Raw genomic sequence first — 72,089 nt, 5'->3', positions numbered from 1 at the left:
AAGATAGGCTCATGAGTTAGCTCTGGAGGAAATCAACATGAATATAGTTTCGTTTATGATACAAATCAGGGGTGTTCCACCTTATCTTCATTCAAAAGGAAATGTGAGACGCCTGGCTATAAAGATAGGTGAGTACGAGGACTTTGAGAACCCTGGTAAAGCGTAGGGTTTCTTAAGAGTTAAGGTGGCTGTTAAGACCTCGAACCCTCTGACCACAGGTTGCTGGCTCCCGATGGCTGATGACAATGAGACATGGATTGAATTTAGATTTGAAAGGTTACAGGACCTCTGTTACAAATGCCGCACGAGCACCATGATACACTTCTTTTGGAACTGTCGTGGTTTAGGGTCGGACACTGTAGTTCAATCCCTTCATGGGCTGATAAGGAGACATAGACCCTCTATGATATTTCTTTCAGAAACTAAGATGAAAAATCATAAAATATCAGGTGTGAGGTAGAGAATAGGTATTGTATTGGTTTCAATGTTTCACCCATTGGAAAGACATGAGGTCTTAGTCTCTGGTGGGAAGAGTCGGTTCATGTGAATGTGATGAAATCTTCAAAACATTTCATTGACGCTAAATGTAGCCTAATGGATTCGTTAAATATGTTCAGGTTTACCGGTGTGTACAGAATGTCTTACCGAGCTGAAAAGGCTGACTTTTGAAGAGGAATGATTCAGAATTTTGTTTCGGACAACATCCCGTGGCTATGTGGTGGCGACTTCAATGAATTCTTGTAGGATCATGAGAAATCAGGGGGAGCGGAAGTGAGATATAACCGGGTTAGATATCTGGAAAAGTTCATGAGTAAGTTGGAGATTTCGGACTTGGGTTTTAACGGCCCTAAGTGCACTTGGCGAGGGAAGAGAAATGGGCAGTTAGTGGATGCTCGGTTAGATAGAGAAATAGTGAAACGAGTATGGGATAAAACCCGAGAAGGAAACTCTGTGGAGCATTGGAATTTGAAAATCAATGAGGTTCGGTCTAACGTGTCCACATAGAGTAGAGATAAATTCAGTCGGAGAACGTGGCAAATTTAAGAGATGATGAGCCATCTGGGCCGACTCCAACTTGACTGGAGGAGTAATTTCAGTGAAATTGAAAAGCTCTAAAAAAAGGTTGACATTTTCTGGAGCCAGGAGGAAAGCATTTGGCATAAAAAATCAAGGGTCCAATGGCTGAAGGAAAGGGATACTAATACAAAGTTTTTCCACCAGTCTACCCTTCACAGACTGAGAAATCAGGTGGTTTCGCTAAAAAATGGTAACGGGGACTGGGTGGATAATCCAGGTCAGATTCGGCAATTATTTGATGAGTACTTTCTAGATCTTTTCATCTCGTCAGGGCTTAGGGAATGGGGATATATTCTTGATTGCGTTATCCCAAAGGTTTCTGAGGCGATGAACGTAATGTTAACAGTTCCAGTCTCTGTGGATGAAATAAAAATGGCTACTCTAAATATGGGAGGTCTTAAAGCTCCAGGCCTGGACAGATTTCAAGGGATTTTCTATCATTCACAGTGAACTATAATTGCTTCGGATATTAATCATATGATTAAGGATTTGATTAGTGGGTCTTCACAGCCTCTACGAATTAATGCTACTCACCTGGCTTTAATTCCAAAGGTTCAAAACCCAGAGAATATGTCTCAGTTTCGTCCAATAAGTCTTTGCAATTATTGTTACAAAATTCTCTCCAAGGTCTTGGCCAACCGGTTAAAGAGGTTACTGCCGGATTTGATTTCTCCAACCCAAAATGAGTTTGTGGAAGGAAGACAAATTCAAGATAATATTGGTGTTGCGCATGAGCTTTTCCATTTTCTAAAAACAAGAAAGACGAAAAGCAAGTTTGAGTTGGGAATCAAATTGGACATGGATAAGGTGTACGATAAGGTGGAGTGGGATTTCTTAATGGTAGTTATGGAGAAGATGGGGTTTGATAGCTGATGGAGGAGTCTGATCATGGGTTGCATCTCAACTGTAAACTTTGCCATCCTTCTGAATGGACAACCAGGATCCAAATTTGTTCCGTCTAGAGGGCTTAGACAGAGAGATCCCCTTTCTCCTTATTTATTCATGTTGGTTAGTGGTGTTATCGCTCCTCATTCAACAAGAGAGTGATAGGGGGCGGATTGAGGGCGTTCAAATGGATCGTGCCGGTCCCACGATATCTCACATATTTGTTTGCTGATGATACTCTAATTTTCCTCAAGGCGGAGATAAGAAATTGCATAAATTTAATTTAAGTTATTGACGGGTACTGCTTGGCCTCAGGTCAACAGGTCAATAAATCCAAATCGAGTGTTTTCTTCAGGGGGAATGTGTCGGAGTCTTTATCTATCAATCTGGTTGCCATTCTTGGAATGGAGAGAGTTGGGGACCTTAGGGTATTTTTGGGTGTTCCGGCGATATGGGGTAGATCAAAAAGAAGAGGCCTTTCTTATGTTAAAGGAAGGCTTTTATGAAGGATTCAAGGTTGGAAGCACTCTACTCTTTCACAAGCGGGACGTGAAGTTCTAATCAAGGTGGTGGCACAAGAAATTTCGGCATATTCCATGAATCTATCCAAGTTCCCCATGTCACTTTGTAATGAATTGGATGCAATGATCTCTAAGTTTTGGTGGGGACAAAAAGAATGGGAGAACCGAATTCATTGGGTCTCAAAAAAGCAATTAGGGCGTTCGAAAGAGAAAGGCAGGTTAGGTTTAAGGTGTTTTGTGGAGTTCAACGACGCTCTCTTGGCAAAACAGCGTTGGAGGTTGTTAATGGAGCCAAATTCATTATGGGCGTCGGTTCTTAAAGCTCGATATTTCCCTAATTGTTCTTTTTTCGATGCTAAGCAAGGTGGGAAGGCTTCTTGGGCATGGTCAAGCCTCCTTGTAGGAAGAGAAATTCTCCGTGAATGTGCTCACTGGCAAATAATGAATGGAAATGAGGACCGAGTTTGGGTGGATCGATGACTTCCATCTATTCCCTCAAGTAGACCTTCTCCCTTGGGCACGGCCCATGGCTCTCAGAATCTTAGGGTCAATTCTCTAATAGGTACTGATAATAGGGCTTGGGATATTGATTTTAATGTGATTTTAGAAACTCATACGGGTAACCCGAATCTGAATGATAAATTGGTATGGCCTTTCGAGAAAAATGGGACTTATTCGTTAAAGTCTGGATATCATTGGGGGTTGACTAAGACTCGGCTTCAAGGTAGTGGTAACCCTCATCAGTCTGCCCTCATCCCAAAACACTTATGGAAATGTGTGTGGAAGCTTGAGGTACCGCCGAAAATAAGATGTTTCATGTGGAAGACTTTACAGGAAGTAGTGGCAACAAAGGTTAATTTTTTTAAGCGGCGATCTTCCTTTTCACCTATCTGCCCTCTTTGCAACTCGATGGAAGAGTCAATTGAACACATTTTTCTACAATGTCTGTGGGTGGAAGAGGTGTGGCTCGAGGGGCCGCTGACTAGAGGCTTACATAAGGAGGAGGTTACATATTAGGCGAACTGGTTGGGTGTTATTTCTGATTCGGTAATTGGACTGAAGAGTGCTAGGGGCAGATTGCTTTCTTATATTGCTATCTCTTGTTGGCATATATGGAAGTCAAGATGTCGCTTCATCTTTAATCAACAATATATTTCCCCATGGAAGATCATTACTGCTATCAAACATTCGATAGGTGCTTTTAATGAAGACAATTAGGTTCCGATCATCAGGCAGCCGGCCCTTGTCCCAGGTACGAAAAATGTCACCCTTTGGTCTCCTCCCTGCTCAAGATTCATGAAAATTAATGTAGATGCCAGCTAGATAAGGAGCAGGGGGTCGGGCTTTGTGGGTGTGGTGGCTCGGGATGAAGCGAGTGGGTTTGTGGTTACTGCCAGATATATGGTAAATGCTTCAACCGTGGCTGTGGCAGAAGCATTGGCTATATTGTATGGATGTAAGCTTGGGAAGACTATGGGTTGGAATAATATCATCGTGGAGTCAGATTCTTTGGAATCTGTTTCATGTGTTCGTGATTTAGATACGATGGGCAGTTGGGCGAACCTTTTGGCGTCACGACAAAGTAGGGAACTATGTGATAATCTTTAGGTCAACAAACCCCTATTCTCCCTTGTGCATGTTCTAAGTAATGATGGTCTTCCATGTCCCCCTTAATTTCTAATTGGTAGTACGGGGAGTGATGCTTTTAGCATTGGATGCGGTGTCGTTTGTACCTCCTTGTACTACTTCTTCATTGTTGCTGTATTTGGTTTGTTTGCCTCTAGGTAAGCTTCCTTGTATCTTTGGCATCTTTGCTTGGGTAATATATTACCTTGTTCACCAAAAAAAAAAATCACATTGATAATTACAATATAGTAAAAAAAAAAATCAATTGAACATCGTCAATAATGCATAAACTATGCTACCATTCGTAATGCTCAATTTTATACTCAAACATTATTCAAGAAGATTAAAGCTGCATAATATTTCATATAATTACCCAATTGAAGCAAATACTGAAAATTCAAATTAGCACCTAAAATATACAATACATCACTTATTATTCTCTAAAAAAGAAACAGAACACTACTATAAGTTTAGTTTCATTTAGGAAAGTAAATACAATGCAGCAAAAACATTGTTTAACTTATGACACACCCCGACCCTGATATCACCAAATATTAGGGTAGGCACGTACTGGCCAACACCCGAGGGTGATGAAGCCATTTTAAACATGCAAACAATTAAGATATGTAATTAGAAAGAAATACACCTATGCAGAACTGTGTTAAAACCATACAACTAATCAAGAAAAAAAAATATTATAAAAAGTATGAACAAAGGAGTGGGTCCACAGGGAAGACTTGAAGATACCTAAGTGGAAATGCCCAGACGCTAGGATCAAATGCCTCATTGTAACTCCTGGGGGGGCGCAAAAAAAGGGTGAGTGGACCAAAGTTTATATTTCTAATACTAATAATAAGAAAACCAGTTTCTTTCTGAACATACTAAACTCTTGTTTTGAAAACTCATATAATACTACATATAGGTTTTTCCAAAACTCTAACATGCCAAAATATATTTGTAGCAATAAAATCATCTCTAAAAGTGGTATCGAAACACCCGAAGGCAAAACCCAAAAATCTTACAAGTCATAACAATGATATACTTAACTAGGGGTATCATAATCGCCCGAAGGCATAACCTGTCCATCACCCGAAGATGAAATTGTATGACACTGGGTTACACCAGTGAAGAAACATGGTAGGCCCCATCACCCGAAGGTGAAGCTGTATGACTCCGGGTTACGCCAAAGAAGAAATATATACATATATACATAACACAACAACACTAGCCGTGGCTAGTGAAGCTGTCCCACACTGGTTTCGCCAGTGAAGCTGGGAGTATGTCATAAATATCATCAATTATGTCCTATGGCCATAGATGTCTACATACTCGTGTTGTGTGTATGTGTTGTATGATAACCCACTAGATAAGCATAGAAAACGTATCTCAAAATCTCATACCAAGTTTAGAATTCCAAAATCTCATCATCCAAAATCATAAGAATTTCCAAAAACGTGTTTTCCATAAACATGCCATTTTATAAACCTTTAGTAGATAGATTCCAAAACTATTTCATAAAGACAAATAAATGATGAATTCTCCAAAATCATAAATATAGAAATCCGTAAAGCATATCATAAAATGTAATTAATTCATGGAATGTAGAATGAATGCAAGCCTAATATTTTATCAAACATGCAACTTGAGAAGGGATCCACTCACCGTTAATGCGAGCATAGTCCATAATAGGTGCATTTTCCAAGTTTGTATCCCTTTTATTGCACCTGATACCGTTAGAGACCGTTATCTCTACCAATACCTGCCCTGGTCACCGAAGTTCGCCGGGCATCACAGATTTCCCATAACTTTATAGAAACTTCGTATTAGCTCCATTCCCATGTAAAATTAATTTCAAAACACAACCTAGAGGTCAGCAAAAGGTTTAGAATTTACCTATGATCGAAGTCAAGGAGTTGAAAGGTTGAATCCACTTCAGATTCAACATGAACTCATAGGATTTTTCCTTGCCAGTGCCTGGAAATGGAAAAACATATGCATGCACAGGTGATTGTCAAGATTTCCAATCCAAAATGATTCAAATAAAATTAGAGACTTCACCTAATAGATAATTTCGAACAATCCTGGATGAAACGGAACTCGGGGTCATCGAGTTTACTTTGGTATAGTTCACCAGCTTCCAGTCGTCGATTCGGAATGAATTGGTCTTTGAATAGTTGCAATGGCACCGGTGACCCTTCGTTGGTTCCCGAGCAGAAAATACAGAGCATGCATTACCTCCAGTCCTTCAAATTTAACCTCAAACTTCACAGATAAAGTCAAGAGAGTTGCCCAAAGTTGAGATTTGGCGATTGGTGTAGATTCAGTCTCGAGTTCTTTAGAAAAATGACCAAGAAGGTCACCGTATTTCTGGGCATGCACACAGAGAAGGCATTTAGGGTTAAATCCCAAGAATTTCATGCCAAAATTCAACATGTAGGATACAGAAGTTGTAGAGGTTTAATAAAGGTTGAATTCAACCTGAAACACCCCAATTTTGTCGAACCTCAGGTCAACTCGTCGAAGAGTTTTTCACCGAAAGGGAAGGGTTAGCTTTCTTCATTTTTGAGTACTTGATCTTCACATGCAATGCCACCATTCAAATCCATAGGTCAAACTACACCTAAATTAGGGAATATTGATATGGATTTCACTCGGAAATTGATATTGGTGAGAGTGGTTCTCTCAATAATTAGAGAGAGTGAAAGTATCATATAGTTAGAGAGAGAGTTCTAGAGTGTTCATGGGGTAAAAGGAAAATAAAAAAGAAAATGGGAAGAAAAGAAAGTGGGCCTACAGACAACCCAAACTAGGGGTGGGCCCCACGGGCGCGCCAAACAAAGTGAGAAAGGACGAAACGAGAAAATATATCACAGGACGTAAAATTGCCAAAATGCCCATACGTTTTGAATTTCGTAAAAACCACATTCTAGCTCAAAATTCAATTCCACTGGTGCCCATGCATTCTTGACGAGTACAATAAGGATACGCCAAGGAAAAAGGGCCTTACAAGGCACGACAAGGCAGTCAACATTTTTGCCTCGAATGGCATTTTTGTAATTTCATGTTTTAAAATTATAAAAACCGTAATATTTGGGGATGGGTCATTACAACTTAACTGCATTCAAACTATACAAAGTTCTATTAAAAATTCAAAAGAATATATATAAAAAAATTAAAGAACTAATATTTTTTTTTCACAAACTACTAACCCCACTCTTTAAACCTTTGATAAAAACAAATCAATGAAAAATGAAAAATGAAAACAAATTCAAAGAGGAAACCACATTGTCATTTCAGTTTTAAAAGCAAGGTTACACAAATTCTCTAAAAGAATCAAAACCTAACTTTATGTCAGCTATTAAAAGCAATAAACTTTGAAAAAACACTAATTTTAAATCCTTCTTAACAACTCAATGATATACAAATGCTTAATCACAAAATAACTAAACATGTAACAATTCAATTGCTATTTAATTTAACTACATTCAGATTACAGAAAGTTTCATTCAAACAATTAGAAACACATATATTACAAACTAAGGAACAAACCTTTTTTAGAAACTACTAATCACACTCTTCTAACTTTTGATGAAACTAATCAACGTAAAATGAAAAATGAAAACAAATCCAAGAGCAAAACACATTGTCATTAAGTTTTAAAAGCAAGGCCACACAAATTCTGTAAAATAATCAAAACCTAACTTCATATTAACCAACAAAAGACCTATACTTTAAAAAAAAAAATTAAAAAAAAAAAAAAAAAAACCCAATTTTAAATCTTTCTTTAACAACTTAGTAATACAAAACAAATATTTAATCCTAAAATAAGTAAAGCTTGAAAAATCCAACCACCCCCCATCACCGTTGCAAATGGAAGAGGCGCATTTTTTTTCTTTAAAATACCACTTATCCCACTCTTCTAAACTGCAATCAAACCGACAAACTCAAAATGAAAAACCAAAACAAATTCAAGGAGCAAAACACATTGTCATTGTAGTTTTAAAAGCAATGTGGAACAAAAGGTGTAAAACAATCAAAAGCAAACTTAACAAACCAAAAGCTAAGTTAACAAACCCAAATAGAACAGCCCAATCACTTGAAACCTCGAAAAATCCAAACATCCCGCCAATCATTGTTGCAAATGGAAGAGACGCATTTTTATTTTTATTTTTATTTTTAGAACCACTAATCTCACTCTTCTAAATTGTGATATAATCAATAAACTCAAAATGAAAAACGAAAAGCCACTAATCCTACTCTTCGAAACTGCGATCAAACCGACAAACTCAAATTGAAAAACGAAAACAAATTCAAAGAGAAAAACACATTGTCATTATAGTTTTAAAAGCAAGGTGAAACAAATGGTGCAAAATAATCAAAAGCTAACATAACAGACCAAAAGCTAAGTTAACAAACCGAAATAGAACAACTAAATCACTTGATAAACCCTGACCACTCAAAAGATCTAATACCTGAAAAAGAAGCTTACCGCTGCGATTGCAAATCCTCAGCACATAGGCCTTCAAACACTGCAAACAAAAGCACAAAGAAGAAAAGTCACAATCTGCCGAAAGAGAAAAAAAAACAAAATTAAACATCATTGTGCACAATCGAAGACTGCAAACAAAATAGCTAAAAAAATAAAGTTCAAATTTGAACACAAAACCTATTATACAAAGCACAGTTTAACAATGGCGTAAAACTAGATTTCAAAGCAACAAAAACCGAAGGTTGAAACGAAAAACAACAACAAAGAAGCACAACGAAAGAGGAGAAAAAACTCACAAACCCAGATTTGGAAGCAAGAAAACCCGAAGTTTGAAAGGGAAGTTAGCAACTACAAAGAAGGCATAACCAAAGAAGAGAAAAAACTTAACAAAAGCAAGAAGTATAACAAAGGAAAGGTGAAAAGACAACGATTGTTAAAATCGTCGACACGTAGGCAGCATGCGGAAAAGTGCAAACCAAGAAAATCAAAGAGTACATTTCCAAGGTGAGCAACACGTAGCACCACAAAAAAGGAAGGGGCAAAATCAGCAACTCATTGCACAATCCAAAAAAAAAAAAGCAACAATTGCGTAGCAAGTAAGGCACAAACCCGACAGCCCACTGTTAATGAACAATAGTTATCTTTGCTACATTTTTTAATGTTTAAATGAAATTTGACTATTTTTTATTAAAATAAATAAATAAATAATTCACAACCCACATAAATGAATACAAATCACATTTATAAAATACAGAGCCTAGAGTTTTATGGAGATATAATTCTTGTAGAATAAGGAGAAAACATTCCTAATCTATTTACAAAGGAATATTTCACCGTCGATGCCCACCACCTATACCAAGGCGTGCATGCGCGTGGTGACGCATAATGGCACATAAGCCTAGTTTTAAGCACTTTCAATTCCTTTTGAGCAAACAAAGGGAATTTTGAGTAGTTTAGTGATTAGTATAGTGGTTTTCCATATAGGAGAGATTTATCTCGAGGAGTTCAAAGGCCAGGCAAGGCAAGGCGGCTACAACCCGACGACGTATATGCTTTGTTTTCAAGCATATTATATATATATATATATATATATATATATGTGTGTGTGTGTGTGTGTGTGTGTAGTTTCCATAACTACTTCGAGAAGGTACTTTTACATCATGCCATGCTTTTACTTATATATATATATAAGTGTTATTTAATGATATTGAGATTTATGAAATTATAATGACATGATCATACAAATTTCATCTGCTCATCATGCATGCTTGCACCAGTCTATAATACTCATCCAGGTCATAACCAACTTCATGTATATGTTCACATCGCACCGCTATGGTCACATTGAATTCATTGTAATTGTCAGCATGTACTAGCTGCTTTTGCATCTAAGGCTCATATATGACACGCTTAGTGCCAACTTCATGTGTATGTAATACTCAAGCATAGATTATTGTAACAAAAATGTTCATGTAACTACTTTTTGCATGGACTCATGTGTCTGCATTTTTTATCAGCATACTGTTTGACATTTATTGTGATACTTGTGCTTTATAGCATATCTCCTTTTATACGATTCACCTTGACTTTTCAAAATTTTACGTAATATGATTTTGGAAAGTATACTGGCTTTATAGCGAGGGATTACTATGCTACAAACTCACACTTTTTGTTTTGGGCCCCTCCAAGACTTAGTAGCTGGATTTTGTAACGAGCGAGGGTTCATTGGTGGATTCTGACATCCACTTATGATAATGTAGGAAATTTATTTCATGTTAGTTGGTATAATATCCATCTATTATACCATCCTACCGAGGATGAGAATATTATCTTTTCCTCTACACTTTTATCTATGCTCTGACTTTGCATGCGTTGTAATAAGGTTTCTTACTGCATTACACAATCTCACTCTTAGACTCTTAGTTTAATTTAGTTATAGACTGTGTTTTAATTTACACAAACTTCTTACACATCATTTGTATGTTATGGCTTCGTCACTTTTCAGGTGTCAGTCATCATGTCTTTATTTCGGTATCCATTTGGGTATTTGGGTTGGGGTGTGTTAAACCTGACAAACGAGAAGTTTAAGGGGGTCAAGTTCACCAAAGTTTCGACCTGACCTGGCTATAACTTCCATTCCGTCCATATGAGACGGAGAAAAACGTGTTGTTCAACTACTCTCCTCAAGCCCAATTAAAACCCCATGGTAATTTTACCATTGTATCCATGTACATGGAGAATCAATGCTACTATTTATTTAACCTTATGTTGTTGTCTTGACCTCGCCCCACGTTGTGTCAGACTCACCCTCATCAAAATAGTGTGCCTTGAGCTCTCCTCGTTGGCAAACTCGCCTAGGGTGGCTAGGGCAAGGCATTTTTGCCACCACCCCGCCCAGTCCAAGGGGAATATAGGTTAATTACACATACATCCCCTGAGGTTTGTGATATGTTGAAAATCTAAAAGGGGTTTTGTGAATATACAAGATACTCCTAGATATATTAGGGTAAGGATTTTACCTATCCTACTATTGTAAATAAAGGCATAAGGGGCTGATACAACACACACCTCATAATTACATATCTCTTTGTTGTTGCCGACCCCTCTCCCTCTCCGTCGTTTACACATTTTAGTCAAATAGGCCTACAACACATTATCAGCACACTTTTGCCATAAGCCAAAATACTGAAGGATCGTAGGATGAGGCTTTCTTCTACAAAATTAAATGCTTTCAATTGTTTTCTATTAATCAGGTTCATCTAAAATAAATTAAGATATTTGAAAAACCTAGAAGCATGAAAACATTCCCCATGATGCCTAAACCCTTATATTTATATTTTCCTTTCAATTATATATATTGTACATATGTTTATATATTTTGTACATGTGTTTATATATTTTGTCAATATATATACTTGTTTATACAATACGTAATTGTGCTATGTGGCACCATCTCCGGACCACCGCGCTGGCCTGCAGCCCAGCCGCATGGGGAACGATGTCGTTTTCGACGCCCTGGACCAAGCATAGTAGCTCTTTAGGCTTGCTGCCATTAACCCACAACCAGGCTTCACATGGGTTGAATTGCAAACAAGCCTAAAACCTTGACCCATGTCAACATGGCAAAAGCTTGTTGGGCTTTGCCTTTGCCACAGCTCGCGACTCTATAAACCAGCCCATGCTGCTGGGCTTGTCCTTACGGCCCAAAAACTGAAACCCAGCTTCGGCTAAAGTTTTCCTCGCACCACCTGCAAGCCAGCCTTGGGCTAGGCTTGTCCCGTGCACTAGTTTAGGCCCATAACGCCAGTAGCTTTGCTGTTGGGCTTCCCAATTACTCGACATGTGGCCTGCAGCCATGTTTGGGCTACTCCGCAGCCACCCGAAGCCCATATGCCTTTTTAGGGCTTTGCCCTACTTATGGCACCCAAGCCCAATGCTATTAGGCTATGATTTTTCGAATCCAATGCTAATTTTTGGCATTTTAAATCATTTTAACCCGAATGTTATTATTATTTTTTACTTCTACAATCGACCCTGTATGGTCCAATCTATTGAATTAATTAAAGTGACCAATAGTCTATTAATCTAACAATTAATCTAAAAGTATTAGCCTGAAGTCCACTTTTTGGCATTAACGATTCAATAACTTATTTCGTTTCTTTGAACCATTAACTATCTTTTGTAGTCTTGACGCACTCATACTAGGGTTCCTGAAGCAATCCACAAATTCACTACACTTTATTGTATATTGTATTCTGTGTTCTTGCTAGTACCCCTATATGAACTAAATGTTCATAACTACATCGAACCTATAGTTTCGAATTTAGTGCCTTTGAAACCCGAAGTTTTCATTCAAAACTTACCACATGAAACCTGTAGCTTTCACGCTTAAATTAAACCAATACATGTCTATAGAACCCGAATGTTCTACAATGTATGTCTATGGATTTCCATATGATTAACCACATTTTGTTGTACCCTCTATTTAGGGACATGTCGAACTTGAACAAGCTATATTTCATTGCTTTGGAAGTCTCTGGAAGAAACGACCTAAAGTGGGTTCAAGACGTGAAGCTCAATCTTACTATAAAGAGTCTTATAGCTATTATCGAATAACCAATCGACGATGAACCTGTAGACGAAGCTCAGAAAGCTACTGCTTTGATCGTCATCCAAAGACACATCCATGATGCATTGCAGACCGAATACCTTGTAGAGGAGGATCCACGTACCCTCTGGCTCGCTCTGGCGGATCGTTTTGATCACCAGAAAGACATTTACTTGCCTGAAGCAAGACACGACAGGCAGCATTTATGCTTCCAAGACTTTAAGTCTGTGAATGAATACAACTCTAAACTTTGTTGAATCTGATCACTACTTAAGTTCTGTAAAAAATGACTTAACAAAACAAGATCTCCTGGAAAAGACCTATTCGACCTTCAATGCCACCAATATTGTCCTACAGCAACAATATAGCGCACAAAAGTTCACCAAATTTTTGGATTTGATATATGTTCTACTTCTCGCTGAAAAGCGTAACCAGCTTTTGATGAAGAATCATTAAGCTCGACCTGCTGGCTTGAACGTCACACTTTATACGACCAATTCTAACAGCCACAACCGATGAAAACCCCATCATGGCCGTGGTAATAGGTGGTAAGGCCTACCATGAGCCCAAGGTCCACTGAACAAAGGCCCACCCAAGGGAGGAAATTTTTCTCAGAAACGCCAACCTTTTGCTCATAAGGCCCTAAATTTCAAGAACAAGGGAAAAGCTATCGTTCAATCGGATTCCACTGAAATAGACATGTGTTATCGCTATAGATTAAAGGATCATTGGTCACACATATGTCGGGCTAACCCTGAGGCTATTGTCAAGTATCATTTCGGTCATGACACTAATTTTGTGCATGTGGAACATCTCGAAGATGCTACTACAACTCTGGAGGTTTCAGATTTTAAGGAGGCATTTTCTCCTATGCAAGAATAAAGTTTTATTTTTCTAAGACATGTTAGGGTGTTTTTACACCCCTAGTGGCCAAACCCACTAGGAGTGGCCCAACCCCCCCTTTAAATTTTAGGTTTATGGTTTAATTTTTGGACAATTTTTCTAAGTATTTGGAATTATTTGTTTGGTTTTGGTTTGTTTTGAATTATGGATAATTATTTTATGGATATTATTTCTCGAATTGATTAATTAAATGAAGGGAATTATATTTATGCATGTGACCGGTTCAATTCATTTATTTGTAGGTATGACTAATGGAGAAGTTAGTCGTCTGGCTAATAGTGCAACCATGCACACCATATTGCGTGAGAAACACTATTTTACTAACTTCATACCTAAGAATGTATCTCTGACAACCCTCTCAGGCCCATCCAACCTGATAGAAGGATATGGAAAGGCCCGTATTATGTTGTCTAATGGTGCTGAATTAACCATTAAAGAGGCACTTTATTCTCCACATTCTGGAATAACGTTGCTGAGTTTTAGAGATATTCGAGATAATCAATATCATGTTGAAACCACTGAAGAGAATGGTTTTGAATTTCTTTGTATCACTTCTTACAAATATGGCCAGAAGCGTATTCACGAAAAGTTGGAACGTCTCCTGAGTGGGTTGTACACAACAACCATTCGAGCCTTCGAGACACACCATGGGGTCGGCCCCATGGCTGGGTTCCAGGACACTCTCATACTTTGGCATGATCGAATGGGACACCCCGGATGAGATATGATGCGCCGAATCCTTAAATTGTCACATGGGCATCACTTCAAATCTTATTTCGGCCATCTGTTTTGTAAAGCATGCTCCATGGGGAAGTTGAACATTCAACCCTCAATTACAAAGATTATTCACGACGCCCCTAAGTTTCTTCAGAGGATTCAAGGGGATATTTGTGGACCTATCCAACCAACATGCAGACCATTTAGATACTTCATGGTGTTGGTTGATAGGAGCATATTTAAGCAACTGAGTTAGCTTGTTCTCATGCATTTATGTTGTTATTCCTTAGTTGTTTTAGTGTTTAAAGTCATTTTCGTGCAATTTCAGGTTTTAAGGACAAAGTATGCAATAAGGTGCATTTTGGTGCATTTTAGAGAAGTTTTGGGCTTGAAATGGATAGCACATGCATGGAGCAAAATGGTTGGATGAAATTAAAGATCTAAAGAAGCTAAGAATGTGCCAAAGAGAGGAAGAAAATAAATAGAGGACCAAGGAAGACAAGGAAACCATCAAGAAAGAGGAAAGACTAGTCAAACTTGCCTTATCTTGTCTTTACCTTTTCTAATCTAAATTACCAAAGATTCAGTCACACAAAGGGTTTCTAAATACTTTGGGACATTTCATTACATATTCTACAAGTCTTAAACCTGCTTTAAAAGTCCAAGCCATATCATCCTTCACCATTTCTCTTCCTTGCCGTGCAAGGGAGCCATCCCTTTCCTATTTTCTACCATAAATCACTCCAATTTCCACCCATGCCGTGCATCATCACCCTTGTCCCCTTCATTATTTCAGATTTCATGCATCATTACATTGAATCATTGCACTCAATTGCTACACCATTCCTTGTTCCCTCCATCATTTCAGATTCATGCATCATTACATTGAATCATTGCACTCAATTGCTACACTATTACATTGAATCATTGCACTCAATTGCTACACCATTCCTTGTTCCCTCCATCATTTCAGATTTCATGCATTATTGCACTTAATTGCTACACCACTCCATGTTCCCCTCCATTGCCATGCACTTCCTCTATAAAAGGAAGTGTGTGTAACATAAATTGGGTGGAGTTTTTGCTTGATAATTCATCCCCATTTTCAATACAACCTTCATCCAAACACATCCATTAATCAACACATCCATTCCTCCATACAAACAAACCTTCAAACATTCACCAACACCTTGTGCCGTAGCAAAGGGAATGAAAGTGCTTGGACGTGCTTGCTGTCCAACTTGGATCGTTTGAGCGTTTATGTGTTTTCTTTCTTTTGTTTCTAATGTTTAAATTCATTTCCTTTCTTTTTGTTGTAAATATGAGTGGCTAAACCCCTCTTGGCTAGGGGTGATTTCAAAGCCATGATTATGTGTGCAATATAATTTGATAAATTCCAGTTTTGAACTCTTGAATCGTGAATGCAATTAGCTTAACTATTTGATTGATAACTTATTTGTATTTGTTAATTAAGGGTCGATACTTAATTGGCATGCATAAATCCGTTGCTAGAATATAAAGAAGTTTCACATAATCGTTACAAACTTATATTCACATGTAGTGAAGGTCGCTTATAAACGATCGCGTTAAGTTCAATTCCTAGCATAAGCGACAAGATGTCATAGTTGCAAGTGCTTTGTCAATGCTTATGATTTTCATTAAACGTAATGATCTTTGATTGTATCTCTATTATGATGTCATGTAGGGAACTTTTGAAGAATGTTTTGGGTTGTCGAATGATGTCATCCAATCCAATAAAACAAGGAAAATCTGAGAGTTAAATAGTGATGTCACGGTTAATTTGGAGCATTGTCGTTCATAATTCAATGAAGTAGTAACTGGAAATCAAGTTATTTGCATACATATCATGTGTGGAGAAAAAGCCTCTAGCTATCCCATCTATCATCTTATTTCTCAAATTTGTTTTACAATCTGTCTAGTTTTTCATACTTGTTTGTTTGTTTCAACTTCATCCAAATCAAAACCCCCTTTTTAGTTTCTTGTTTCAAAGTGTTTCAAATCTGTTTTAGTTTGTGTTTTTAAGTGTTTTGATTCAAGTAAAAGTCAATTTTCGTCCAAAGTCATTCCTAGTGTCTAGTTTAAGTTTATTTGGTTGTTTTAAGCTGTTTTGAGTATTTTAAGTTTGCTTTGAGTCTTGTGAATCTTGTTAAGTGTTTTTAAATTTAGTTTTATGTTTTTGAGTCAGTTTAGAGGTTATTAGCAAGCCCTCCTAATCCCCGGTCCAGAACAATCCCTACTTATACTTGTAGTACAATTGTCAAAAGAGGGTTAAATTTGTGTGTTAAGTTAATTTTCGCATCATTGGTTAATGCATCAACGTGGTGGTCACAAGTCTGCTTATTGTCCACACGCAATGCTGCATTTGCGAAACTCCTAGCATAAATTATTAAACTTAGGGTTCACCATCCTGATTATCCGATCAAGTTGATTCGACTGGATAATGCTGGAAAGTTTACGTCACAGACTTTTGATAATTATTACATGTCTATTGGGATTGATGTTGAACATCATGTACCCCATGTTCACACCCAAAACGGCCTGGCAGAAGCTTTCATAAGGCACCTTCAAACGATAGCTCGGACTTGGTTATGTGAACCAATTTGCCGGTATTTGCCTGGGGCCATGCAATCTTGCACAGCTATGTTGATTCGCCTAAGGCCCACTGCTACCCAACCTTATTCACCATTACAATTGGTTACTAGATATGAACCTAGCGTCTCACATTTACGTGTGTTTGGGTACACAGTCTATGTGCCAATAGCGCCATCATTACATACCAAAATGGGTCCTCAGACAAAAATGGGAATCTATGTCGGTTATGATTCGCCATCAATTATTCGTTACTTAGAGCCCTTGATAGGAGATATCTTTACCACACGTTTTTCGGATTATCACTTCGATGAGACAATCTTCATGTCGTTAAGGGGAGATAAGATCACTAACGTTCCTGTAGAACGCCGCGAATTGTTGTGGATTACTCCCACTATGTCTCATTTAGATCCCCGTACCCCTCAGTCTAAAAATGAAGTGTGTCGTATTTTAGATCTTTAGAGCATTGCTTAAAGCATGCCGGATGCTTTTACTGATCTGGCAAAGGTGACGAGATCACATATACCCGCTGCAAACACACCTGCAAGGATGGACATACTTAATGTACATCGTAAAATCGCCTTAGAAGACCAAACCATCCCCGAGGGTAGGGAGGCCGCACCTCTTACACGACAAAGTACACTGGTGGCTAACCAATCATCTACTTCTAACCTGAAGCGTGGCAGGCCTCTTGGTTCAAAGGATTCACAACCCGGAAGAGGAAAACGACACAAACTAGTGACCCTAGTCTGAATCTGACCATTGCTTACTCATATGTTCCAACGCATAAGGTTATTTTAAATTACGGTGATATCTTAAACAAGACAACCCAGCTTCTTAAGAATCGTGAGATTTCGATCCATTACGTAGTATTGGATGAGGTTTAGATTCAGAATGAGATGATTGTCAATAATGCATTCGCGTATACAGTTGCTTCCGACATCATGCTTAGCGATGACATTGAACCATGTACCATTGATGAATGTCGACGTAAAATGGATTAGTCAAACTGGAAACAAGCAATCCATATTGAACTCGATTCTCTTGCGAAACGCAAGGTGTTTGGGCTCGTAGCTCCAACTTCACCACATGTGAAGCCTATGGGCTACAAGTAGGTTTTCATGAAGAAGCGTAATGAGAAGAATGAAATAGTGAGATACAAAGCATGCGTCGTAGCGTAAGGCTTCTCTCAATGCCCTGGGATTGATTACGAGGAGACATATTCTCCCGTAATAGACGCCATAACATTCCACTACCTTATTAGTTTAATAGTTTCCTAAAAACTGAATATGCAGCTTATGGACATGGTAACCGTGTATCTTTATGGGTATCTACATATAAAAATTTACATGAAAGTTCCAGAAGGACTTCCATTGACTGGTTCAAATAATTCTAGAACACGGAACACCCTCTCAATTAGATTGAGGAGATCACTCTATGGATTGAAACAATCCGGGCGGATGTGGTGTAACCATCTGAGTGAATATTTGAAAAGTCAGGGTTATGTGAACAACGAACTATGCCCATGCGTGTTCATTAAGAAGTCACATTCTAGATTTGCAATTGTTGCAATTTATGTCGACGACATAAACCTCATCGGAACTGCTACAGAGAATTCACTTGAAATTGGTATTTGAGATGAAAGATCTTGGGAAAACTCAATATTGTCTCGGACTGGAGATCAAGCATTGTTTAGATGAAATCCTAGTACATCAACGAACTACACCCAAAAAGTGTTGTGACGTTTTAATGAGGATAAAGCGAAGCCTTAAAGTACTCCTATAGTCGTTCGGACTCTAGATGCTAACGAGATCCCTTCTGTCCTAAAGAGGATGAGGAAGAGATTTTAGAGCCTGAAGTTCCATACCTAAGTGCAATTGGTGCTTTATTGTACTTGGCTCAATGCACTAGACCCGATATCTCATTCGTTGTTAATCTTTTGGCTAGATACAGCAACACGCCTACACGTAGACACTGAAATGGTGTTAAAGACACACACACACAGACACTGGAATGGTGTTAAAGACATTTTATGCTACCTCAAGGGTACAACAGATTTAGGCTTGTTCTACACCCATGAAGCCTCGAGAGAAGCCGCCGCCTCCCTCGGTCCTTGAGTTGATTCTCGCTGCGTTGGTTACCCAGATGCTGGTTATCTGTCTGACCCACATAGGGCACAATCTCAAACGAGTTATGTCTTTACCATTTGAGATACCGCTATATCTTGGAGATCTACCAAGTAAATGCCAGTTGTAACTTCTTCAAACCATGCTGAGATTCTCGCCCTGCATGAAGCATAGCATGAGTACTTTTGGTTGAGAGCAATCATGGAACATATTCAAAGCACTAATGGTCTTACTTCCGTCGTTGACATTCCTACAACGATCTTTGAAGACAATGCAACATGTATCGAGCAGTTAAAGAATGGATACATTAAGGGAGACAACACCAAGCACATAGTGTCGAAGTTCTTTTATTCTCACCAATAATAACAGCATCAGAACATTGAAGTCAAGCAAATACATTCCCAAGACAACTTGGTCGATCTCTTCACCAAGTCATTGCCCAAGTTTACTTTTCAAAAGCTCATCCAAGGAATCGGTATGCGAAAATTATCTGAGTTGAATTGCTTGTAGTTCTTTTATTTGGAAGTTATGTCTAACTCATGGAGAGTATCCTAAAGCATACTCACTTGATCTTAATGTACTCTTTTTCCTACGATTAGGAGCATTTTTCCCACTAGGTTTTTGCTATCTAACAAGGTTTTAATGAGGCACCCATCATGGGATGATCATACTCCGTTGAGTTCACTACCTTCATTTTGATGTTTGTTTTAGACATTTTGCATACTTCTCACTTTTCTCATTAGTCTATGGGTTTTTGCCTACCATAGGTTTTACCATAGCGAGGTATTGTGAGTTTTACTACCCATGCATACTTACTTTCTTATATCTAAGACTCACATTAACCCATTGTGCCGACGACTTCATCAATTGTTTTACCTTATCTGCTGAAGATCTGATGAGATGTTTTGTTTGAGTATTTACACACTCAGGGGGAGTGTTGCAGTCCTATTGGATTAGGAATGTGATTGTGTAAATCCTAGTGTATTTAGGAGTATCTTGTATATTCCCTTTAATAGTTTAATTCCTATTAGAGATGTAATCCTATTAGGGTAAGGATTATACCTATCCTACTACTATAAATAAAGGCATAAGAAGGTGATACAACACACACCTCAGAATTACATATCTCTCTTCTCTCTCTATTGTCGCGGGCCCCTCTCCCTCTCTGTCCTTTACATTGTTCTAAAAATCCCCGCCTAGGCACTAGGTGGCTGGCCACTGCCCCGATTAATGCCTAAGCGTTTGAAAATTAAGAAATGGCGCCTACACCTGCTGAGGCGCCCGCCTAGCCCACCCAGACCCGTCTAGACACTTGCCTAGGTTGCAACTCACTTAGATAGAAAATAGATAATTTTCTTTTTGCATTTTATTGTTTCCAATAAATTGTAAGAGACTTATTGAACACTTAAATAAACACACATTATATGTTTGCTCCCCATATTTTCATTATGTTCTAAAACTTCATAATATATATGTCATTATATTTTATAGTTTATGATGAAATTATATATATTTTAAGTATAGATAGACATTTATTTACACGAAATACAATAGATTTACTTAAATCCGCTCAGTCTGCCTAAGCGCCCGCCTAGACGCTAGGTCCCAGCCCACTGCCTAGACGCTAGGTCCCAGCCCACCGTCCAACTATCGCCTAGCATCTTTTAGAACCTTAGTCCTTTATACAGTTCAGTCAAATAGACCTACAACATTCAAGTTGTGTGAAATTTTGAATTACTTTGTTTAACCATACGATCTCTTTGAAAACAGGATACCATTGTGACACAGTCGGTAAAACTATATCTATATGGTCTTTGTTCTTCCTCTTTTTTGTCAAATGATAAGAAATTTTATTAAATACGAACGCAACACACTGTATGAATGAAAATGCAACTCAACGTGCTATAGAAAAAGGTTTAAGTTCTCGGTCCGAGACTTGATGTAATAAGGAAGAAATGCAACTCAACGTCGAACTTGCATTGATGAAATTTGTGTATACATGTTGAACTTCTGATACGCACCCGTAAACACTGAACAACGAGCAAACGTTTGATCCAAATAGCAAGTCGTTTGATATGCATTCCGTTGTTGTCAAGGGCCCACCGAAACAATATACAGATTAAACAAAGAATAAGCTCATCAAAGTCACACTATTACTCCAAAGAATGAAAAAATAGTTGGAATAAAATCATGAAATAAGTGGTCTTCTATATTAGGTTTTGGTTTCCCTGATGTGACGTTGTACTCGGAGGGAAGCTGAATGGATCTCCGAACGGGTTTGAAGAGCTCGCGGGCTGCATTGGTTGAGAATATTGAGAATAATACGGGTGAGGTACCACCATCATGTTGTGCTGTTGTTGGTATTGTTGTTGTTGCTGCTGCATGATTTCTTGGTGCTGGTGTTGTTGCTGCGCCATGAGCGCCATTTGCACATTTGTCGGGGGTGCTACGCTGTTGGACATTGCAAATGGGTCGTGTACGGGCTGTTGTGTTTGTTGTTCAAATGGATTTTGCAAGCTCGTCGCGCCATAACCATACCCTGCATTCTGGAGTTGTAACTGTCTCCTGGCACCTTCATCTTCATACAAGCTATCAAGTAATAGCTTGTCAAAGCCACCAGCCTGAACCAAAACCCAAACCATGTTCATCAATACACAGAATAATAATATGAATACTAATCTATAAATGTTAGTTAATCGCAGGGGCATGTAGCTCCAGTGGTAATTGTGCATTTACCACCACACCGAAAACAAGAGTTAGAACCTCCCTTCCCCCTCTGGCCTCCTTTTTACCACACAAAAAGTGATTGAGGCCCGAAAACTCATTCGAGCTGGAATTCAGCGACGCAAACAACTGCAATTTCAAATTATGATGCATATACTTAACTACACAACCCTAGACCAAGCTAGATTTCAGATTCTTCAGTTCCGTGATTCAGAAGAAAGTGCGAAAGTGATTATGCATGCATTCCGAATCAGGCAGTCGCCAAAGTTAACACTGAAAGAAATCAAATCCCAAACTGTATAGAAGGAGTAACCAGAGCTCGTAGTATACATACCATTGCACTGGAAACGAAAGGGCAGGAAAATAAAATCTTTTTTGGAAAGCAAAGAAGACTAACCAACTTTCTGTCTACAGGCACTTGGCTGGTATGGTTGCTTGGTGTGGTTACCAGTGCTAGCTCCCAACCGGAAGTCCCAGCAAAATCATTGAAACACGCTCCAGGTTTTTGTTCACTGCCTGCAAATGTATAAATGGTTTGACTTATAAAACAGAATTCATAATGTATCAGCGAACAATCTTCAAATTCAACAATGCAGACATGTGTAAAGATATCATACAACAAAACTTACCCTGTGGAACAATGGCAAGAGCTAAGGCATTGCTTTCTTCGATTTCTGCAGCTTTTGGATTAATTTCCCTTAAACCCTAGACAATGAAAAGGAAAAGTACAACATAAATGGCAGATATCCACAAATTGACATCAGAGAAAACAGGTACCTGCCCATGTATACAATATCATACCAGCAGATCAGTGTCATCAGTTGATATCAAAGGAGGAGGTTCGACTTCCTCTTCCTTGGGTTGGGGTTCTTCCTCTGTTTTCGGCAGTGGCTCCTCAACTTTTTCATCTTGTTTTTCAGGCTCTGGAGGAGGAGTTTCTTCAGGTCTCTGAGGCTGCTCGTCTGTCACCTGGTATTCCTATTGTCGGACAAAATTATCAGAAATTTGAATAAAACACCGATAGTTCAAATGTTTAAATAAGCATGAACCTTGTATATACAGCGTGTAAACAGCAATTAGCATGCAACAAAAATGTGAAAACACTTATCTAGTACTCAAATGTTCATACTCTCATACTCATATGGATGCTATCTCACCAGTCTCCTGTTAACGGAACCTGACTGAGGCGCCTCCTTTATATACTCCTCCATTGTTGCAAGAAATGACGGTGGGGGCTGTTTAGTGTAGAGAAGAAAAGGTGTGAGAGACTATGCAATGGAATCAACTTAATTATTCTAGTAGAAAGCGAAGTGGAACCTGTCTCAATGTTGGAAACTGAAAAGTTCTAGCAAGATCCAAACCCTTGCAGTATTCATAAAAATCAGCAAGCCCTTCAGCCTGCAGCTCGGTAAAGTAAAAACAGCTTCTGAGGGGATCCTTATTAATTTAACTGCTCCAGAGAGAGAAAAACAAAGTACCATTGTATACCTGTTGGCCAGCTCTTTTGTAAATATTGAGGGCTTTAACTGCATCGTATCTTGACATATCAAAGAACTGCATGAACATGTAACTCCAGTTTTTATAATTGAAAATTGTAAAAATGGAAAGTATCATATAAACCCGATTCATTTCAGAGAAACGTAAGGGTCCAGCAGAGCCTTACCATGTCAACGAGATTTATAATTCCGTCATTGATGGCACAGTATATTTTAAAGCTCTCTTTCAATATCTACGTGGAAAGGAAACATTGTTGAAACTCAGAAGCAACTTGTAGAAATGCATATATTATATTTTCTCAAGGAACTTAGGTTATCTATTATGCATACCAGAGCCAAGGCATATTGTATGAGGTAATTGTTATAAGCTGTCCCCTCCGGCTGCAAAATAGGAGCAAATCAGAAGTTCCCGACCGAAAGATAAATGGCTCTTTCAGACTGTTTCGTCAAGGCCCCTTATTAATGCCATGGACCAACTAAAGCATTTGTCTATAAAGAACGAAGCCAGATCAGTACCTGGCAACCCATAAGGCGGAAAAGAAGTTGCTGCAGTGCAGGTAGCTGCTCCAACAGCTCATCAGCACCCAGCGTTCGTGTTCTACTATGGACCTGGTGGAGTTAATGGTATCTTTGTTATACTAAAGTTGATCATGAAGAACAATGTGAGACAACAAAATTTTAAATCATGAAAATGGCAAACACAAACCACACCTTGGTTGATCCTGGCGACGTTTTTGTCAAACGCTCTGCCTCAATGTCATATTTCAAAACTCGAAAACACTCCAGCCGTTCTTCTAAAAAGAGTGCATATGTCCTCACCCAAGCGGAGCAATCCCAAGCTGCAAGATACAAGTTGGTGTAAGAAGGGACTGTTACAACATCGGCCACATGTTACATAATATACAGTCATGGAAGGCGGAATCATTTTACCAAGGGGACTTGAGTCATCTTTAAAATTGGAAATTTGGAGAATGTGTCCTCTCTGCGAATAGTTCAAAAGCTCCTCTCTGAAGGTAGGATCACCCTCTCTCAATGTTCTATGAATAACTATCAACGTCTTTATGGCAACCTGTAGATTGTAAGTTCACTTGTTAAGTGATTTGTTAGATTTTAACAAATATTTTGCTACTGCTACTGATCATACTTTTCCTACATGCATGTCGTACCAATTATGAACGACAACAAAAACAACAATAACAAGAACAAGAAGAAGAAGAGAAGGAATAAATAAGGACATTACAATCCAACTCCGTGTCTTGGACAATCTCTTGGCCAGCGCATGAATGCAGTATGCTACATCTGCACGTGGACGTGTCACTGATGTCGCGGAGAAGATCTCTGGGCAGCAGAACAATAAAAACAAAAGTACACCAAAAAATTAATCAACTGAATTGAGTTAGCTCATTAATGTAGTAATGCAAGAACAGAATCATAAATAGCAAGTGCAAGGCCAATGAGCACAATTGCAAATCTGATGACCATTATTTTTACAGGGTGGTGCTATCGACTCACTTCTTTTTACCATTCACATGCAATCCGAAGGCCGGAAATAGCACCACCCTTTTTATAATGCAGATTCAGATCCTCATCATACAATCAAATAATAAATCCGTACGGACAAATCCACAAATGTAGGAAATCAAATGCAAGAGACAAATCAACTCACTTCGAACATGACGTTCCTTGGGAGGGTACTCTACGTGACTGGTGGCCTTCACAGTGGCAATATCCAAATCCTTGAAACAACAACAAAAAGTTCAGACATCCCCACATTTCACCAAATATCGAAAAACCAAAATGCAAGGCATCACAAAGCTCATCAAAACAAAACCCATGAATCCAAATCGGTTCTTTTTCGCACCTTGAATTCGCTGTTGACCTTGATGAGGCCAACCTTGGTAGAGTCCTTCAGAGCTCCATAGGCCTTCCTAAAGCTCTGAAAAGTACCCATAAAAATAAAACTCTCTTTTATTTATTTATTGGGTTTTTTCAAAAACACCAACACTTTTAATGTGTTGGGGTTAGAGAGATCCAATCATTGATACGAAGTCAGAGGAGGAGGAGATGGTGGTGATGAAGGTGGTGATTGTGAAAGACGACGTTCTTCTTCTTCTTCCGAAACCGAGTGGTTCCAACGACAAAAACAACCAACGACTCTCTCCTCCCCTCCAAAATGTGCGCAACTGGAAGGACTATTATTATATCGGTATTTTTGTAGTTTTATTCTCTATTTGTTATTTCTCTTTTTTTTCATGTTTGTTGTTGGAACAGATATATTGTTACGGTAGCGTGTTATATTATTTTTCTTCACATTTTGTGTTGTATCATTAATCCAAACTTTGTGGCAGTATACTTATGTTATATAAGTTGTCTTCCCATTGATCAAGGGGCTATAATGTTTGAAATTTTAATAATATAATTTACATACATTTTATTTTTCAAGTCATATAAATGTAATTTTCTTAAGAGAAGCCATGGAAGCATAGGGATGTTAGAAAGTGGGGAGAGGGTGGTGTTTTTGGTTATTTTGATTAATTTAGTACACAATATGGAGTTTTCCTCCGTTTGGAATCAGGTTCTGATTGATTACCAAATGCCAAGTACAGGCTGGTTAAGAGTGTGGAATGGGAGGACAGGCTGGATGCATAAGGTGAACCACCACCTACACCACACCACCTTAAAATCTTAGCAGAACATGAAACGAGTTCACCGCTACATGATGTTTCGGTTTAATTTTACAATGTTATATGTTTATAAGGTTGAAAAAAATATGATTTTATCATTTAATGATGCATCATGATCCTAGAGTTTGTTTGGTGCACTCTTGGTGTCATTAACATATTCATAGACGAAAGTGGGCGTACAACAAAGAATCTCTAAAGGGTTTTAAAACAAATAAACTTCGCCATTGTGAAGCACCGCCGGCACCGCCATAGGATTGGGTATAGTCTCCTCGATCAAGATGAGGTGTTCAACGTGATCATATAGGGGTCCAAACAAAACAAGTATAAAAAGAGTATTTTTGGAAGTTTAGTAAATTACTAGCTAGAGTGGTCGTGCGGTGCTGTGGGTTTTGAAACTGTATAAAACATGTGGAAAGTTTTTAATATATATATATATATATATATGATAAGGTATATTACTTATATACATGTGGAAATCTATTTACAACCCAAGTTATAATAAGAAACAATAAGAAGTGTTGAACTTGTTTAATCTAATGAGTTTGTTTCTTCACTTTGTTCCTCCTCTTTTCTTCTTCTGATATGTAGGTGTTTTCCATTTCTCTGTTACAAATTGGAAAAATAGCAGTTGAAAATTGTGAACGCACCAGGTCATGCATAGACGAAATGAATGAGATAACAAAACATATGTGTGGTTTGAGCTATGGCTTTAAACCTTAAATACTGTGTGAATCCAAGTTTTACCTAATTTTTCATAAAATGATGGGAGAGCAGCAGCTGCAGCAGTCTCAGTTATAATTTGACGGCACCTCTATGACAGTTCATATGTGGAACAAAGACTTCATAATAATAAGCATTTGACCCAAGAGTGATGCAATTGAAGTTGAAGGGATTAAATCTGCAACAATAAAACAATAATAGAGCAACCCAAAAAGTAATGAAACTCCATATTAGCCATTTTCCGTTAGTTTTATGGGACTTGTCGCCGACGATGACCAACACGGAGCGGTGCCGGTTTTTGATACCATTGCTTATTATGGTTTGGATCCTTTCTCCAGGCAATCCATAAGTCAGCTATGGTTGTGGACATGGTGGATAGTAATTTAAAGCCACATGTTGCGCTTGCTTTCCAACCGCCTAAACAATATACTTCTTTTCCCAGCCCAAGCACTCTGATATGGTCTCAAGCAATCTCAGCACCAATCCTCTCGCACTTGTACAGTTTTTACCCACCTTTTCCCTGTGAACAAAGAAAGCACAGTTCATTTAGTTGTATTTTCTTGTCAGACTGTGAATTTAGATCATTGCTCGATTGCCTTTGTTTTGTAACGTAAGCTGACAAAAGAAGTTTACTAACCTAATAAATTCAATTGGATAATACTCTCTTGTGAGACTATGTATGTGCATATAGATTCTGACAATATAATAAGTTTGATAATTGAGAGAACGTTACTCAATATTTGAGTACTAACATAAGGTGATGAAAAAGAGGCACCCCATATTTACAACAATGGCAATTGTTAGGCCATTATTGGACATAGTCTTGAAGTGGAAAGCAATGGAGTCTACTGAAGTCCTTCCACTTGGACATTTTTTCAGTCGTGACATTGAAACTGGTGGAAAGCCTAGTGGTCTGTGAATGGTCATTTGAGTACGTCTGCAACGTCTCACTATCTGGTAACGTGGAAAAACTCTCTTGCTATACTCAAAATGTTGTTTATCATTGTCTTTGGAACTCCATGATTTTTCACTTGTTAATAAAAGGGTTGGTGCATAAATTAGTTTACATACTTATATTAAGTCTGCAAACTACCATCGAGTTCCAGAGACCATGATCAAAGTCGGTGCACAAAGTAAGTTCCAATTCTGTGAATTATCATGTAAACTAAGTGTTCAAAGTTACAATTCATGCGGAAGATAACCATTAAATAAGTCAGAATTCATCATATCATCAGTTAACAGGCATTGAATCTATCTTGTGTTCTTATTAATCTCCCTATTCAGTTCAAAACCATGCTAAAGCTGCTCATTTTATTTTCTTTCCTGTTTTAAAATTAGTTTTCTCATAAGTTGAATAATGCCTTTTCCCCCCTAATTTTGTATTCCAAAAGAGATTTTTGATGAGGTGAAAACAGGCTTGCCAATCTGGAAGCAAAAATTGATGGAATCAAACGTTTCCATGAGCAAAATGTGATGAGTGTGATTGAACATGCCACTACGTACAACCTTGGGAGATTTTGTCCCAATTCAAATCATTATATGAGTGCTTTCTTCATATAATCATATTACAAATGAAACTATCCCACCGTATGCATATACTGCAATCCAAAGAAGGCCAAAAGATTGCATAATTAGAAACAAATAAAAAAGAAAGAAGATCAGAGGCTTGCTATTTAGAATCCATGATTGTGAGTCGTTGAATCTGCAAAGAAATCGACCAGGGAGAACATAATCTAGATTAGGTAACCCCTAAACATTCACATTTCGCATACAACGTGCCGTCCTGACATGCAAGATTTACACAAAATTGCAAAATTGACAAATGTTTAAGTAGAAATTGACAGTAAAACGCAAAACTTATAGCACGAAAGTGGGTTGCATGCAAACACCTTGGCGTCAGTCTACTATTAGTTTTCCAATCAAGGATGCCCATTGTTCCCTGGTCTAACTCCTCTGAGCAGCAGAATAGTTACACAAACCCAACAATCAAAGGTCTAATTTTAAGTTAAATAGAACAAACCTATAAATAATTTCAGTACTCCTTGCATTTTCAATTCGATTATTTAGTACTCCATGTATTTCAAATTAAAATCCCTAAAATCAAATTTAAGAATCCCAAGTAAACAAAAACTGACCTAATTAATTGGATATCCTGGTGAGCACTACTCAAATGTTTCATTACAATCCCCATGTTTTTCTTAATAAACAGTCATTTACACAACACCACTTGGATAGTAGAAGTAAACAAAAAATAGCCCTCAGATTAGATATCACTCTTCTAATTTTATCAAAACATTATAAAAACGCATCATGAAAGCATAAATAAATATATTATAATCTAAATTATTCTAGACCACCATATAAAAATATTATAACATTATAATGTACTAAATGATATTCCAAACCACAATGCATTCAAAGTAATAATCAATTGAACACACTAAATAAGTGGAAGCATTTATACCCCAATTCAATTTCAAGCTTAATTTTCTTGGTGGAGAATTTTGACCTGCAAAACCAAATTACATTGATCAACAAAAATGAATGAATTATAAAAAGCAAATACAATGCAGAAAAACAAGCATTTAGTTTAGCTCTGTTTATATTAGACAAAGATCCAACCTTTTTCAAAAATCACTGGGTCCACCCTTCTAACTTTTAATTAATCTACTGTAGACGAAATTAATCTGAAATTAAAACAAACATCAGTACTTAATCAACCGAAAATGTTGAACAAATACCAAATGACACAAAAATATACATCCTCAATTCCGGGATTAGGGGTGAAGCATACCTACAAAGTGTAAAAATAATAAGCAGCTATGACATTGACACTGCAAAATCCACAAACCTGAAAATTAAGCAATGTATGTGACAACCCTAAAATTTCTTTTTTATTTATTTTAATCGAGGGAATTAACAAAAATACCTAGAAACAAGGATTTTAACTTCTGTTGACCATCGTTTAGATGAACGTATCACTTATTCTTTTAGCGTATTTAAGTAATATTCGTCACTACAAACGCATAGGTGAAAGCCGTTTACGAGTCCGGATTATAACGGTATAGTTATGGACGTTTGAAGTTGGTTATTTAAAGGTAGTTAAATTAATTGAACTCCCATCTTGTGGGAATGGTAACCAATCAGTTTTTAAGGAAAATAAAAAAAGAGGGGGCCTTGGCTACCCAATCTGAGAATGAGACGAGCAATGAACAAGGAGAAAAGGGAGGAGAGTCTGACCAATCAGGATGGAGAATAGGAGGGGAAGGAGAGAAGGGGGAGAGCAATAAACCAGGGCCGGATTCCCTTAACCCGTAACCTGGTTTCTAGCGGCCTCTTCTGTCGCCATTTCCATCCATTTTCCAACGAGTTGGAGTCTCCCATCACCACCATTCGACTCAACGACCTTCCCTCTTCAAATTCCACCCAAACTTGACGGCGGTTAGTGGAGATTTCATGACGAACTCATGACGTCTTCTCCGGCAAGCCCGAGGGCGCCCACGGCATAATCCGCCATTTCTGAAGCAAACTCCACCAACCACCACCACCAATAGACCTCCCTCAACCCCAGGAACAAAGCCCAAGTGGTGGTTGAGGCATCATAGTGCATTTGGAGGTCGAATTGAAGCACACCCATTTCTAGGGTTCCGGCGAATCAAGATGAATTTCAGGCATTTTCTAGCCAAATTGGACTTGGCCATAGGTATAAAACTTGTTCTAATCATTGAGATCTTCATTTTTGTGAAATTTGAGAATTTTTAGAAATACTTGATTTTTCCGGCGAGTCCGGGCAGCCGACCGTCGTGTGCAGCGACACGTGGGCCGAGGTGTCTCCTGACCTTCCTAGACTAAATTTGGATACCTTGGTTCCATTTTTGAAGGCTGATTGACGAATTTCCGTCATTTGAACTTAGTTCCCTTAAGGTCCGCCACTTGATTAGTATAGCAACCGACGATCCAACCGTTGGATCGTCACCAAACTTTAATACATTATAGTACATAATATTTGAGGATATTAGAAACTTACATATTGGAAATCGGATGTACAGATCTTCCCAAATTGGATTTGTAAGTTCGTAAAATAAAATGTTGACCGCCACTTGAATTGGCAATTGGCGGAGATCCAACCGTTGGATCGTAATAAAACTTTAGTATGATGTTTTAGCAGCACAATGTGGATCTTTGGAAGTTACAGATCAGAAATCTGATTTGCGGATCTTTTAGACCGAGTTATGTAGTGTTGTGGACCCTACCGTCAATCTTTGACCGACAGTTGACTTTTGGTCAATGGATCCCAAATTATTCTAGAACGTCCTTGGGGATTTGTTTCATGTAAGTTATGTGCTCCATTGATAAGAGTTCTGAGACATGACTGAATAATTGTTCTAGGTGAGGATCGTTCGTGACGTCTCGATATTCATACTAGGGAGTCGTAACGCGGACCTCAGGTAAATGGGTCTTTTCCTTTCTATCATGTGTGTGTGTGTGTGTATATATATATATATATATATATATATGATTGATAATTCCACAAACGGTTATAAATTGATTTTTGCATATAATTACTGTGAATGCTTTGAAGTACTAATGCGAACTACGAATGGCTTAATCCCTGTTTAGGGTATGTAGGCAAATTAACGAGACGTTAGATGCAGCCATACCATAAATGAGACTAAATAATTGAGACAATAGCCTTGTTTGGGAAATTGGGCCATGTGAGGGACATTGGTGGAAAATGTGAGATTTAACCTTATGATTTAGTGATTGGAAGTTGGTCATAAATCATTGTGTGAAGGATCGAGAAATTGAAGTAAAGAATCGTAAGTATTGATAGTTAGTTAAACTAGTGTTTAGTTGAGCTTGCCACCGAAAATTTATAGTTCGGGAGTAAGGCGTTATAGATTGTGCATTTTATGCCACATTATTGATATATATATATATATATATATATATATATATATATATATATATTTGGAAGCACTACGATATGGTTAAGTTTTGAATTTGCATCAAGGCATGTCCATAAGTATATTATTACGCATAATTATTGTGAATGCTTTAAAGTACGAAGGTGAACGCAGGACGCACAGATAAGTTCAGGTGAGTATATGTTATGAAATGTGGGATGCATGGTTATGATTACATTTTATTTGGAACGCTTGAGTGATGGCATGACTATATTATGTTTTAAGCAACTCCAATATTGTCGTACAGGTTGCAATAGTGGCAACTCCGACATTGTCGTACAGTTTGTCCATAAGTCGTACATGCCATATTAGATGCATTTAGAGCTCATAACCTTGCACCTCGATGTTAGTACTCTCGCCCGAGGACAGGGCCTAGCCTTCACGTGATCGTTCACCTCCTGCACCACACGCTCACCTTGGATTCAAGGTAGGTGTCAATCTGTCGTACAGACCACATTAGGTGGTTCCGACTCATAAGTGACTTGCGATACTTCGCACAGCCTTCACATGATCATAGCACTTGAGCGTAATTATTTACACTCAGCCTGTCGTATAGACTACTAGAGGTGGTTCTGACTCGTGTGCAGGGATATGTGATGAGCTATGTGTTCAGCTGTACAGGCTACAAGAGGTGGATCCGGCTAACATATTACTGGGATATTGATTGATGAGATATGGATAAGTCGTATAGGTCACTACAGGTGACTTCGACTTATAAGCTAGCATTGATTGATGAGATATGGATAAGTCGTACAGGTCACTATAGGTGACTCCGACTTATGAGCTAGCATTGATTGATGAGATATGGATAAGTCGTACAAGTCATTATAGGTGACTCCAACTTATGAGCTAGCATTGATTAATGAGATATGGTTGTAGTCGTACAGGTCACCATAGGTGACTCCGACTGGCGTGCTAGTATAGGTTATTAAGCACATGATTATTTATATTGGTAATGAGATGTTGTGTCGTGGTATACTTCTGGATTTACTGTTAGTATACTTTTGATTTCATACTTATACGTAGTATGATTTTCTGGAAACTAAACAGGTGCTACGGTGAGGGATTATATCGTTTAGAAGGCCTTTATTAAAGCTTTATTTTATGGCCCACTCACTCTTGTTTTTATTCCCCAGGTCTAGTAGCAGAGTTTTCGTATCGACTAGGATTCGTGGCAAGTCTTGGTATTGGAGATTACCTTCGATGGTTTGATTTTCAATCCACTCTACTGTACTTTACTTATGCTCTGACGTCACGTGTGAAATGGGTTCATTTCCGCTCACAGCGCACTCTTGTATTTAGGCACTTTTAGGTTTAAATTTATTCACTTTTTCAACATCATTACACTTTATGGCTCCGTCACCTTCCAGGTGTCGGCCAACACGGCTCGATTCGGAGTCCTAGTTGACATTCCGGGTGGGGTGTGTCAATGTAGGTTTAGTTAGTCTTGTATTATGGAAGAAGTCATAGTCGTCAAAAAATCAAATAATATAAGCAATTATTTGTGTTTAATGGAATTGATTATCTATAAGCAATTATTTATTTACAAATCAAAGAAAATAATTCACTAAAATGTTTAATCAAAATAATATAAATATTCTCAAATTAATATGGGAATCGGGAAATGCAATGTCACCAGGACTCTCCAAATTTCCTTTAAAAAAACAATAACACAATAAAAAAATTAAAATTAAAAGTAAATATTTTCTCTCTCTTCCTCTCCCTCTCCCTCTTTGTCTTCCCTCCGCATGATGAAAACCTAGAAGCACAGTGCTTCCTAAAATTCCAGTTGTTTTACTCCTCTCTGCCCCAAATTTACAGGTTTGATTTTTCTTTTCTGTAATCTGATTAGAAATTATTAAAGATGATTACATGAACCACCAAATTTCAACAAAGAATTAACAAAGCACAGCCAAAAAATAAAATATTTGGCTTTTGGGTAGTTGAGAAGAAGTGAGATTTAAATATCGAAGAGATCTCACGAAGCAGAGATCGAAATCATCAATCGTGTTACAAAGCACAGTTTTTTCGTTTTGGATTTCTGCGGTTTCTGAGGAAGTCAAGAGACTTCTATTGGACCCTCAGGGTCAAAACCGTCATTTTACTGTGTAATAGACAAAATGCAAGACTTGAAGAGCAACCAAAGGGCAAAAATGGAAGAACGTTATAGAATGAACAGTAACTTGTTTTCTCTTTTAGTATATACACTAACCTTCATGCACGTGCTCACATGTGTGCAGAAGACATTTTTTGAATCACGGTGTGCTACCCACGACTTACACGTTTTAAATGTATTTATATACAAAAATTGACAAAAGGAAAGTCAAATATTTGAAGTAAATGAATAATCTTAGATCACACTACAAGAAACCCCTCATAAACTAATTAAAACAACTGAATTCACATAATAAAATCGGTCTCTATAGAATTTACAATAAGAATAGAGAAAATAATATTTAATGAACAATTGATTGAATCACATTATTGTAAGGCTATAAGCCCGTCCTCTCCCCCCTTGGTGTAGATAATATCGTTTGTTAAAAAAAAAAATTTGACAACTAATTTAATCACATTATTATCCGTGTGCGAAAGACCATTTTTATAACCGGCATTACAAGCCTCTTAAGATGCTTTGAACGTGTTTAAAAATAGAGAAAATAATATTGAATGAACAACTAATTGAATCATATTATTGCTAGTCCATTATGAGGCTAAGCCCGTTCTCTCACTCTTAGTATAGTTAATATCGTTTGTTAGAAGAAGAAAAATCATTTGACAACTAATTTAATCATATTATTGCTAGTCCATTATGAGGCTAAGCCCACCCCCCTCCCCCTTAGTGTAGATAATATTGTTTGTTAAAAAAAATTCATTTGACAACTAATTTAATCACATTATTATCCGTGCATTATTGCTAGCCCATTGTAAGAGCACTTCCACCGTGTGCTCCAACTCGAGGACAGGCGCAAGAATAAGGCCAAAGAGCCCGAGTGATCAAGCCCAACGTGTAAGATCTCACATCGCCCAGGGGTGGAGATCATGTAAGCTTTATTTGTATATTCACATCTCTACCTAGCACAAGGCTTTTTGGGAGCTCACTGGCTTCGGATTCCTTAGGAGCTCCGAAGTTAAGCGAGTTTGCGTGAGAGAAATCCCATGATGGGTGACCCACTAGGAAGTTCTGGTGTGAGTTCCCAGAAACAAAACCGTGAGGGCATGGTCGGGGCCCAAAGCGGACAATATCGTGCTACGGCGGAGTCGAGCTTGGGATGTGGTGGGGGCCCGGGCCAGGATGTGACAATTTGGTATCAGAGCCAATCCCTGGCTAGAAGTGTACCAACGACAACGTCGGGCCCTTAAAGAGGGTGGATTGTAAGATCACATATCGCCCAGGAGTGAGGATCATGTAAGCCTTATATGTATATTCCCTCTACCTAGCACGAGGCCTTTTGGGAGCTCACTAACTTCGGATTCCATAAGAACTCCAAAGTTAAGCGAGTTCGCGCAAGAGCAATCCCATGATGGGTAACCACTGGGTAGTTCTCGTGTGAGTTCCCAAAAATAAAATCATCAGGGTGTGGTCGAGGCCCAAAACGGACAATATCGTGCTACGGCGGAGTCGAGCTCGAGATGTGGTGGGGGCCTGGGCCGAGATCGTTGATTCATATAATGACCTATTAACATAACATAGAGAATTTAGGTTCCGAAAATCAACATACGTCATACAATTACAAAAATTGAGCTCAAGGCATGTAATTTAGTCTAAAAATGACATCGACGGTCCCCTGGCCACGCGCCGCCACGGGTGGGGGTCGGTCGCCCTAACTCGCAAGAAAATCCAATTATTTCCAAAAATTATCAAAATTTACAGGAATGAAGATCTCAATGAGTTGAGTAAACTTTTTACATGTGGCCAAGTCCAATTTTGCCAGGAAAATCTCCAATTTTGCTCAAACCCGCCCGAACCCTAGAAAATGGTGTGCTTCAATTCGATCTCCATACTCACTCCGACACCTCAACCATTGCTTGGGCTTTATTCTTGGGTTCTAGAGGAGTGTTCTAGTGGTGGTAATTGAAGGAAAACATTTTGGAATTGGTGGATCTCGGGCAAATCTTTCGTGGCACCCACGGGGTGTTCTTCGTGAAATCTCCACCAATTCGTGTCAATTTTGGCTAGAAATGGATGTTGGGACCTGGTGATGAAGTTTGGTAGTGATGAATGGATGAAAATCGCCTAGAAAATGGGTGAGAATCGCCGAAATTACATTGGGTCAAATGGGTTGGGTGTACAGGTCATCAAGAACCGGGTAAGGGATCCATAATCCCGTGTCTCTCATTTCTCTCCCTTTCCCTCCATTCTCTCCTGTCCCATTAGTCATCTCTTTACCCATACCTCTGATTAGTCACTCTCTTCCCCTTCTGATTTGGCAACAGCTCTCGCTGTTTTCCCTCATCATTTCTCTGTTCATTCATTTCCATTTTCTCTTCATTTTTCTAACCACCCTTAATAATAAATATAACAATACTAATAATATGAAATGAATGAAATAATAATTAACAATCCTCACCAACATACTTTTAGAATACAGTAAGGTAATAGTTCATACGCGCCATGAACTAGTGATCAACGAAAATCAATACCCTTGCCATTACGGTATTCTCGTGAATTCACATTTTAAGATTTATAAAATCGCAAATTTGGGACGGGTTGTCACATGTAATGCTGGTTATAAAAAGGTCATTTGCACGCGGATAATAATGTGATTAAATTTGTTATCAAATGATTGTTTTTTTTTAACAAACGATATTATCTACACTAAGGGGAATGGGGTGAGCTTAGCTTCACTATGGTCTAGCAATAATGTGATTCAATTAGTTGTTTATTAAATATTATTTTTTCTATTTTTAAACATGTTAAAAACATCTTAAGAGGCATGTAATGTTGTTTATAAAAAAAAATATTTCGCACGTGGATAATAATGTGATTAAATTACATTAAATTAGTTATCAAATGATTTTTTTTAACAAACAATATTATCTACACTAAGGGGAAGGAGATGGGCTTAGCCTCACAATAGGCTAGCAATAATATGATTCAATCAATTGTTTATTAAATATTATTTTCTCTATTTTTAAATACGTTCAAAACATCTTAAGAGACATATAATATCGGTTATAAAAAAAAAGGTCTTTCGCACGCGGATAATAATGTGATTAAATTAGCTGTCAAATGATTGTTTTTTTTTTAACAAATAATATTATCTATACTAAGGGGGAGGGGGAGGTGGGCTTAGCCTTAGAGCAACTCCATCATTGCAAAGGTCCCCCGGGCTATTCACTATTTAATCCACCCAATGAATAATAATTGCCCTTAATGAACAGTAATTGTCTTTTGCATCTTCACCCCTACACTGAATAGCCTTGGCAATAGGCAATAAAATATTAGTATTTTTTTAATTTATAATTTATATTATATTATTAACTTTGTATAAATTAATATTATATTATTAATTTATCTCTGGATCCTCCTCCTTCTTCCTTCTTCTCTGCAGGCAGATTTGGTTCTGCTTCTTCTTCAATTCTTCTTCTTCAATTATGCATCTTTTTCTTCATTCCCTTCTTCCTTCTTTGTTTGTTTATCAGAAAACTTATTCTTCAATTATGCATCTTCTGCATCTTCTCCGACAACCATCTCCGAGGAAGTCACGACGCCGGCTTCGGGAAAGCATGACGCCGACTCCAGGAAAGCCTACGATGCTGACTTAGCCTTTAAAGAAGATGAATCTAGAGGCTCCGGTGGGTTTGGGTCCGGAGATGATCCTTTCCGCAGCTTCCAAGGACGACGGAGGTCGAGTAACTATAAGGTTGAGGCCAGGAAATGCAAAGGAGATGATGGTCGACGTTAGCCTTGCATCACGTGACCTTCGGGCTCATAGGTGACTGGCGATTATTCACACAATCTTCACGTGATCATAGCACTTGAGCGTATTTATTTACACCTAGTCATGTTGTACAGACCACTTTAGGTGGTTCCAACTCGTGTACATGTATACTTATTGAGATATGGATAAGTCGTACAGGTCACTAGAGGTAACTCCGACTTATGAGCTAGCATATGTGATGAGATATGGATAAGTCGTACAGGTCACTAGAGGTAACTCCGACTTATGAGCTAGCATATGTGATGAGATATGGATAAGTCGTACAGGTCACTAGAAGTGACTCCGACTTATGAGTTAGCATTGATTGATGAGATATGGTTGTAGTCGTACATGTCACCATAGGTGACTCCGACTGGCATGCTAGTATGGGTTATTAAGCACTTGATTATTTATATTGCTAATGAGATGTTGTGATGTGGTATACTTCTGGATTTAATGTTAGTATACTCTTGATTTCATGTTTATCCGTAGTATGATTTTCTGAAAACTAAACAGGTATTACGAAGAGGGATTATATTGTTCAAAATGTCTTTATTAAAGCTGTATTTTCTGGCCACTCACTCTAGTTTTTATCCCTCCAGGTCTAGTAGCAGAGCTTTCGTATCGACGAGGATTCGTGGCAAGTTTTGGTATTGGAGATTACCTTCGATGGTATGAATTTCAATCTACTTTACTGTACTTTACTTATGCACTGATGTCACATGTGAAATGGGTTCATTTCCGCTCACAACGCACTCTTGTATTTAGGCACTTTTAGGTTTAAATTTATCACTCTTTCCACATCATCAACTTTATGGCTTCGTCACCTTCCAAGTGTCGGCCAGCACAGCTCGATTCGGAGTCCTAGTGGACATTACTAGTCGGGGTGTGTCATTACATGCCTCTTAAGATGTTTTGAATGTGTTTAAAAATAAGGAAATTGAATCACATTACTGCTAGCCTATTGCTATACCATAAAATTAATTATTAAAAAAATACTATTAAAATGACCAAAATGCCCCTGCCTTATTTGATGCATTATTTTAGGATAGTTTTGAAGTTTTTGTCTTGGGGGCATTTTTGTCCAGACTTGATGATACCAAAATCACTATTCACCTTTTCCATTGGCTTTATATATAGATAATAACTAGCAATAGTGCCCGCACGATAATGCGGATTTTAAAACTGTATATAATATGCAGAAAATTCTAAATACACAAGATATGCAATACTATTTACATACTTATAGAAATCTATTTATAATGATATGGATTGGCAGTTCTATTGTCATTGTTCTAATATTCACATCTTTTACAAATTGAACTCCTAACTGTCCTTAATCGTAGGAAATTTTTTGTATATAGTATTATTTACATACAAAAGATAATATTTGATGTGTATTTACATACTATTTACACACAAAAGATTGGGTAGATAGTCCATATTGATATCCTCATGAAATATGTAGATAATCAGCTTATTTTACCCAATCATAACCAAAATGTGTGGTTGTAGCTGACTTTAAGTTGTTAATGGAACAAAGTACCTAAAGTTGAAGATAAACCTGGTGAATGTAGAAATCTTCAAGCCCTAATGCTTTTTGCAACAAAACAATCCTTTTATTACAGAAAATTACAAGAAAACTTTTAAAAGTGGAAATAAACTTAAGTCAAATGATTAGGGAACCAGAAGTTTACTGGACCATACACAGAAATAAATTTAAATTAAAAATGAAAAATATAAAAAAAATCTCAAATACACAGAGCATGACAATTTTAAACATACAAAAGCGAAACAAAATCATCAGAGCAAATAATAACATGAAATTGAAAACTCATTAACAATTGATTAAGCATATATAGGTACACCCAACAGATAATCTTATTTAATCATACCATTTTAATTGATCAAACTGATTATTTAATACTGTCATGCACGGCAATATTTTACCATAATGAACTCTGACAATACCCTCTCATCCCAGTCGCATTTTTTGTTAAAATTTTGTTTGCTTTACTTTCATCCATAAGTTTATTATCTTTTCACTGTTTTTCAAATGTTGACGAAACTATGAAGACACAAACAACAACATTCAAGTCCTTTTTCAACCCTGTAGCCAATTACACAAATAAGAATGCTGCATTTTTATTAAAGCATGTAATTCTCCTCTTTCTATATTCTTTCCCTTTCTCTAACCAAATAAAAATTTCCAAAACTATATACAAATTTTTTTTTATAAAAAACGATACATAATTAAAGTAGACAAAGAAACAAAATGAAAACTCTTTTGTGAGATTGTATTACTTTGTTAGCAACCAGCAGCAACATGTTTCATCTTCTCACCAATTAATAAGTCAGTAAACAAATGACTAAACTTTCTTCATCACAAAAGGCTAAAAGCAAAAAACGAAAATCACTCACCTTAATGATAATGCACTTTGAACAGTCACATCATCTCATTATTTAGAAACTAAAAATTTGTAAAGTGTTAACATTTAAACATATATCAAAAATGGCATCATCACTTGGATTAATTCTTTAAGAAAATCGATGATAATTGTAACATAAACATCCAAACACCAAATTAAATACAGAAACATGGCAACCCATAACATAAACTGAATTACAGATGAATTGAAAACAATATTATAGCAAAAGAACTCCAAACAAAAAAAAAATCCCAAACCAATTGAAAAAAAACTAACCAAAACCAAAACAAACAAACTCAGGGTCATTGACATCGTTATTTCAACAAGGCTTCCCAATACTGATGAAGAGACACTTCTCCCTTGCCTTGGAGCAGTCTTTTACTTTCAAGTTTCAACCAATGAGTATATTTAACCAATAACTGAGTTTGGAAATTGTTGATCCTAAAAACTACCAAGCCTACGTGGCGCGCAGGCCGAGTAATCAATAAGCTAACTACGTCCTTCATTTATGTGCGGGTGTGCCAACTCGTCGACCGAGCTCGGTCGGTGAGTAAAATATGTGAATGTGGTGTTGAGTGCACTACTGACTTTTTGTTCTTACGACTACAGCCGAGGAAGGAACACGTCTCTGCCTTCGGGTTCTAGAGCCTGAAAACAAGGTTGCTAGATTTGCGAAGTTCAATATCAGATTCGGCTCTCAATGTGCCGAATGTAGTAACCGGGTAACATCTCACTTAGCCGAGAAGCCTGATGATATAACCTCTACCAACAAAGACTCGAAAATCCTTGTCAACCGAGACTTGGATAGATAATCAGTCTGCCGAGAAGCAGTGTTGTTTATCCAAACTCAAGGTGCTCTTTGATCGGCTGATTCTACAGCTCCAGTGCTGTTTATCCAAACTGAATATGTGTCAGCGGGAAAAAGAAAATCAAAATCTCAAGGTTGTTGAGAGGTTTTGCGTAGAGCGAGAGTTTGCGCAGGGCAATTTGTGTGTTGAATTGGAGGGGGCTTTTCCTGTTGCCACTGCCTCTGTATTTATAAGGACGTGCTGACTTGACTCGATCAGTATTGCATTTGATCTTTAACGCGGTTTGGTGTAGATCAGAACCAACTAAATGCATGGTGTTATCATGCAATTGTCCAACCAATTTAAAATCTCCATCATTATCTCTTTTTAATGGACCACATCTGACCAAAAAATGATGGCTTTATCCCATCATCATGTGATCCATGGTCAAAAGATCACCACATCACCATCCTTGTGCTAATTGATTTTTCCCAATGTGTCCATAGGTTGAAGCCTACTCTTTTGTTCAAATGTCATCCTAATCACATCACTGTCTCAAAATTTCACCTTTATCCCATGCATGGATTAATTTCACGAAAATTAATCCAGTTGTAACTAATGCCGCGTGAATCTACCAACACCAATATGCCAAATATCCCCAATTAATTCTGAATTGTAGTTTAGAGTTATTGTTTGCATCACGTTTATTTTGTACAAGATAATTTATTATTAAAAAATAACTATTATGATAAAAAAATCATAATATTATCCTTTGATAATAATAAAATTATCTTCATTTTTTTATCCGACGGTGTGCAGCTATGTTTACTCAACGACCTTGATTGCACGGGCCGATAGTGTAAATTTGGGTCCAAACAGAAATATACAACATAGATAATAATTTTCCTGAATTAAACTCAAATCATATATATATGAAATTTTTTTAAATCATGTATAATCCAAATTCCAGTCCCAAAAACAAACCATAATTTTAAAAACTACAAACATGCAAAACCCAAGTCAAATCTACAAGTCATTTCAGATTTTATCAATAACTCACCAACCCAATACACACAAAAGAGTAAATTACCTGAGATCGCAGCTGCTCAAGTAGTTTCTAACGACATGCAGATTCTGCCTTTAAGTTTCAAGGTTTTTACTATGGAATCGAAGCAAAACCCAGATCAAATTCTAAGTGGGTTTAGCAAGACCCATATCAAATATGTTAGAGGAGTCTCCTTTAGCCTATTCTGTAGTGTTCGGTTAGCAACTTGGGAGGCTCAAGCTGTATTAAGCGCGGTTACAATAGCACAGCTACGGGGACATAGCCCCATCATCTGAAAGTTCAACACACCATCTGGCCAACGGAAAGTTAATTACAACCTAAAGGTTGTGGGTTATAACATTCAAACATGGGCTCTACGGCGTTTGAGGGAGTAATTGAAAGGGCGATTCAGAAATCATCAAAAGGTATGGCTCTGAACTCTAACACTAAGTACGATTACTTCCATCCTTGACCAGCGTACTAAGTCAAGTACGTTATGTGGCACCATGTGTCTAATGCAGGTCCGAAGTCCTTAAGAAGAATTTTATTCCAATGGTCCTCCAATACAGGATAATGCCTTAGCCAAGTAAGAGTAGTTCATTTGGACGCGCTAAGGCCCAATGCATAAGTTCTGACAAAAGGATTCCAAAGGTGTTTCCAACCCACACATAGGCGACAAAAGTAGTTTAATTGGAAACGCTCAGCTAAGAGTAGTTCTATTTTTTTTTTACTTACGCATCGAAGGGCCTTTAGCGGACACTCCCTTCCTTTTTCTCAAGGGTGTTTGTCAATTAGGCCAATGATATTATTGTTTTGCAGGTGCAATTTTCCTCATTTTATCTTGGGGCGAAATATGCATCCACATATTGCATGTGAATTGACTCTTTAATAGAGGTAGAGCCCACCGATATAGGTAGGTCTCACTTTTATTAGAGAGGTGGTTCACATGTGATCTCCCGAGCTTTTTTCTTCTTGTAAATATTTATTACCACTGCTTGGAAAACACAAAATAATAGAGTTTGGAAAATTGGGTGAAGTGTAAAGTTAACAACATGTCAATTTGCCACCTGAGCCATCAAATTGAAATATGATGTCTATACTTGGCATCCCTTAAATTGTAATATCCCACATCACCCAGGGGAGTGATCCTTAAATGTATATTTTCATCCCTACCTAGCACGAGGCCTTTTGGGAGCTCACTGGCTTTGGATTCCGTAGGAACTCTGAAGTTAAGCGAGAAGGAGGCCAAAGCACTCCCAAGATCGGTGACCCACTGGGAAGTTGCTCGTGAGTTCCCATAAACAAAACCGTGAGGGCGTGGTCGGGGCCCAAAGCGAACAATATTGTGCTACGGTGGTGAAGCGGGCCCGAGAAGTGATCCGCCCCGGGCCGGAATGTGACAATTGGTATCAGAGCCTAACCCTAGTCGTGGTGTGCCGACGAGGACGTCAGGCCCCTAAGGGGGTGGATTGTAACATCCCACATTGCCTAGGGGAATGATCCTTAAATGTATATTCTCATCCCTACCTAATACGAGGCCTTTTGAGAGCTCACTGGCTTCGGATTCCGTAGGAACTCCGAAGTTAAGCGAGAAGGAGGTCAGAGCACTCCCAAGATGGGTGACCCATTGGGAAGTTGCTCGTGAGTTCCCAGAAACAAAACCATGAGGACATGGTCTGGGCCGGGAAGTGATCCGCCCCGGGCCGGGATGTGACATAAATCATCTCTAATGAAGAGATGTAAATTTGAGATGTAAATATACAATCTAGTCCAATGAGAGAAATGTAAATTTGCGATCTCATTTATAATGTAAATAATCTTTAGTTGAAGATGAATAATTTACATTCCATTATAAATGAGTTTTCCTCCAAAAAAATGTAAAATGTCTGCTTCTAGGCATTTTTCATTTTCAGCATCTCCAATTGGAGATGGGTATATAAGGTAATTTAACTATATTGCTTTTTTTTAGAGCTATTATATTGGCAATCAAAAAAGGTAATTTACCAAAAAAAAGTGGAAACAAAATTGAAGGGTAGGGCTCTAGTAAGGGTGGACGCAGATCGTTTTGATTCAGTTTGACACAAAAATATATATATAACAAGACTAACTAGTATTTAACGGTTCAATTTGGTTTGACTTTTTCCAATTCCACCATTAAAAATTAATCAAACCAAATCATTGTTAATCGGTTTGATTCGGTTGGTTTAAGCTTATTCAACACAAATAAAAAAAATGTTCAATATTTCAAGAGTTTTAATCTTCCAAACATTCACACATCTCATGCATTCCAATTCGATTGAAAGATTAAGTTTTTCGTAACATAAAAAGTTCATCAAGTCAGATAGAACTAAGTTTTAATAAATAAAATTTCATGCTAGCAAACGATTTATTAATAACCTCACATAAACATAAAATGCTTATAAATCTCTTAATTGTTAATAATCATTACAACTTATAATGTGTATGGTAGGGCCGCTAAATAACCTAAAATAAGTTTACATGTATAAAATAAATTAATTAATAATTAAAAGATACGTGATCAGTCCAGATTGATTTTGGTCGGTTTTAAAAATCTCAAACCCAAACCAAACCAAAAGTAAATACGTTTGGTTGGATGTTTAGATTGTTTGATTTTTTTTTTCTTGGTCAAAATCAAATCAAATTGATCAATATGATTCGGGTCGATTGATTTGGTCGGTCTGGTCATTTTGATGCCCACCCCTAAGCTCTACCATGTAGTATAGCATTGTCTCAATCCAAAGTACAAACGAAAGTGTCATTCTAGTATACTCAAACTATATTGTACTTATGTACAACAAACTCAAGTGGTTGGTCGGTCTAGTCATTTTTACGCCTAGTAAGTGCTCGGTATTTTTTCATTCAATCTCTTTTTCCCAAATATCTATTGGATAAAACAAAGAGATTGAAAAATATTTTACTACGCTTGATCGACTAGTTATAAGTTGTGTAGAGGAATTCATCGATTAGTTGTGAGTTAATTTCAAAGAAATTAAAAAGAAAAGAAAATTATTTAATCCATCTCATTTATCAAAGTGTCATTATATATATATATATATATATATATATATATATATATATATATAAAAGAATATTGTTAGTACTAAAACGTTTCATTTATAAATAAAGAAGAATACTAGTATTACTAAAAAGGGTCTTTTGTATGTTATTATGCAAGGCAACAGCATATGATTGATTTAATCGAAAATATGTATTTACTAATAAGTCTTTCAGAGAGAGAGAGAGAGAGAGAGACCATCGGGTGGCGCTTCGGGGGAGAACAAAACCTGCCGGCGAGTACTAACCAAAGGGCACCATTGAAAAACCCCAAAGAACCGAAATTTTTTATCAAAATTTGAAATTCTTGGGGCAATTACTCCAAAACCCATCAATGTCTCTACAATTCCAAAGCTCTTGCTTGTATATATGAATGTATATATACAGTATATATATATATATATATAGGTGTGTGTGTATTGTAGCAGCTTCAAAGGCCAACAGTTGATAGGGATCTCCATTCGTTTTCAGGTGAGGTTCCATTCCTACCTTTATCTCTCTGCTTCTTTATCTGTCAGTTTGAGCTCAAATGTTTGGTGCTCTGTTCCAATCTTTGAAATTTGTGATCTGAGTTTTCTTCATCCAAAACAAACCCTCCAATCGGGAGGCAGAAGATCACAGTTCTTGCTTCTGATTAATTCATGATATACCACTTGAGAAAAGATGATTACATTCGACTCCACCTTGTTTCATTGATTAATTTGCTATATTTTTCTTTCTTTCTTGAAAATGTTGTTCTCTTTGTTCAGGAATTAATGAATTAATCTACTTTGTAAAGAGGCACTCTGTTCACTTCGCTGTCGCAAATTCGGAATTTCTTTCCACAATTTTGATCATTAACTTTGTCGAATATGTTTAAAATCTAGGGTGCTAGAAAACTTGTTTTGTCAATGCTAATCTGATTTGTGTTTTGATTTTCAGTATGGATACATTGGTTAAAAATATGCGTGGTTCTGGAAAGAAATCAAACCTCAAGGAGTCCGGGAAATCTGGTTATTCCAGTTCCGTGGCGAAGCTGATTTCATCACCAGGTTTTAAAAAAGGCGTAAAGGTTCCCCGTGTTAAAAAACTAAGACCAAAGTCGTCCAAGACTATTATCGCGTCAGCCTTGTCAAAGAAGAGAGGTGCCGACTCTTCAAGCAAAGCATCAACGTCAAGGAAGAATGATACTAACAAAAAATTGATGAGTAGAAAAGAATTTCATGAAGTGCATGATACAGATTCTTCCAAAAAGCCGTCTTCAGTGAAACTTCAGGACCACAAGTTATCAGACAATGGCTCTGATGAGAAAGGGGAGAAAAGGAGGAGAAAGAAGAAACCGAAAAAGGATAAGGTGGAGTTGGATGAAACTTCTCGCCTGCAGAGGAGGACAAGGTACCTGTTGATTAAAATAAAGCTGGAGCAGAACCTTATTGATGCTTATGCTGGTGAAGGTTGGAAGGGTCAGAGGTATGTAAGATTGTCTTATAATCTTTTCAGTTCCCGATTTCTGCTTTATATATCACACATTTCTGTTCAATGGTTTAGTATGTAAGCTAGACATAGGAAAAGAGTAATGAAATTTCGTAGACTTGGTTTGAAAGCAATGGTATTTATGTTAAAATAGAATCTTAATAAAGAGGAGAGGAGACTGGATAGTCATAGAAACTAATGTTTTGATATTATTCGTTGAATTTACGTTTTCAATCGTTTTAATAGCAGGAAGCTCAATTGGTAGATTTGATGTACTCAAATTAACTGAAAACATTGCAGTGTCTAATTTGAATAAAATTTCAATTGTTTTTATTAATATCAAGTGATGATTATCAATTAAGCATAGAATGTGCATTGTTTTCTTGTGCTCCTTTCTGTAGTAAATGGCTCTGCGGTTTAATTATTTTAATTTCTTACTTATATCACAGTCGAGAAAAGATTAGGCCAGAAATGGAACTGCAGAGAGCCAATAAGCAGATTTTAAATTGCAAGCTTGGAATCCGCGATGCCATCCAACAACTGGATTCTCTGAGCTCAGTAGGAAGCATCGCAGATTCTTTTATTGCTCCAGATGGATCTGTTTCTCATGAACATGTAAGTACATGAGATTACTACTTTTTTTTGTATGCCGAAAGGGGCTGTTTGGAATCCCCAGTTGTGGTCTTGGCTAAGGTCTGGATTCTCTTGACAGCTCCCAAGCGTAGGCCCACTAATACCTCTTTATCTTGGCTGTATGCTTATTGATGTTCCATTTTTTTGTTACTATTAGATATTCTGTGCACAGTGCAAGTTGAACGAAGCTTTGCCTGATAATGATATTATACTGTGTGATGGAACATGCAATTGTGCATTCCACCAAAAATGTCTTGATCCTCCCTTGGATACTGAAAATAGTAAGTTTCTCACCTCTTTTGAATTTGCTTTGGACCTTTTGGCGACATACCAACTATATTTTCTTCGGAAAAGCTACTTCTAAGTTCAATTGTTAATCTACAGTTCCTCGAGGAGAGCAGGGTTGGTTTTGCAAATTTTGCGAGTGTAAAATGGAAATACTAGAATTAGTCAATGCTCACCTTGGGACCTGCTTTCCGATGAACAGTGGTTGGCAGGTTAGAAATTGCCTAACTCATTGAGAAATGTCAAATTTTCACCCCCAATTACTTTTGGTTTTGCTGCTTTAATAATTCTTGTAACTAATGGCTCTCTATGTAATATAGGATGTCTTCAAGGAAGAAGCCGCTTTCCCCGATGGCGAGAATTCCTTATTAAATCCAGATGAAGAATGGCCTTCGGATGATTCTGAAGATGATGATTATAAACCAGAGAGGAATGTGAACAGCTGCAGCATCAGCAGGGGAGGCAGCGATGACAATGTATCAGAAGAGGAATTGTCAACCGATGTCAGTGTAGGTTCTGATGAATCTACTGATGGGGAAATTGTTTCTGGCCGCAGACATAGAAGAAGTGTTGATTATAAGAAGTTATATGATGTGAGTATACCAGCCTAAATGTTTCGATTTTTTTTTTTAACTTGTTCTTGGTAAATTTTGAATATTAGTATGACCTTTAATTCCTTAATTCCTTTAAATCTTTACTTTTATTCCACTTTTGGGTCTGACACAAGGATAGTTATTAATTTTGAGGTAATGATATTACATGGAAATTGCTTGTTGCCAGTCTTTATATGTTTGATTGTGGATGTTCTGGCAATAAAATGTGCCTTGATATAATCAACTTCTGAAATGCTCGTATCATACTTTAATCAATAATATATATATATATTAATTCCTATGGGTTTTATTGTAAAATTTATATCTTGTGGATAATAGTGGGGTATAGTATTTGCTGTATAACAATGGTTCTTTGAGGTGACGATCCGATATTCACTGTGTTGTGCATATTTGTTTTTTCATACAAGGAAATGTTTGGAAAAGATGGTCCTTTGCTCGAACAAATCAGTGATGATGAAGACTGGGGTCCTGTTAAACGAAAGCGAAGAGAAAAAGAATCTGATGCGGCCAGCACCCTTATGACTCTCTATGAAAGCGAAAGAAATCCAGATGTTGACCATACAGAAGTGAAAAATATACGTTCTTCTGATACGCAAGTTAGAAGGTCCTGCTTCCGAATTCCTCGAAAGGCGGTAGAGGTATTAGAACTCGCCCTCTCTCTCTCTCTGTGGTTACATCTGTCTCTCTTCACTTGCACTCATAATGCTTCTGCCAGAGCTATTTTAAATTTGATGGTAGTATCTGTATTTCCTAGACTAAAACCTTCTGCTGTAATTTCTTTTTCCAGAAGCTCCGCCAAGTGTTTTCTGAGAATGAACTTCCTTCTAGAGCTGTCAAGGACAATCTTTCAAAAGAGTTGGGCCTTAATCCTGACAAGGTAATGGTGATTGATTAACTACAGATTGTTTGGGCCTTCTTGAACCATCAACTAGTTTGTTGCTCAGTATGAGTTTATTTTCTTGCCAAATTGGATAACGGAAACTATATTTTGGAAGTTATTGATATGTTTTTCGTCCAGTCAAAAACATTGTCTTTCTGGACTCTACGTTATTGGGATTTTGGTGTGAGAGTCAAGGAATGTTAAAATGCGTAGGCATGGTTTTGTAGTATTTACGGATATTAGATGGCTACAAGCTTATTACCTTATCCATCGTTTTAATAACTTTAACGTTGCAATTTTCAGGTTAGTAAATGGTTCAAGAACGCACGTTACTTAGCTCTGAAAACCAGAAAGGTGAGCTATTAGTCCATGTATTTTCTTATACATCCAACTTCTTTGATTCTACTATTGTTTATTTCTTCTTTTCATCTGTTTTAGCCTCTTTGTTAATTCACTACTAAATAAAATGTTTGATGTGGAGTTGGAAATCTTTTCAACAAAGAGTATGTTGGTCTGAATGAGTCATGGAGCGTTAGGATCTTAAATCTAAACTCCTGCGATTTTATGTCTCTCAATAAACTATGTTGATGGATCTTTTGCGCAACAGGAAGCCAGTGGTAAAGACCATCAGACTTTTACTCCTGGAATCTCCAAGGAACCAGGATATGAAAATGTGACTGGAAAAGCGGCTGATCTCATGGCTTCAGATTCAGATGACGATACCTTAGCTGAAACTGTGGTCCATTCCCCGAAGAATGTTAACGCAGCTTTCCGGAGAAAGCATCCAAAATCACTAAGTAGCCCTTTGAGGAAAAGTCAACAGAAAGCCCCTTCGTGTGGGTCACCCTCAAAGAGCAACAAGGTCTTGGCCTGTCATAATAGATAAATAAATTTCTGAATATTTCTGCGCCTGTTTTTTTTCACAAATCCCAGGGCCATTAGTGTTATGGTTATTTTAAGGGTTCTTATGTTTTGGCTGTCATAGCAGCCGTGATTTTGTCAGTAAAATAGTTAAGTAGTTAATTTGCGTCATGAACTTTGCTTGGTTTCTTAATATATTGGATATACCTGAAGTTATGTAGTTGTCCTTCAGAATAAGGTTTGTGAGTTTCCGGAAATTTGCCATCTCGTGTTTTCTATCTAAAAACCATAATAGAAACCAACTGCACTTACCTGACTTTCCAATTTCACAATCCTCAAATCATATACCCTTTTGCATACATGCAAGCAACCTTCTCATCCAATTATCTCTCAAAACTCTGGTTTTGTGGGAAGAAGAATTCTGGATATCAGATCATTCTTCGGGACCTCGTCTTTGCCTCCTCAAGTAGTTCACTTGGTTACATCTTCTTTTAACCTTCTCACAGTTATGACTTGCCTTTGTTTCCACTGTATTGGATTAAAGATTATGTACCTGTCTCTGCTTATTTTTCATTGAATTTAAAGTGACAGATTAGAGATGTTTACGGTTTTCATATCCTATAATTACTACTAATTACCTCTGCTGAAAATATTAATTGACAACAAACTTGACTCATGTGTTGGTTTGCTTTCATACAGGATGGAAAAGAGTCAAGTGATGATGTGAGCTTGAAGAAGCTTATGAACACAAGAACAAAGGAGAAGCGGGCCAACCTTATCGCTGGAGGCGGTGGAGATGGATGTCGAGTTGCAGAGCTGGAAATGGAGAGACTATGCAAAGCCAAAGGTAGGCTAGAACATATGAGGCAGAAATTACTGAAATTGCAAAATGTGAAAGCAAAGCAGAAATCGAATAAATCTCTCTTGCATGAGCACACTGTGATTTATGTTCCAGTAGCACAACTGCGGGAAAAGGTTTGATAATTTGTCATTTTTCTGAATGAAATATAGCATTTTTTTTTACCTCAGTCATCCCATCCCGTCTTTTCAGAATTTATTTGTTTAACATTTTGCTTGTTGTGCAAGAATACTCTCTCTCTCTCTCTCTCTCTCTCTCTCTCTCTCTCTCTCTCTCTCTCTCTCTCTCTCTCTCTCGCTCTCATGAACTAGGAGTAGAATGACGCCGCAACTGTGTGCATCATCATTCATTCAGCGTGAAATTGTCGCTGTCTAGAGGTTGCAGTGATGATGATTCAAAGTTGCAGAGATTTGTATTGTTTGTCCAGTTATTTGTTTTTTAATCAGCGGGGAGAGATTTCAACCTGGGACCTCCTTCGATGTTGGAAAAGAAAGTATTACTAGACTAATAGTTAGCAGTCAACTCATTGTGTAAACTTTTGAATGACTTAAGATCATCTTCATAAGGTTGGTAATGTTACGTGTAAAGGTATGTTGAAGGAAGAAACATAAAATTTGTGTCCAACTTGAAGATGGAAGACGAATTACTAGGATTGGATTGGATTGTGTATTCAAATCCAATTAGAGACCAAATGAGGTCAGGGGCGGAGCCACAGCTAGAACCCTAGGGGCCATGGCTCTGCCCAGTGGGATTTGTGTGCAGTTACCTCTAATGTCACATAAACTAAATGAACGTGGAAACTGTGAATCTACTTGATCAGGGCCTCTAGGCCCGAAAGGGTGGATAACTATGATTCGCCACCAGTTGTCCTTTTTTAAAAAAAGTCAAAAAAATATGAGAATTAGAGATCAAATGTGAAAGACCAGTCGGCTAAGGTTATGTGATCACCCCTTGTTTTTAAGTTCGAACGGTTGTTTATATAGATTAGAATAGTTTGGAATATCATTTTCTTAATAATAAAAAAAATACACATTTCTTTTTACTTTCTTGTTGGGGGCAATTAGTTAAACAATAAAAAAATCCAGTTTTTCATTAGAAAGATACAAGGGAAGTGAATTTCAATGTGTAATCCTGACCGTTGATTCCGCTTGATTTATTAAATTTGATAACCATAAATAAAAAGGATGTGATCAGCTAAAAATGACATGTGAAAATCACTTCCCGATTCTAACTGGAGCAGCTCTTATATCGAGTAGGACCAGCATACAGTCAAACGGGACTAAAAGACAACTAGTCCCGTCGAACGTTGGACTAGAAGAATCGTTTGCTTTCTTTTCATAACCGTTGGAGCTCCACCCTGAACCTTGGACTACACAAAAGCACCTTCAGTTTCAGACTTTTTTTGGCAGCCTCAAAAAGAAGCACTTTAATTTATATCTTGATGCAGCAATGACTTGTCGCATTGTGCAGTCCAGGCTACATCCTAGTCGATTTGATATAAACAACAAACACTGGTAACTTAAACCATAATCCAGTTAACTGTGCTCAAAATTTCTAACTCGATTTGATATATATGATGTTCAATGACTGACGACCCAGGTTCTATACACGCTTTTACCCCACTTCTCACCATATCATAGAGTTTGTATACTTTTTGTACCTACTATGCGGTTTTTCAAATCACCGGCACTCTTGGTTCCTTCCAAAGTATGCTGTTTAGCAGATAACCGCGGCCTCAGCTGCACATCATAAGAAATAATAACCACCCTAAGATAAACCACAAGGATCATACATGGTAAACCGACATATTATGCTCCTACGAGCCATTATGCATATATAAGAATTCAAAATAGTATTTCAAGTAATTGTTTCAACAAAAGCACGTGAATTTGAGACAACGCAACAGCGTTTAAGTATTAGATATGCCTGAAACTCGCTACAAGAAAGTTGTTCTGGAAACTCTAGTGTAAACCTATTTTCTTTATCCTTTTTGTTCATTGGGTCCTTTAAAAGTCAGTAATTTCCTTAGTTTAGTAAAGTTATTATTGTCTGTTAGACTCTTTTCTCATATCTTCGAGAGGTACTCTTGATTCCGCATACCACTACTTGCTTATCATAATATACAACTAAAATGAAAACATATCCAAAAACTTATTTATTGGAACAAGTGCCTGGAAAATACCGTCTCAATATACTTCAGTTGCTTTAGAACTTGATCCATTTCCAGTTCCTGAGCCAGACACAAACGAAGAGGGATGACGTTAAATTTAAAGATGGACACCAGACAGACTAGCATATAATGAAGTGAAGAAAGCATATAACAAAGACAAAACCGTAGTGAAGAAAGCAAGATACATTATTTGACATAATAAAAAAATAGTGAAGTGCTCGATACCCTATTGACTACATCTCATTCATGTTTAATCAAAATCCAATGACTGAATGAAATCCCAACAATCCTCAGTGGGTTCGATATGGATAGTTGAGATGCACAATCATTCTGATGCAATCCCAACCATCTATATATCTAGCAGTGTAAATTGTGATCCATTTTTTTGCTACTACTCTAGTTCTAAGAGTTTCATATGATACGATCTAAAAATCCAAACGTTGTCTATAAACAGAGACATGAAGAGTGTCAGTGATAGGTCCACCTGAGGCACATTACAATCAGCATGGCTTGGATCCCAAAGGATAGAGCAGAAGCACTCCCAGTCATTAGTTTGGACTTCAAAAAGAGGAGCCCTGATATACAAGAATCTTCCAAATTGTTAAAATGCCAAGCATAATCAACAACAAAAGTAGAAAAGCAATTAAGCGATAAAAACAACTTTAGATCAAAAGTATTAGGTAATATATCAAGATACCAAAAAATTCATCATGAACTATTTTGTGTATTTCGAGACAATTGCCATAAAAAAAGAATCCGGCCAGCAGATTTGTGGTGTAACTTTAAACAATTTAGAGCTACCTATACAAAACAAGTTTGGAATTTGTGAGAAAATAAGTTTGGAGTTTGGAATTTGTGATCCAGTGCCATTGTGTCAAGTCTTAGTTAATCTTCAATCTTCAATCACTAAGACCGAAGAAAACCCCACAAAAACCCCCTGAGAGAGAACCCCCCGACAGACAGGAAAGGAGAGAAGGGCATCTTCAATGTGTTCTTCCAGTATCTAAATTCTAAAGAACCATCAGTCTTGGACTGGAGTTCTCTCTCAAATAATTGTACAACTTCAGAGTTCAGACTGACAAGTCACAAACAACAAGCATCCATTCATATTGGTGTTTCATGTTCTCCGTTAAAGTAATTTCACTCAAATATAGTACTATACATATTATCAGAAAAATTTCCAACTAAATAATCAGATCACGACCTTCACAGGTTCCAATTAAGCGTTAACACAAACCATAAATCAATTACCTGCGCCACTTGCCACATATAGTTCCATTTGCGCGGTCTACAACTTCTCGACATTGAAGCCAATTACCTATAGAGCTATGTCTAGAAGGTTTATTGCAGTTCAGCCCCTACAACGGAAAGACGTGTTACTCCATAGAATTTCCAAACCTCCCATGCCAAATGAAAAGGCCAATTACATATACAAATACAGATCAAGGACTTACATGCAATCTAGCATACTCCGACGAATCTAATTCCAAAGGTTCACCATTGCCACTGATATCACTGTATCCAATCAAAATAACAAAAGTTGTAACTTGTAACATGCAAAATGAAAGAAAATAAGGATTCAAACCAGAGTTAGGAAAGGCAGATTATGAAAATTTTCCAGGACAGCTTGCCAATTGTTTAGGAATACAAGCAGCACAAACAATGAGATCCGTCCTACCAGGCGTGCTAAGTCCTCTGAAAACAAGGATTCATAGCACAAAAACCAAAATGAAACTACTTACCCTACCCTCCTATATAAACCACATAGTGGCTACCTTCATAGTACATATCATTTGAAATGTGACTAATCGAAAGGAAGAGAGACAAGGAAAGCAGGCGGTTTTCACAAGGATATCCATCCAACTAGTGAAGGCAACATATAAACTTCAACTGCATCAAAAGAGTTAAGAGAGAAAATGACAGAATAAACATACCCATTTGTTGGGCCAGACCAGTCAGGAACTTCCGCTTGAAACCCTTTACCAACCCGAACACTAGTTGTATACGGCTCAATGTCTCTCAGCATTAACATTATGGGATTCATTTGGCCCTTGGATGATGCTTCCCTACTCATGACACTCATGATATTGGGCGATGTTTTGGTCACTTTCTCCTGTAAAATCTTATGTTTCTTTTTCAAACAAGAATGACAGAACCATTCATCAATAGGTGGTTTCTTCATACGGGAGTGGCAGCATGACATGTGAAATGCCTCTTCACAATGATCACAAATTAGCATTTTCAAAGTGGTTCCAGAACGACTACAAATGTTGCATGACCGGCGATGGATTTCACCGCTAATGGTGTCAGTGTCTTCAGCAGAACCACCGATCATGGTAGCCTGAGAATCCCCAAGCAGTCCATGGCTTCTAAGAATAGAGATGCATAGATCCTTTTCAGACAGGTCTCCCACAGCCTCCATAACTATTGCACTAGAAGAGGAGCACTCACCTGTTTCATCTACTTCAGTCTTTGCAGAAGTTGAAACATGCTCCATATTTGACTTTGATGATGAGCAACTATCATTCACGCTGCTTACCTCTAAAAGTTTTTGCATGTTATTTTTAGGTGCTTCATCGGAAACTAATTCCTCACCAGCAGAACATCCATTACAATATTCTGAATTTAAAACATGATTGACTCTCTTGCATAAACAAGGAGCTACAGAATGAGCTCGAGTAGCTTCAGTTTCATGGTGTAATTGAGATAGAAGCCCTTCCTTAGCAGCAACTGTAGAAGCTTCAGAATTTAGAAAAGAAAAAAAATCACCACCTATAGTGTTTTCTCGCTCTCCTGGAAACACGGTGACACGGTTTCCTTGTAACTTCCTCCTTTTATAAACGAGATTAGGTGCAGAACTTTCTGACATGGTGACTGCTGAAAGCTGGGAAGAGCTTCTGGGAAAATTCAAGGAGCGGGAATCATCAAAATTCTTGTTTTCCTCAGAGATTAGTTGAGCTCTTCTGCAGCTGCAATGATCATCACATTTTGTACACATCTGCCAAGTTTCAGCACCAGGCATCCAATCACATAAGCCATTGTGAAACCCATGGTTAGATACACAAAATATAGCAGCTTCAATTGAACTAGGAAAGGAACTTAGAATCAACATTTCACCTGAAACCACCTCACTAATATCTGGTGTCCGTTGCTTCCAAGCACCACAGTAACACGCTGATTCACTCTCTAAAATGTTTGAAATATGAGTTTCATATGACAGAAGAGGCATCCCCCAAAGTTTTCTTCATTCTACTGCATCAACCTCTCTGATTCCAACAAGGAAAAAAATGGATCAAGTTTCAAATATGGGGATCATATTGTACATTTTCATGCACTTCTCCAAACGAATTCACTTTCATAAGTAAGATAATTTTTTCAACGCAGACAGGGAAAAATAAAAAGCAGAAAATGAAAGTGAGACTCTTCATCGTCCAAGCCAACAGGTAACAAAAACTTTCTTGAGACACACACCGTGATGAAACCCTACATGGTACTCCACAAACACATCACCAAGAATAGCTACTATCACCAAGCAATTATAATAAGGTAGGGGGCAACCAAACAGAGAAAAGGTAATTTACAGATTCCACTGTTTGCTTACAATATCTACTGTCAAACCTACTTAAGAAGCTGCCTTAGGTGGGCCAGCATTATAAAATTTCTCTCCAAGGAAAGAAAAAGGATTAAACCCTAATTGATTTCCTTATAGTAAGAAATACCCTCAAACACCCGTTTTTGCATAAACCGCACTTTCACACCGCATCTCCAAGAGAAGTTTGAACAAAATAAAATAAAATACAACCACCCCATAAATAAGTAAACAAACTTTGTTAAGGGTTCCAAAATAACAAATGTAGAGAATAATCCTTTTAATAACTTTAACTCCATGACAGAATGCGATCACACCAGAAGGGATTCTAGAAATCACACAAACCTAGAGAGAAGCAAAGTTCCATCAATTTTATTCTATCACTAAATCTGTCGAAAGGGTACATAACATGTAATTTATCAAGACCTAAACCTAATAAAACAGGAAATAACCTAATCATTAAAGAAATAGGAAATTGAAGACTAATGGGCCTGCTGGAACCATACATCAGCAGAATTTACCCTAGACCCATATGACTAGCATTCTCAGAGTGCTAAGATTCTTCTAATGCCATGTGAATCACAAACACATTGGCACTGCTTACAAAACCTCTCTACTTCTGATAGATCCCAGCATCAATACGAGACCCCAAAGAAACAACATATGCAGAACTAGCGGCTTCCCCTTTTGATTAACTAATCATCACAATCCTCTAATGAGCATAATCCAAACAAAAAGCTCCACCCTAGGTGTGATCTTGTCCCAAATTTCTTTCCAATGAAAAGAATTTTGATTCAAAACCAAAAATGTTCTAACAAAGGTCCCCAATTCCACCACCTTCACCGCGATTAAAGTCTTAGAAGAAATCTACAACAAATTATAGAGATTCAAGAAATAGCACCTCCATCACACACACACACACACACACACAACCATTTGTTTCAGCTTTTAAATCAAATAAATTATGGTAGGCATTCTTCAGGGGCATTTCCACACTGCATAACTTGATAACATGCACTCGCCTACCAAATATTATCTGGAACCAAAATTCCCTTCTGTGCTATATAACTATCTTCATGATACAACCACCGAAATCCTCATCAGATATTTTTCCCCAAAAATATCTCCACAAGCTCTTCAAGTAAACATCATAAAACCAACTAAGCTCCCAGGTTTCCAAGCCCCCATTCTCAAAAGGCAACCAGTTCTTCAACCCATCAAATTGCTCCAAATTTCAAAACTCCTATAAAAAACAAGTGACGCACTACGAGAATTTCACTTAATAACCCAAATGAGCGTTGTGCATGCCTAAAAAACCTAAACATACATATTTAAGCACCAGTGACTCAACATTTGATACCACCCTGCCAACATGAAAACTGTAACTTTGTTGAAAGCCATTTCCAAACCATACATCAAAATGCCAAAACCTGACACCTGGTATATTCTTAATGATTATTTTTATAAAGATAATGTCAATGTCTTGGAGACTAAAATAAAGATGCAACAATGAAGCTGGATGAAAATAACTAAAAACAATCAAGTCAAGGCATGAGACACCAACTCATAAAGCATAACTATGAGAAAATCTTTTGGGATTTTTCTGTCAAACATATTGTCAATGTCCTGGAGTTGGAGAAATCCATGCACTCTATTTTCCGAAACAAATTTAACGTGGACCTCCAAGCAGATTTTCCTAGAACTTCTATCTGTAATCGATACCTCATTATCTCCCGCACTCAGTGCAACATGTTCCTTTTGTTCTTTTGAGATGCATATCAAAACCAAAACAGAAAACATCTTAAGATTTTCCTAGAACTTCTATCTGTAGTCGATACCTCATTATCTCCCGCACTCAGTGCAACATGTTCCTTTTGTTCTTTTGAGATGCATATCAAAACCAAAACAGAAAACATCTTAACTAGAAAAACTACACATTTACTGATTGAGAAATGGCATATGTACCGAAAACTTGTAGCGTCTATTATGCACAAACACCAAATTCAATGGAGGTGGGTTATTGGGTAATGCAACACGTAAGTTAAATTCCAACTGGCATGCCCACCAATAAAAAAATGTAGTAAAATTTCGTGGAACACCACACACTTTCCTCAGTTATTCCCTGCACACTTATACTTAAGGAATGCTGCTTACGAGGAAACTATTTTCACGATACCAATAAACAAAACGTTCTTGCACATATAGCATCTATTAAATAGTACCCGCCCATTTAGATCAAGTCTTCAATCACCAAAAACTTATAATGAATCATGTTACCTGCCCCAAAAGAGCACTAACAAAGTTTCCAGACCAAGGGCTTCCCCATATTAAAACTCCACCTCACTCAACTGTCCCCAAGACCGCAAGTCCACCAACCTTCACTCAATTAAAGTATGAGAAGAAATCCTCCACCAAAACGAGTTCCTAGTCATTCAAGTTCATAAAAGTTAAATCACAGAGTTTCAAGAGGCACACCTCCATCATAGACCAAATCATCTGTTACCTGCTGAATCAAACATGGGGCATTTCCACACCACATATCATGCACAAAATGTACATGCTTACAATCTGCTACAGTCCCACTAAGTGATATGCCAATCCTTGTGCTCCAACCACCGAACTCATCATCAGAATTCTATTCCCAATCAAATCTCCACAACATCTTCACATCCACAGCACAAGGGAATTGAACTTCCAGTTTTCAAAGCTCCTGTTCTGCCTCAGAGGAAAAACATCAAACCCCTGGAAAAAGAGAAGCGATGCAGTGCAATAACTTCCCCATAACGTACATTAACCAAGCACAAGGCACTATACTTTCCATACCACATTGGTGAATAAAAATAATTGCTGTGTAGCATGCCATATCCAAGAAGATACATCAAACTTTGTTGAAATTGGCACCAATTATATTTTATCAGCATTATCTTAGTTCATCCTTTTTTCAGGTCAAGATTCAAAAGCATTAATAAACTCAACCATCCAAATGTAACTGGAAAATAACTAAAACGTCGTCAGGTTGTGGGCATAAGCCATCAAATCACAAAGCATATTCTCTAATGTCTTGAAGAAATCTGTGCATTCTATTTGAGGTGTGAAATTAAAAAACATATCAATTAGATAACCACAATTTATTTACCTGGCAATGTTATACGGACTAAAATTTAGTATATCTATTTTGCAAATTAGCATGGCAGCATGCTACAAAGACCAAATTCACGGTGGGTGGGGTAGTGTGTGTAGTGCCACACATAAATTAAAAGTTCAACGCATCCGTTATGCAGTATCGTATAACACCACATGTATTCCACATTTATTTCCTACGCACATTTTTAGATGCACATCTTTCTTTTTAGACGCACATCTTTCTTTAATAGCATAAAAAGTACAGATCTTTGCATTTACGGAACATTACTTGAAAACTAATAAGATCAACCACTCAAAACTGTTCCACATAGACGAACTAAAATCTGGTTCTAACAATAAGTGGTGACATTCAACCCCAATCATAGGCATCAGATATTAAACCAACCCGAATTTCGCTTTTGTTTCTCTTACATCAAAACTAAACCAAATCAGTGTTAACTAAATCTAATAAATGGGGAGCAAAGGCATGTAAATGGACCCAATTTGGTCAACCCCAACTGGGAAAAGCAACCTAGATCCTTACACAATTGGGGTTTATACAAATTTCAATAATAATGGCATCAATGTTTGCAATCAATCGCATAAAATTCTATAGAACAGTTATGATATGCAGATAAGAGTAAAGCATATAAAACTAAACAAATTAAACGAAAAACAAGAACAGATATATACATATATATATATATATAAGAAATTGGGACACCATTAGCATAGATGTCCAAAGTATCAAAGGCCCAACACATGCAAGAGGAAGAACATTACCGTTCGTTGGGCACTTTCAACTAAAGGCAAGAATGCTGCAGAGGTGCCATTGTCTGTTGTTTGTGTGCAGACAAGGACGAGGAACAGAGGTTTACGGAAACCAAACGACGAGTCGAAGACAGAGTGGGAGATGGGTTTTATGCCTTTTAACACTTTTATTCTTTGGGTTGTCCTTGCACAGGTTTCAAAACCATAAGGTCCATTAACCAATTTAATTCAATAATTATAGATTGATTATTTTGTTGTTGTTGCTCAATTAGTATTAGGAATTATAAACGCGCACCATTGTTTGGTTAGTCTTTGGTAGATTCGATTTTATAACCATTATGTCTATGTCACGTCTCTACATGCTTAGTTCGAGATAAATACGACGTAAGCAGGTATTTCAGATGTCTAATATCCTAATTGATCATCCTATGACTAGGAAATTTCTGTAAGACTTTAGATCTGTATGGCACGTGTCTCGAAATTGTAACTTCCTTAATTTTTCGTCCTTACATCTTAAGGTGTATAAGTTCTCCATGAAATGTAGTTGTGTAGTTTTAAGTTTTTGCCTCATCAAGTCCGCGGTTAAGGGAAGCCCGATACTTAAACTATTTGGAGAGTCCATAATTCATAGTTTTACTTAGAACATAGGTATGGTTTGATGTTTAGGTTTGGCTTGGACAAGTCATTAAAAATTTAAGGAAAATTAATGAAAATGGCTTGAAAACTTTAAGTTTTAACAATAATGACAAAATAAAGGGTAAAGTGAATAGTACTAGGATTGACTTTGTAATGTAAAAATATGGTTTTTCGTTAAAATGAATAGTACTATGAAATTTTCGTTAAAGTTTCCTTAAATTTAATGAACGTTGAATGGAAATATAGATGCTAACATGCCATATGAGAAATGCTAACAACCGTCTCACTTACCTTTTCATTTCAACTTTCTCACTTCTCTTCAGCCGACATGTACTCCATTATTACTCAAAAACTAAAATTTTAATTACATTAAAATCTCACTATATTTCTTTATTTAGTTTAATTAAAAAATAATTAAACTTTTAGTTTTGAGTGCTAGTAGAATACAATGACTAGAAGTGCAAAAATTGAAATGAGGAGGTTAGTGAAAAGGTTGCTAGGATTGTCCCTTGCATATTTTTCCAAGTGAAGGTAGAAAAAAAGAGAAATCATGAAGAAAACTTATGCCTCTTAATAATCACAAATATGGTAGGATTGAGTGGAAATTCACGATGCGTCCATCTTCTACCTTCACTTCACAAAATATGTAAGTTTAACATTCATATTTGTATTCAATGTTCATTGGATCTAGTGGACTATCCAAATCAAGTCAATCCTAGACATCAAACGAGCTTTAAAGCTGAATTCTCATCATGACATTCATTTCGAAACTATCATGTGAATTCAACAGCTTGATACCAACAATTTGCATCACCCAAGCTCCCACTTCTCCAACACTTCCATTACATCACATTAACTAAATAAAACCAAAACTATTTGTGAATAAAGAATTAATTCATTTTATTCAATCCAATTGAATTAATTTAATTTATTTATTCAAAACAATTCAGAATAATTGAACTCCAAACTATATTTTCAAAGAAAACCTTTGACAATGTCTAAATTCAGGTTAAATCTGGTTCTTCATAAATTTCTGAAACATGAAATAAAAAAATAAAAAAAAGAGTTAGCTTCTTCTTACCACAATCTTACACCGGATGAAAACATTACGTAGTTGAACGTCTGAATGTAAAATGTAAAGTCATCGTCGGACAACATAGCATGTCAAATTTATGAAGACCAATCGTTCTTCTAGAAAGCCTACACCATAAGTTAGAACGACATGGAAGGCAAAACACAAACAAAACCCAATTCTCAAATTCTACATTTCTACTAAGTTTATTCCAAAATTTTACTAATTCAAGTAACCTTGGAAAAAATATAATTGTAGTGATAGTAGAAAATATCGAAGATAGATCCGTATTTCGTATAGTTTTCCAAAGTTTTCATCCGTTCCCCTTCCGAAGTCTTCAAACATCCAATTTCGGGCTGTTGCAAACCTTAGGAACGTCTTGCTTTGGTCTTACAGTTGATTTTTAACCTCTGTAATCAAATTAACAATTGTTACATTAAACAGTGAAAAAATAGGAGAAAGGTGAGAAGCAGAAAGTAAAAAGAAGAAAAACTACAAAGCAATCAAGCGAGCAAACAATCAGAGTATAATGGAAATGAACTCAAAAGGATTCCGCAGTACCATTTTATAAACGAGGTGAGAAACTAGTGAATCTCTACGTACTCATTGTGATGCTTGTTGGGCAAGAGGCCTCTGAGGCTTTGGAGCTGAGAGAAACCAAACAATACAATCAATTAAAGAAATGAAGAAAAAGCTCAAATACTTCAACCAAATGATGAATATTACAAGCAACAAATGTTAACAAAGGCTGTGATTATGACATCAAACTTATGCTACGTACTGGTATCCTCCAATGTGTAAAGGAATTAACAAACCATAAAATGTATAAGTAAGGATTAGCCTTCAGAAAATATAAATTATACCATTAGGGTTTCCCTGTTCATAAAAACTGCGAAAAAGAGAGACTGCTTCTGTTGCCATTATCCCTCCAGTGCATTTGAAACCCTTCCCCTCTGGAGCTACACTACTATTCAACATACATAATGTGAGACTGAGAGACAATCATGTTGGCTACAAGACCGGAGACAGAAGTCGAGAACATTATAGTGCATTGATTATAATTTAGAAAATTTGCGCCACATGGCAATAATAGACTTAACATGTAAAAATATTTGAAATAATAGACATACATGTAACATATTTGCAATAATAGACATAACATGTAAACATATTTGAAATAATAGAATATAGTCTCGAGAAAGATACAGCTTCCCTTGCGTTTTTTCATCATCGCTAAAGAGAAAGATACAGAAAATTATGCACACCCTCTTCAGCATTAGCTACAACTTGTTGAAAAACACGCCTACTAGACCTTGTTCTTTAATGTAACCAACGGCAATAGACTAAACTAGCAAATATAGAAAAACTTAGAAACACACAAGAATTATACTAGTTCAGCAGAACTTTGACCTACGTTCAGTTGTGATTTCTCTAGGTAGAGAAATCATCGTTCCTTTGATTAATAATAGAGATTACAAAACTTTTGTAAATCCTAGAACTAATCTCAAAACTCTCGTCTGTCTCTGGCTGTTTTCTCTGTAAAAATTAAGCCTTGCCGCACCCTATTTATAGGCATGGGTAGGCTTACATGTCCCAAGGCTGATTGAATTCCTATTTCTAAGTGGATTAAGAAATTACACTTATCCAAATCCAAATATAATTCTAGAAATCCAAACCTAAATTGAATAAGGAAAACTGAAATTCTTTCCTAATCCCTCTAAGACAAGAATCGGTATACCTCTAATTTTCCTAAAACATACCCAAACTGACTAGGACATATTTGACGAGCCAAAAATCCTAACACAACTAAGGAATCACCAAAAAAAAAAAACACACTTCCAGTTCACCTCTTACAGCCAAGTCCATGATAGGCAACATCCTCTTTCTATATGGTAGGATTGTTTGTGCTGTCTAACAAGGTGAACGTATTGATTAACTCATCAAGAATTCACTAATTAGGTGCAGACATCCTACCACTAAATCTAGAGGAAACAATCAATTATAAGAAAAATTTTAAGGCCTAAGCTCGAACTCTTCTCATCGACACATTCCTCCAATAAAACTCAGCATAATCTTGAAAACGAAAAGATATCATTGATGCGAAAATTAACTTAACACAAAAATTAAACCCTTTTGTTGTCAATTGTAGTAAAGAATGTAAGTAGGGATCGTTCTAGGCCGGGGATTAAGAGGGATTGCTAAAACACCTGAAACTGACTTAAAAATGTAGAATTAAGTTTAAAACACCAAACTAGACTCAAAAGATGCAATACAAACTAAAAAGACTCAAAACTAGTTTAAAAGACTCAAAACAGCTTAAAACAATGAATTAGACTCTAAACTGACTCTAGGGATGGGTTTGGACGAAATTAGGTTCTAACTTGACTCAAGACACTTAAAAACACAAATCAAAACAGATTTTGACTAATAAAACACTTTAAAGTAAAGGGGGATTGGATTTTGACGAATTTGAAAACAAAATAAACATATTGTAAGCTAAAACAGATTTTGGACGAATTTGGGTAAACTATGGATGATGGGCTAGCTAAAGGGTTCTTCTCCACACATGACACACTTGCACATAAACCAATTTTCAGTTGTTCTTTCGATGAATCATGAAACTCAACACCCCAGGTTAATTATGTTTGCTTAAATTAACCTTCAAGTTCTGCTTAAGTTATTGAATTGGATGGAAAAGCGCATACAACAATTCAAGCATTCTTCAAAAGTCCTTTACGTGAACAGCACAATAAAGAAACAATCAAAGATCATTAAGCATTATGAAAACTATAAGTATTGACGAGGCATTCGTTACTATGATGAGCATGAAACTCCTGCCAAGAATTCATTTAACGCAATCGTTTATATGCGACTTTCACTACTTGTGAATATAAGTTTGTAACTATTAGGTGAAACTCCCTTATATTCTAGCATCATATTCATGCATGCAACTAAGTGTGCACTCTTAATAAACATACACGAATAAGTTAACAATCAAGCAGCTAAACAAATTGAATTCACAACTTATGAAATCACAACTGAAGGTAATCAATCCATATTGCAAGTATGTTCATGGCTTTGAATTTCCCCTAGCTAAGGGGGGTTTAGTTACTCATAATTGCAACAAAATCAGAAAATAACAAAGTAGATATTGAAAGCAAGAACGAAGTACACCTAAAACGCTCCAAAGTTTCAAGCTTGCAACGCCAAGGACCTTCGTTTTCACCACCTTGTTGCAGCACAAGTATCTAAGGATGTGTATGGATTTATGGAAAGGTTATGAATGTATTTAGGTTGGATGGATGCCACGGCAAGGTTAAAGGGAATGTATGTATTTGTGTTTGATTTTTGGTTGGATGAGTGCCACGGCAAGGGAATGGATTTGTATGTGTTTGTGGGATGTGGGAATATATGGATGAATGTAAGGTGCTCACGGCTAGGGAATTGGAATTCTAGTTATGGTGAAGGGTGGATGTATTTATAGGCTAGGGAGAGGATGTAGTGGGTGGTGGTAATGAGTGGATGAAGTGGTAGGTGAATGTGTTGGGTGGTTGAAATGCGTGGATGTAGTGGTAGGTGAATGTGTTTGGTGGTTGTAATGAGTGGATGTGTTGGGTGAAATGAGTGGATGTAGTGGTAGGTGAATGGATGTATTGGGTAAAATAAGTGGATGTAGTGGTAGGTGAATGTGTGGTTGTAATGAGTGGATGTGTTGGGTGAAATGAGTGAATGTAGTGGTAGGTGAATGTGTTGGGTGAAATGAGTGTGCTAAAATGGTTATTTATATGGAGAGGATGATGCACAAACTTCAAATTTCATCCATTCCTTTTGCTCCAAGCATATGCTATCCATTCCATGCCCAAAAAAATGCTCCAAAATGCACTTCTTTGCCACATTAACCCTTTGGACCTTTAAACACACGAAAATAGCTTAAAATACTAAAATAACTACGAACTAACAACATAAATGCCAAGAAACAAGCTAACTAAGTCGCATAAATATGCTCCTATCAATCATCAGACATTCTCAACACACCATTGTTAATGAAGAGATTTCATGTTTTGTCATATTAAATTGAAGATGGAAATTATGTGCATATATGCATAAAATGCATTTCATATATGAATCTTGTGGTGCGTGTATCTGTCCATTCACAATAGGTATATATACTTATGTAGTTCCCTGCAATTTTTGGACCAAGAACTGTTTCTCGGAAAGGTACATCAAAACAAGGTAACAGTTTATAAAAGATTTCCAAGAGAAAAGAATGATTAGGGAAAACACTATAGAAACTGAGTCAAATCTTGCTTGTGATGTGGGTTCAAAAATAAACCTTGTTTGTGGATCAGAGCTACTTGAGTGCAACGACAATACTAATCCACATCCACCAAATTTGTCATTGGCACAACCATTAAATACTTCCTTTATTCCTAAACATAGGAGGAAAAGTCACCTATACATTGATCCAAGTGACGAAGGGAAAGAGAAAAAAGTGTCAACATTTATATGCATATTATAAGAAAATGAGCATACCAATAAATGATAAAGCCGCTGCACACATTATGCATGGCTCACATGTAACATAGAGTTTACATTTTGAAAACTTTTCAGCAACTTCTGACTTTGAAAGCCTATGTTCTCTCCACTACTCAAGAAGAGTGTCAATGGCTTCCATCTCTGCGTGCCTTGTAGCCTGCAAATTTATGACGAGCATAGTAAATAAGAAACTCATTCCAATTTCATAAGGCTTACATATGAAACACAATTCTCATGAACATTAAACAAAGCAAACAAGTGTCAAACACAGATCTTATAAATTATAATAATAATATACATGTAAGAAAGATCTCCAAAGAATGTTTTATATAGTCAATATATTTTGAAACATTTGATCCAAGAAGTTAACCATAGAGCTGTACTTTTGGGTCAAAGTAGAAGGCAGGAAAAATATAAGAATAGTAAACTAGCAAGATCGAACTGAAGATCCAACCTGCCACATTGAAACGAGGAACACATTGAAGATGCAAGAATAAGTACACAAACAAAGAACAATCATCAAGATATTTGAGTAAATGCATTAACTGGGTTCCATCATTTCCTTGTGGTTCCAAGGAAAACAGTCTTTAAGGTATGTTTGGGTGAGGAACTTTCAAATTTCAGGGAATCCAGTGATGAAGAGATGGATCACAAAAAGCTAAATGAGAGGGATTACAAATGCACCACATGAGCATTACAAAAGGCATGTAAGAGGGATTTACAAATGATTACCTGAAAGAAATCATTTAGAAATTCCTCACATTGCAATGCATATACGATGCATTTTCTACTTCTTCCTATCTAACTCTTTTGTGATCCATTTCTTCTTTATCTTGCTTAAATGCCTTGGAATTTTGAGGTCCCTCACCCAAACATACCCTATGAGATAAGCAATTGAAATGTGAAAAATATTTTTATGAGAAAACTAGAGGTGTTGGGATTTTCACTATATGAAAAGAATGCTCAGAAACAAATATCCAGATAAACAGAAACAATTGCTTCTTCAGCTTCAGATCCAATCAAAAACTTACATTTCGTGTCTCATTAGTTCAATTTCTTCCCGAGGTTATGACCTTCCCATCTTCAACAAGCACACAGTTGTTCAATCAAATTTATAGATTAGAAAAATGCATTAATACAAAGTAAGCCTTGATGTTTAATAAAAGAAGCAACTGAGCGCATGTTGTATCCAACTTCAAGAAGGTGATGAGAAGAATAAAAGATAAGATGGGTGTATGATACTTTACATTTTTTAATTCGGCTTGGGAAACTTAATAAAGTGAAAAGTTGTATTACCCCTACGTTCTTGCCCCAAATGAGCTTGAGGCCTGCTTTCAAAATTTAGAAAGAGAATAATTTTTAAGTTAGGCATATATAACAAGCTAAAGGAACATAGGAGACCAGATTTTGTAAACCACAGCTAAATCATCTCTCTAATAGAGGTGGACCTACTTGTATGATAGATGGTTTAGATGTGATCTCCCTAGCATCACCCCAAGGTAAACTAACTAATTTCCGGCAATTACGTGTGTTAGGTTTTGGTTCCTTTTTTTGTTAGTCCTATTTTGTTTAGGATTGAATTATGAAAGCTAAGGTGCACAGATTCTTGTCCTACAAGGATTAGGGGAAAACTAGTTTTCTAGTACAATTAGATTAGGAATCCTCAAAGCAGTAACATAATAGTAATGCAAGTGTGCTTTCCTATCCCAGATAGATTAGGAGACCTAATCATATTATAAGAGTGTAAACCACACCCTGTACTTATAGATAGAGTGCGGCAAGGGTTGAAAAGCTAGCAAAAAACAAAGAGACAACCAAGAGAAGAAAAACATTAGTTCTAGGGTTTGCAAAAATATTGTATACTCTATTATTAATCAATGAAGTCGTGGTTTCTTTACCTAGAGAAATCACAGCAAGACGTAGGCAAAAGTTCAGTAGAACTAGTATAAATCTTGTGTGTTTCTAGTTATTCTCTATTTGCTAAGTTTAGTCTATTGTCGGAAACATCACAAGATCTAGAGGAGAGTATAAATAACAACAATTGATATCAAAAGCTTGGTTCAAAGTGTTCCTACGATGGCCAGTGGAAAGGAGACCACAAACCTAAGAAGCTTAAGGCTTACGTTATAACCTTTTAATGGCAAGGATGACTTCACTAATTGGCAAAGAATGATGATGAGCGTATTGATACAACAAAAGTTGGATGATGCACTCCTTGGTACGACCATGACAGAAGCAACATGGACGAAGATTCTTAAGAAGGCCAAGAGTTCCATCGAGATTCATCTCACAAAATGAGTCAGGTCCAACATCACCGAAACGATGACTATTAAGGAAGCATGTAACAAGTTGGAGAAAGTTTATATGGGCAAAAACCGTGTCTAATAAACTGTTTCTCAATGATGAACTATTAGGGCTTCAACTGGAAGAATGAGTTGATGTTGAAGATCACGTATGCAAGATCCAAAATTGCATAGACAATCTTTAAAAGGTCGAAGAAACTTACAAAGATGATGATATGACTATCATCTTGCAAATGTATCTACCTCGTCTTACAAGCACTTTCAAACAACTTTATTGTTTGGAAAGAAGTCCCTACAACTTGAGGACGTAATTTAAGCCCTTCAGTGATATGCAAAAGTGAATGACATAATTGAAAGCTCTCAAGGCCCTAATGCCAAAGGAAATGAAAAGGGACAGGAAAAGACGAAGGAAGAGAAGAATAGCAACAAAGGTTGGTCGAAATCCAAGAAGAAAAAGAAAAAAAGGAAGGTTGCTTCGAATGTGGTTCTGCCGATCAATGGAATAGGAACAACAAGATTTGGAAGGAGAAGAAAGCCAAGATAGAATGAAGCTCAAGTTCAGCTAGTGCAGTCACTAAAGAAGAAAGTGACAGGGAGCTTCGTTGTATAACATTAGGCTCCAAGGCTTTAACAAGTTAGATTTTGGATACCAGATGCACATTCCATATGTGTGCAATAAAATAATGGTTTGATACCTACAAGATGGTCAACAACGGAAATGTTTTAATGGGGGGTTGATTTGCCATGTCCTATAAGGGGATCAACACTATCACAATTAGGATGTTTTATGGAGTGATACGGGCTTTGGGGAACTCAAATGTGTCCCTCGACTGAAGAGGAATTTGATATCCATGGATACTTCAAACAAGACCGACTATGGGTATAGTACTAATGCATGAAGACTCAAGGTGACCGAGGAGATTTGGGTTGAAAAGGTTCGCATGACAACAATGACGCAAATTTCCTTACAAAGAAAGTGTCGGCAAAAACAATCAAGCATTTCTTGACATCTTGTTGATTGATTAAGGTGGAGCCTCCTCATTTGAGGTGCAATGAGGTAAGAAGTTTGCCAAAGTCTTCTTGAAGATTTCCAAAGCTGCTAAAAAAAGGTTTGAAGATACTTTGCAGTGCAATAGTCAAGACTTGTTTGACTCACCAAGGTGGAGGTTGTAAAGTTTTGGTTCTTTTTTTTTTTTTTTTTGTTAAGAGTACTATTTTGTTTAGGACTATATTATGAATGCTAAGGCAAAGTGCACCCTAAAAGAGTTGTTATCCTACAAGGATTAGGAGAGAATTAAGTTGTCGTGTGCAATTAGATTAGGAATCCTAAAAGCAGAAATGGAATAAGAATGCAAGTGTGCTTTCCCATCCCAAATAGATTAGGAGACCCAATCAGATTACAGAAGTGTAAACTGCACCCTACACTTATACATGGGATACGGCAAGGGCTAAAAAGCTAGGAGAAAACAAAGAGACAGCCAAAAGAAGAGAAGGCTTAGTTCTAGGGTTTCCAAAAGTATTGTAGACTCTATTTGCTAAGTTCAGTCTATTGTCGGATACCTCAAAGAACAAGATCCAAAAGAGAGTCGAGACAACAACAATGGATCAAAGGGGAAAAACAGGTGAGTACAAAGCTCAAGGGTATAAAGACTCTTAAAAGCATGACAAATAGAGTTCATGCAATTATCGGAAATCTTACCCAACAGGAACTTCGAGGCTGTCCAAAGCCTCATTTGCATGCAAATATGAAAGCATGACCAAATATAGAAGTTAAATACCAAAAAGCATAGAAAAAATTAATCTCCCAAAAAATAACCATAAAAGGAATAAAGTAACAGCATGCACATCAACTGAATTCAAATGATACAAAGTGTTTCCATTAGCAGCTACACATATTTCTGTTAAAAGAGTGGAACCGGAACAACACTAATAGGCACTGGTAAACAAAAACACCAGGTTAACCCTACTATATTATATTTAGTCCACTAATTACTATCCAAAACTTAAAATTACAGCCTCAATAGTACATGTTCTATAGCAAGACGCATAAATTCAAGGGTATGGTCAAGGTACTCTTCTCCAAGAGATGTCATCTGTTGTAAAATGAGGAAGAGGAGACAAATCTTAAAAGCAATTAAAAGATAAATGAAATACTGTAATTACAATATCAACTTAGTTTTGGGGAAAGGAATACTCCAAAATGCATATACATGAGTTTGAGAGGTGGGGGTTCAACTACGATCTAGCTGAGAAAATTTCGGAAGCAAAAGTACTTCCAACTAAAGGTAAAGATTTTGGTTCCCTTTTGTATGGAATGGATTGAGCTTTTTTTTTTTTTTTTTGAACAATTAATATTATCTACACTAAGGGGAGGGGGTGAGCTTAGCCTTACAATGGACTAACAATAATGTGGTTCAAATACGCCTTTTGAGAGAATCAAACCTAAGACCTGTTGTTTGGGCATGAAATCTCGCTGGGATGGGTCCCTGGCTCAAGCACACAGCTCCCCGAGGAGTTGGCACTTTGCTTGATTGTCAGGCTCCGGCTTTAGCTTTGAAAGGTGCATTTATGGGGCTTTAGGTGTAGGCCTTGAGGCTCGCAATCAAAACTAACTAAGTGCTAAGGTGTGCCATTACCATCTCTATATGGCAGATGTAGAACAAGTGTATTTAAGCCGATTACTTGCACCGCAAGTTATTCTGACTTCTTGTTATCAAAGGATTATCGTAGATGGGTTAAGTCTACATTAAGTTCTTTTCTGTGCCTTGAGATCAAGGACTTTTAGTTCTTTATCTTGTATGCTTAAAGGATGGAGATCAAGATCTAATCAAGTCATCAGTTTTAATCAGTTTTAATCATTTTTAATCTTCTTATGATAATAAAACCACTAAGTGAACCAGATATGAGAACTGATGAAACTTTGGATCATCAAAAGACTAGAAATGACTTGAATATGTACTAGGGAATACATTATAACAATAGATCTATTAATTGAAAGACAAAACAAAGAGGGGTTGGGAAGATTTCACCTTGTCGGGCAAGGTTAAACGTCTTGCAATCTCTATGTTGTAGTTCTAAAGGGTTAGGTATTGAAAGAGGGATGAAAGGTAAATGGGTTTACACAAGAGAATCGATACTACAACATTTGAAGAAAGTAGCAAAGCTTTTACATAGACAAAAAATGTCTTTCTAAAGGAAGTCTAAAGCTAAAAGGGTGCAAAATCTGGACAAAGCACAACTTTCTGGATATTTGCTTGACCGAGAGGCAAGTTGTATGTTTGTTTGTTTGATTGGTTGAGTGTCCTTGTCTCTAGGCTCTCTTCCTCTATTTATAGGCAAATTAGCCCGAATGTGTTGTTTCTGCTCTTACCCGAAAGCAACTGGAGGGTAGTAA

At 37.2% G+C, this 72,089-nt stretch overlaps 3 protein-coding genes and 1 pseudogene across 9 annotated transcripts; 1 reads left to right on the top strand and 3 right to left on the bottom strand.

The window, feature by feature from the left end:
- Window positions 1-21,018: 21,018 nt before the first annotated feature.
- Window positions 21,019-25,476, bottom strand: LOC126606599 (putative clathrin assembly protein At5g57200). Its single transcript, XM_050273989.1, has 15 exons — window positions 25,144-25,476; window positions 24,949-25,018; window positions 24,523-24,620; window positions 24,213-24,351; window positions 23,994-24,121; window positions 23,799-23,891; window positions 23,613-23,663; window positions 23,450-23,515; window positions 23,275-23,340; window positions 23,104-23,184; window positions 22,944-23,021; window positions 22,588-22,764; window positions 22,416-22,491; window positions 22,184-22,302; window positions 21,019-21,683 (listed from the first exon to the last, which is right to left on the bottom strand). The coding sequence occupies exons 1-15, from the start codon at window positions 25,231-25,233 to the stop codon at window positions 21,270-21,272; spliced, it is 1,746 nt and encodes a 581-aa protein (XP_050129946.1). The 5' UTR covers window positions 25,234-25,476; the 3' UTR covers window positions 21,019-21,269.
- A 19,578-nt stretch (window positions 25,477-45,054) lies between these two features.
- LOC126607715 (pathogenesis-related homeodomain protein) lies at window positions 45,055-50,664 on the top strand. The gene is made up of 11 exons (XM_050275425.1): window positions 45,055-45,382; window positions 45,833-46,360; window positions 46,813-46,978; window positions 47,154-47,277; window positions 47,381-47,493; window positions 47,602-47,874; window positions 48,303-48,533; window positions 48,683-48,772; window positions 49,079-49,129; window positions 49,383-49,637; window positions 50,336-50,664. The coding sequence occupies exons 2-11, from the start codon at window positions 45,834-45,836 to the stop codon at window positions 50,615-50,617; spliced, it is 2,112 nt and encodes a 703-aa protein (XP_050131382.1). The 5' UTR covers window positions 45,055-45,382; window position 45,833; the 3' UTR covers window positions 50,618-50,664.
- A 1,220-nt stretch (window positions 50,665-51,884) lies between these two features.
- On the bottom strand, window positions 51,885-60,325 carry LOC126607716 (uncharacterized). 7 transcript variants are annotated; one of them, XM_050275427.1, is made up of 10 exons: window positions 60,161-60,325; window positions 58,758-58,969; window positions 58,532-58,678; window positions 55,783-55,931; window positions 54,600-55,663; window positions 54,120-54,180; window positions 53,917-54,023; window positions 53,150-53,240; window positions 52,678-52,725; window positions 51,885-52,234 (listed from the first exon to the last, which is right to left on the bottom strand). In XM_050275427.1, exons 5-10 carry the CDS (start codon window positions 55,661-55,663, stop codon window positions 52,130-52,132), a joined length of 1,476 nt encoding a protein of 491 aa, XP_050131384.1. In that variant the 5' UTR covers window positions 55,783-55,931; window positions 58,532-58,678; window positions 58,758-58,969; window positions 60,161-60,325; the 3' UTR covers window positions 51,885-52,129. The 7 variants fall into 7 exon arrangements, with proteins under 7 accessions (XP_050131384.1, XP_050131390.1, XP_050131386.1 ...); XM_050275433.1 differs by having other exon boundaries at window positions 54,600-55,634; XM_050275429.1 differs by having other exon boundaries at window positions 58,758-58,996; window positions 60,161-60,311.
- Window positions 60,326-61,880: 1,555 nt separating this feature from the next.
- LOC126609243 (tRNA-specific adenosine deaminase TAD2-like) lies at window positions 61,881-70,788 on the bottom strand (annotated as a pseudogene).
- Window positions 70,789-72,089: the final 1,301 nt, after the last annotated feature.

The sequence above is a fragment of the Malus sylvestris genome, chromosome 16 (assembly GCF_916048215.2).
Source record: "Malus sylvestris chromosome 16, drMalSylv7.2, whole genome shotgun sequence".
NCBI classification, from domain to species: Eukaryota; Viridiplantae; Streptophyta; class Magnoliopsida; order Rosales; family Rosaceae; genus Malus; species Malus sylvestris.
The sequence above is the reverse complement of the archived record's forward strand: the minus strand, read 5'-3'. Positions and strand labels throughout refer to the sequence as shown.

Coding starts and splice junctions, on each gene's coding strand:
- LOC126606599 (XM_050273989.1), bottom strand. CDS start 25,233: ATGGGTACTTTTCAGAGCTTTAGGAAGGCCTATGGAGCTCTGAAGGAC. Junction 25,019..25,143: donor AGGTCAACAGCGAATTCAAG/GTGCGAAAAAGA, acceptor TGTTGTTTCAAG/GATTTGGATATTGCCACTGT. Junction 24,621..24,948: donor CAAGGAACGTCATGTTCGAA/GTGAGTTGATTT, acceptor TCTGCTGCCCAG/AGATCTTCTCCGCGACATCA.
- LOC126607715 (XM_050275425.1), top strand. CDS start 45,834: ATGGATACATTGGTTAAAAATATGCGTGGTTCTGGAAAGAAATCAAAC. Junction 47,278..47,380: donor TCCCTTGGATACTGAAAATA/GTAAGTTTCTCA, acceptor GTTAATCTACAG/TTCCTCGAGGAGAGCAGGGT. Junction 49,130..49,382: donor TAGCTCTGAAAACCAGAAAG/GTGAGCTATTAG, acceptor TTTGCGCAACAG/GAAGCCAGTGGTAAAGACCA.
- LOC126607716 (XM_050275427.1), bottom strand. CDS start 55,663: ATGTGTACAAAATGTGATGATCATTGCAGCTGCAGAAGAGCTCAACTA. Junction 54,181..54,599: donor TGGTCTGGCCCAACAAATGG/GTATGTTTATTC, acceptor GATTGGATACAG/TGATATCAGTGGCAATGGTG. Junction 54,024..54,119: donor CGGAGTATGCTAGATTGCAT/GTAAGTCCTTGA, acceptor TTTCCGTTGTAG/GGGCTGAACTGCAATAAACC.